At 43.7% G+C, this 72,089-nt stretch overlaps 2 protein-coding genes across 2 annotated transcripts; both read right to left on the bottom strand.

Moving 5' to 3' along the window:
• Positions 1 to 5,900: 5,900 nt before the first annotated feature.
• Positions 5,901 to 36,572, bottom strand: NLRP5 (NLR family pyrin domain containing 5). Its single transcript, XM_035724924.1, has 15 exons — positions 36,440 to 36,572; positions 36,067 to 36,352; positions 27,065 to 27,423; positions 25,493 to 25,570; positions 22,756 to 22,812; positions 22,246 to 22,254; positions 20,563 to 22,150; positions 18,830 to 19,000; positions 16,950 to 17,117; positions 15,355 to 15,525; positions 13,349 to 13,519; positions 11,216 to 11,386; positions 9,079 to 9,249; positions 7,630 to 7,800; positions 5,901 to 6,033 (listed from the first exon to the last, which is right to left on the bottom strand). The coding sequence occupies exons 1-15, from the start codon at positions 36,570 to 36,572 to the stop codon at positions 5,901 to 5,903; spliced, it is 3,837 nt and encodes a 1,278-aa protein (XP_035580817.1).
• A 4,597-nt stretch (positions 36,573 to 41,169) lies between these two features.
• On the bottom strand, positions 41,170 to 62,390 carry NLRP8 (NLR family pyrin domain containing 8). Its single transcript, XM_027620061.2, has 11 exons — positions 62,308 to 62,390; positions 61,949 to 62,274; positions 60,207 to 60,281; positions 57,090 to 58,689; positions 53,355 to 53,525; positions 51,446 to 51,613; positions 49,440 to 49,592; positions 47,770 to 47,940; positions 45,567 to 45,737; positions 42,572 to 42,742; positions 41,170 to 41,452 (listed from the first exon to the last, which is right to left on the bottom strand). The coding sequence occupies exons 1-11, from the start codon at positions 62,388 to 62,390 to the stop codon at positions 41,323 to 41,325; spliced, it is 3,219 nt and encodes a 1,072-aa protein (XP_027475862.2). The 3' UTR covers positions 41,170 to 41,322.
• Between the last annotated feature and the right edge of the window lie 9,699 nt (positions 62,391 to 72,089).

The raw sequence follows: 72,089 nt of genomic DNA, 5'->3' as shown, positions 1-72,089 counted from the left end.
AGCTCTGGCCTGGGTCGGGGGGCGGGGTGGGGTGGGGGAGGGGGGCCGATCCCACTATGAGATCATGACCTGAGCTGAGACCAAGAGTCAGAAGCTTAACCAGCTGAGCCACCCAGGCACCGCTATGTCCTATCATTTAAATGCATGGGTCTGAGTTACACTTTGTTTTGTTTGCTTGTTGAGGTAAAATGCACGTAATGCAAAACCAACCATTTTTCTAAAACTTGGTAAGATTAACCAAAAAATTAACAAAATAACAAAATACCCTAAGCCATGTTCATTTTACTTTATAAAAAGTATAAATGACCTCATCATAACCTCATATATCCTAATCACCTCCCACTGGCCCCACCTCCTAATACCATCAGATTGGGAGTTTCAACATGTGAATTTGGGGGGCGGGGGGGACACAGACATTCAGTCCATAACAGTTATAGAAGATTTTTTCTTTTTTTTTTTAAGATTTTTATCTATTTATTTGACAGAGAGAGACACAGCGAGAGAGGGAACACAAGCAGGGGGAGTGGCAGAGGGAGAAGCAGGCTTCCCGCTGAGCAGGGAGCCCGATGTGGGGCTCGATCCCAGGACCCTGGGACCATGACCCTAGCCGAAGGCAGATGCTAAACGACTGAGCCACCCAGGCACCCCGAGATTTTTTTTTCTTTTAATAAAAATAGCTTTCTGAATTTTTGTCTCTCTGCTCCCCCTTCAACTTTTAATCATGGTCCTTAATCATCTGTGGCAAAACAATGAAGAAACACCATTTCTGACACAGGTGCTCCCAGACCATGGAATGACTTGACTTGGTTTTCACCAAGCATTTAAGAACTCTGCAGCCAGACTCTTTCTTTTTAAAAGAATAGACTTAATTTTTTAAAAAAAGATTTTATCTATTTGGGGGGGGCACGAGCAGGGGGAGGGGCAGAGGGAGAAGCAGGCTCCCCGCCGAGCAGGGAGCCCAATGCGGGACTCGATCCCAGGACCCTGGGATCATGACCTGAGCCGAAGGCAGACGCTTAACTGACTGAGCCACCCAGGCGTCCCAAAGAATAGACTTAATTTTTCTCAGGCAATCCTGGGTTCACACAGTTCATAGAAGGTGCAGAGATTTCCCAGTAACAGCCTGACCCACCCACGCACAGCCTCCCCCACTATCAGCATCCCCAGCCAGAGTGGTGCATTTTTACCACAGATGAACCTACACACGTGCATCGTTATCATCCAAAGCCTGTAGGTTACATTATGGCTCATTCTTGGTGTTGTATATTTTACTGGTTTGGCCGCGTGTATAATGCATCTCTTGTTCTAGCATCACACAGAGTAGTTTCACTGCCCTAAGACCACCTGTTCCTCCCGTCCGCCTCCCCCACCCCCTGGGAACCACTCATCATTTCACTGTCTCCATAGTCTTGCCTTTTCCAGAATGCCATATGGTTGGAATCGGATGGTGTGCAGCCTTTTCAGACTGGGCTCCTTTCACTTGGTAGGGTACCCTCGAGTTCCCTCCATGTCTTGGCTTGATAGCTCATTTCTTGTTAGTGCTGAGAATATTTTGTTATCTGGACGGACCACATTTCATTCATGCATTTACCTGCCGAAAGGCACCTTGATTGCTTCCACAGTTTTGGCGACTGTGGATAATGCTGTTACCCTCTTGGGTGTCGGGTACACGGCGGTCCCTCTCCTATAGAAGAAGCCAGCCGTGGAGGCATCCGATATCCTCAGCACTGCATGCTGGCATGGGATTGCCAGCGGATCAGCCCGACCCACTGGGGTTCAGGGGAAGCCACTGAGGGTGCGACTGAGGGAGGTTTTCTGCTGAATGTAGAGTGATGGTCCTCAGGTGAGGGCGATTGTGCCCCTGGAGTGACATCTGGTGGTGTCTGGAGTCGTTTTTAGTTGTCACGACTGGGGGCAGGCCAATGCTCCTGGCGTCCTAATGGGTAGAACCCGGGGATGCTGCTCAATATCCTCGCACGCGCAGGGCAGCCCCTCCCCCACAACAATGCTAACAGGGCGGAGGATGCAAACGCCCGCGCAGGGAGGTGTGAGCGGATCCTTTCTGCCGGTCCAGCTGGCGAAAGATAAGGATGGTGTTCTACTGCCATCTAGTGAGGATGGGGGGAGACGCAGAAAGGCAGGCGGGGCATCCCGACCCCAAGCCATATCCGTTCTGATGCTTTTATTTTTTTAAATTTTATTTTATTGTTATGTTAATCACCACACATTTCATCATTAGTTTTTGATGTAGTGTTCCATGATTCATTGTTTGCGTATAACACCCAGTGCTCCACGCAGTACGTGCCCTCCTTAATACCCATCACCAGGCTAACCCATCCCCCCTCCCCTCTAGAACCTTCAGTTGGTTTCTTAGAGTCCATAGTCTCTCATGGTTCGTCTCCCCCTCCGATTTCCCCCCCTTCGTTTTTACCTTCCTTCTGATGCTTTAGGCTGCACTCAGTAATGGCTCCGTGGGTGGCTGATTCCAGGTTTAGTTAATTCAGCAGCAATGCCGGGAGGTTGTGGGGAATAAGCGTGGTGTACAAGTGGGCATGAGGGATTTTTTTTGGGGGGGGGGGAAGATGAACTGTTCTGTATATTTTGGTGATGGCTATCCAACTGCTTGTCAAAACTCAGAACTGTACACTAAACAGAGGGAAATTTCTACTGCAGGTAAATCATATCCCAAAACCAACTTAAAAAAATACAGACAATGCGGAAGAAAAGCAGCCTTCTCAGGCTCCAAAGTAAAAAACAGCTGGCATGCTCTTGCTAACATGACTCTTCTTAGGATGTACTGATTGAACATTTGCAGCTTGTACTTGTCGCCCCCCCCCCCCCCCAGTTGCTAGAATGTAATAAGCTCACAGAGAGCAGGGACCTTGTAGGTCTTGCGTGCTGCTGAATTGTCAGACCTGGTCCAGCAGCCAGCCCATAGGCACTGGGCATTTCTAAGAATAATCAGCACATCGTTGCCTCCTTTTGGAACTTGGAATCAAATGAGAGATCAGGAGTTTGATATAGATCAAGATGTCGCCTCTATTACTCAAAACTCCATTGGCCCAATGGCCTATATTTGCAGATTTTTTTTTAAAGATTTGAGAGAGAGAAAGAGAGCGCGCGCGCGTACAAGCAGGGTGAGGGGCAGAAGGAGAGGGAGAAGCAAACTCTCCGCTGAGCAGGGAGCCCCATGTGGGACTCGATCACAGGACCCTGAGATCAAGACCTGAGCCGAAGGCAGACGTTTCACCGACTGAGCCACCCAAGCACCCCTGTATTTGCAGATTCCTAACACTTTGCCTTAATCAGAGTCATAGGAAGCTGCACTGAGGGGGAAAGAGTGCACATGTCGTAAGGACAGGCTGCTTGGAAGGAGAGCCCAGAGGGGCTAAGCCTCATAGGCCTGGTGTTTTCCTTCTGTCCTTACCAACTAGGTAACTTCTCTACCCTTGGAGATGGCTGGAGCGGGGGGAGGTAGTGGTGGGGACAAGACATTAAGTGCCCTTTTCCAACACACAGAAGTGAGTTGAGAGTGGCTTCCCCCAGAGCACAGAGCAGAGCATCGGACAGACTATAAGGTGGCCCAATGATCTCTTCATCCCTTCATGCCCTTCTGGGGTCTCTTCCCCTTGAGTGTGAGCAGGACTTGTGACTTACAGCCAAACAGAATATGGCAAAGTAGGTGGGACCTCACTTGTGTGGTAACATGAAATTTTAAGTCTGTTTTGCAGGGAGACTCTCTTGCTAGCTTTGAAGAAGCAACCTGCCATGCAATGAGGCAGCACGGGAAGTAGCTGGGAATGCCCTCTGACAACTTGCAAGAAACCAACGCCCTCCGTCCAGCAGCCTGCAAAGAAATGAACGCCTCCAGGAACCACTTGAGTTTGGAAGAGGTTCCTCCCCCAGTTGAATCTCTGATGAGACCATGGCCCCATTGGACACATTCATTGTGGCTTTGTGAGACCCCGAGACAGAGGACCCAGCTAAGCCACACCCAGACTCCTGACCCACAGAAACCGTGAGGTAATGTGTTTCAAGCTGCTAAGTTTGTAACAATATTGTGAAGGGCAGTAGATATCACAAGTAGGTATTTAATAACATATTTGTGGGATGAATGTTCTAGCTTTGAGAGCTTTCCAGGAATTCATCTTCTCAAACTGCCCATAAGAAGTCGGTGCCATTTTCCTTATTTTACAGAGAAGGAAACAAAGGCTGATGGAGGTTGGCATTTGTCTTGCGTCATCAGAGTCATTTAGGAGAGCCAGGATGCCAACACAGGTCTGAATTAAAAATTCGTTGCCCTCTCTCTTTGATCTTCCTTTTCGGGCAGTTTTCCAAAGCGGGACATATGTACCGTCAGGGGGAGAGAGAGAGAGGGACAGGCAGTGCTCAAGAGACTCCATTAAACACAGACGGCAGGTGTTAGGTACTTTCAGCTCTATGTCAGGTGATATTCCTTTAAAAAGACAAAATAGTAATGCTTTATTAGCATTTAACACAAGCATTAGTGGTAGAGCCTCACAGGGTCTGTAGGTCAGATGGTCACGTGTCCCATGCAGGAGAGCCGGTATTCTGAAGACTAGGACATCTCTGATTTGGGAGGTGTAACTGTGACACCTCTCCCCCATTCACATCACACAAACCATGCCCCACTGGTCCAAGGCACAAGCATTATGTAATCTGAGACACTCCCAGAACATGCATTTAAAATGTATTCCTGCAGAAACACCACAGATTGAAGACAATGCTAGCAACATAAGCCCAAGGGAACTACAGGGCTGACATTTCTCCTATGCTCTGCATAAACTTGTCATCAGCCATATTACAGGGCTGAGAGGAGGCAGGCTGATCACCATCTAATCACCATCTGAGAGGGAACAAGCCTGAAACATTTCCAGGTTTGAAAAAATGAAGCTTGAATTTGAAGACCAAATGAGTTAATTTGTAGATTGTGTTTCAAGTAGAGCCTGTGTTAGCGACCATCATCATGGACCAGAGAAATAAACCGAAGGACCAATAAATAGGACATATTGGTGAGAACACAAGAATTTCCCACTTTCCTAGAAAGAGACTGATTGATCTGTAGCCATGGTAACGACCAACCGGTAGTTAAATGGATCCAAGATGACTTGCCCCAGGGAACATGCTTTGACAAGCCAAGGATGGACTCCCCTTAGCTTCTGAGATTCAGCCGATCAGGAAGGGATTCACTCTGATGAACACACTTGTGAATGCTAAGCAGTCTTACCTGAGAAACTACACGTCATAGCTCACTCCAGAGACTCACCAATCCCTGAACTCCACGCTTCCCCAAATCCCTACCTACATAAGATCAGCAGTCTGCTCTTCTCAGAGACAGTGGTAGACCAGTTCTTCACTACACTAAGTAATACATTTGGTTTGTTTATATTTAGATAGTGATAGTCACACCATCCTCCTGACTTTTAGATTGTGCTTTAATTCTTTTTGTAACACCAGCAGAGTTGTATCATCAACATCTGGGGGTCACTTTTAGGACCTAAGTCCTCCGACTCTTCTCTTGGATCATATCCCCACTGCTCAAGAAGGTCACAGGGTACTTACTCCCCAGATGCTCTCAGTGCTTATTTTATTTGATTTTCTCTATATGCTCCGAGGTAGGACAGACATTTCGTAGATACAGAGATCCTAGGATTGGAAGGTCACAGCCTGTGTCAGAGGCAAATGTAGTAACCAAGTTATATTGGACACATGAGAATCGCCACCAGTGAGGGCTTTGTGAGAACCAGAACTCACATTCCATCTCTGAGAGGGAACTCCTGGGTACAGCTTGCCCCAGAAGACGGCTTTTATGTTCCTCCATCAGAGTGCATGTGTGTGTGTATGGTCGGGGGCGGGGAGGGGGGGAGAGTTTCATGTTTTCAGTTTTTCCACCAATACCGGTCATCTTCATCAGAAGAATACCAACTGTCACCAATTATGATCTGTGGCTTGAGTTGTTGGACCTCCTCCAGAAGCTTCCGTATTTGAGTGGGATATTGCCATTTCCACAACCTGGAGAGGCAGAAGGGGGACACATTACTCTGGGAATTTGCTTCTGCTTCTTCTTTCCTTAAAATTCCTGGAAACTCCATCAAGGATCTGAGACCTCTTCTTGTACTCTTGAGGTGCTCCACAGAGGAGGAGTAAATCCCTACATGTGAAGGCACGCTTGCATGCATTAGGTGCTACACTGAGCTTTTATGGGCATCTGCCCCTCACCACGGTCTTTAGAGGCAGGCATGATTATTCATCCATCCATAAACTCCTTCCTGAGAACCTACTTTGTGCCAGGTCCTGTTATAGGGTTCGGAGGCCCAGTGACGAATAAGGCAAAGCCCCTACCCTCAGGAAGCTTATATCCCTAGGGCAGGAGAAACAGGTATTCAAATAGATACACAGCATCGTTTCCATTTTACAGATAGGGAAATAGGCTCCTGGAAGGTCCATTAGTAAAATCTAGGTCTGACTCTTCAACTGCCAAGTCCCATGATCACAGGCTGAGCTTGTCCAAAGCTACACTGCTTCATGAGTCATTGATGCAAATATGCTCTCTTTCAACCCAATGTTCTGCCTTTCCAGCTTATCTGCTGAAGAGACCACTGTGACAGTTCTCGCTGTCCACACTGAAGTCTCTGAATCCACAGAGCCATGCCTTCCATTCCATCCTTCCCCTCAGATCCCACACTACAACCACCCTGTTACATCCATACGTCAACACTTGACCCCTGCACAAACCCAACCACTGTAAGCTGGGCTACACAGAGGCAGTTTTTCAATCAGGGAGTTTGCTATTGAAATAAATACAGGACAACCAACCTCAACGGTCTGTCCCTCTTAACCGTTTTCCAGTGGGGAGTTTGGTGGTGTTAAGTACACTTGCACTGTTGTGCGGCCATCTTCGCCATCTATCCTCATAACTTTTCATCTTCCCCAACTAGAACTCTGTGCCTATTAAACACCGACTCCCCATCCCCCTCCCTCTCCCCCAGCACCACCATCTACCTTCAGTCTCTATGGATTTGACTGCTCTCAGGACCTCACTTAGGTAGAATCATGCAGTATTTGTCTTCTTGCACCTGACTTACTTTGTCCATGTTATAACAGGTGTTAGAACTTCCTTTTGTTTTAATGCTGAATGATATTCCACTGTGTGGATATATCACACTTAATTTACCCATTCCCCTGACCGCAGATGCCTGGGCTGCTTCCGCTTTTTGACTACTGTGAATAATGCTGTTGTAAACATGGATGTACAAGTAATTCTTCTAGATCCTGGTTTCAGTTCTTTTGGGTATGTACTCAGAATTGTTGGATCATATAGAAATTCCACTTTTAGCTTTTTAAGGATAAACATCTGATTTGTATGTTGTCTCTCCATTCTTCCTAAACCCATCCAGAAGTAAGCCCCATGATATCAGGCACCTTGCCTCTGTCTCTATCCCTATCCTCAGTACGGTGTCCAGAACACAGTGGGCACTTAGTGGTTGGATCAAGGATCTGGTTGGTAAGCCACATCTCAGCTTCTGGGATAAAGCATTTCTCCACCAACCAGGATGCTCTGTAGCAGAAGGAGCTTTGTATCTCGAAAGACAATCGCCAGGGACTCACCCGATTATTTGTAGGTTAGATGTGGGTTGTGCAAAGGCGGGACACAGCTTCATCATTCCTACGGGGCTGAAATTGTTCTGCATCAGATTCAGGCTGGTCAGGCGCTGGCTACAGAGGAGAGCCGAGGCGAGGGCCTCACAGCAGCCAGAAGTCAGTCCACACGCCTCCAACCTGCAGGGCCAACATGCCAAGAAATGCCTCCAAAGTTCAATGACCGACCCTTCCACCCACTGGACCTTCATGGCAATGTTTAAGATAGAGGGGTGGGCTCTACCACTGGCGTTTCTGGTTCCACAGTTCTGGGGAGGAACCTGGACATTTGCATTTCTAACGGATTCCCAGGCGATGATGCTGGTTCTCTTGTTAAGAGCCGCTGGGTGACTTAATTACAGTTGTGGAAAGAATGAAAGATAAAGAAAGGGTGAGAGCACTTGCAACCAGGGAACAAAGCAAGGCACGTTGAGAAAGGCTTGCTGAGAACCTGCATTTCACCTGGAACCCAAGAGGCAAGAAGGAAGCCAGGTGAACGGGGCAGGAAGTAGAGATATAGGCTTGGGAACTGCACGCACCTGACCCTCTCAGAAGGAAGGCTGGGACATGTCTGAGACTCGGACAGGGAACCAGACAGCCACAGGGGAGTCAGAGGCCATGGTGTGAGAGGAGGCTGGGCATTTTAGGTCCCATTAAGGATTTAGGATTTTATCCTAGGAGCAGCTAAGGGCCAAACAGCTTTGTTGGATGTAATAATTGGATGGTGGCCGTGTTCTCCCATGTTGGAGATGCGTGTTGAGGTATTCAGAGGCTGAACAACAAACTATAACTTGCTATGAAATGGTTCACCAGATAGAGCAAAATACTGATGATCATTTAAACTGGGTGGTGAGCATGCAGGTTTTTAATGTCCCAATCATTCTAGATTTTGTGTATTTGGGAACGTCTTGTGATAAAGTAAAAAGTCGTGGGATGTGCTCAAGTAGTTTTAAGTGCCTATAGTTAGATGGTGAGGTGGGGCTGAATAAAGCTTATTGTTATTATTGGTTTTGCTTCTGCAATAATATCTAAGCCTCTGTGAAAACAGGAAATCTCTACTAGGGAGGCTTTGGAAAGAGGTGAGGGAAGGTAATTCAGTGATAGCATAAGGCACTTGATAAGATTCCCGATATGAGTGAGGTTAAGCTGATAGCGGTAGAGATTTTTCCTCTATTGTTTCAGAAAGTAGGGAACGTGGGCAGATATTAAGTGGTTTCATGGTGGAACGTGCAGGGCCTTCCTATGAAATGGCTTCATGTTGATTCGAAGGGGGTGAGGTCATTTCTTGAGCACCAGGGAGAACAAGGTTCGTTCAAATGGAATTGTGAGAGTTGGAACACTGTCTTTGTTCAGCAACTTCATGCCCAGGTCCCCCTTCCTTTTCACCCAGCCCTCATACAGGGGACCCCAGGAACTCACCCGAGCCTCCTCAGAGAAGCCCTCCTGTGTTTCAGTCCCTCACACAGTGCTATGATGCCTTCATCACCCAGGGCATTCACCGCCAGATCCAGGCTCTTCAGGTGTTTGCTCCTTGTGATCACATGGGACAGTTTCTTGCAGCAGGCCGCGGTGAGATGACACTTAACCAATCTGCAAGAGGAGAGCCCATGTCATTTGAGGAGAGGGTCAGAGGGGGACGATGCCCAGAAACATCAGTGGGGTTTTCCTGGACTCCTTCCTCACTGGTAACCTTTCTGTCCATCCCTGGGAATGGCTTAGGTTGTGCAGCATCCAGTGGCTCAGGTGAGGAGGGATGATAGTGACAGGTGGGGAAAGCATGTGATGTGGCTGGAGGGATTTCTGGAAAAAGAAATGAGCACATCAGAGCTTGCTTCCCACCTGCAGATGGGATGAAGATTCCCCCAGGTGGATGGAGAAAAAGAGAGAAAAAAAAAAAAGAGAAGTCGGTAGAGTCCCTGAGAGGGTGAGAAAAGATGACAGATGACAGAAGGTACTGAAATGCTAGATGGGTTTGGGGTCCAAAAGGAGAGGCGTCTTGTGCTTCTGTTCCCGGGACGAATGGGGAGGGTGGGGGCAGAGAAGGCCCCTGAAATACTGACTGGATGATTCATCTGAGTAGAGATGAAGGGAACAGCTCCACTGTCTCCTGTCTTCAGCTGAGAATAGAATGATCCCACTGGGGATGAGAGAGTCCATCTTCCCGAGGCGTTCACACCAAGAATGAGCAAGAGCTCACACCTGCAGACCAGGTGGGAATGGCTAAGCCTAAGATGCCAGCAAGGATCAGTGATGATGATCCCCCAGCATTTAAATGTAACCCCAAAGAAGTGGCGCCTCCAAGTAATTAAGCTTTAGTTTCTACACCATGCAAAAGTAGAGCTCGAAACACTGATTTCATGAAAACAAACATAGGAATAATACTTGGGGGGGGCACTCAGCTCTGTGGGCTATGATCTCTATCCAATTTCTTTCTCTTGTTTATTATTGGAGAAGGAGAGATATTAAAATGGTCCTACTTTTTGGTTCACTGATTTTTTTTTAAAGATTTTATTTATTTATTTTACAGAGAGATAGCGAGAGAGGGAACAAAGCAGGGGGAGTGGGAGAGGGAGAAGCAGGCTTCCCGCGGAGCAGGGAGCCCAATGCGGCGCTCGATCCCAGGACCCTGGGATCATGACCTGAGCCAAAGGCAGACACTTAATGACTGAGCCACCCAAGTGACCCTCTACTTTTGTAATTGAGAAGAAGATACTACCAAGTACACAAAGATTCAGAAGGTACGCATGACTAAAACATTGGACATAAGCTTAGTGTCCAGCTTTAGGGGATTTTTAAAGTTATGATGCATCATTCAGTGGCATACCATTCCATACTTAGTTTATGATTATGATCTGCAGATCCTCAAGGGACAGAATGTGAGACCAAAAGGCAAGGTTTGGGCTCCTAAGGGAGTTCTGGTTTCCCCTGCAAATGATTGGTAGGAGAACTACATGAGCCTAGACATGTGAAATATTTAAAGCCTTATGCCTGCCATGTGGCAAGAAGCTTTTAGCGGTAACTGCTGGGATCCTTTCTTTGTAATACTTACACATCCAGGAGGAATTTGCCAAAGTGTTAACTGCTTTGTCAGATTGGAGATTCATTTCTGTTCATTGATATCTTTTAACTTTTCTATAGTCTGTTTAAGGATGGAATACTCTTATCAAAGAGAAACATTCCAATAAAAGGTAAAGAAATTTGAGCCCCAGAGGAAGATGTTGAGAGAGAGCCTCCATCTCCACCCTACATACAGAATGAACAGCTGAAGAGTAACTTAGGGCAAAAAGAGGTTTTCTGAGAAGCGAAAGGTTTTTAGAAATCGAGGGTGACCTAAGCTCCAAAAATCCTATCGTGGGTTCCTATCTGGACTCATTTCCGTGTCCTTCCCACACTCACTGTGGTAAACAGATGAAAGCCTGAGCATCAGTTGACCCAACTAGACCCAATTACCAGAACTAATTTTTGGTACCAGTCTTCCTGCTCACATCTCTGGACTTTCTAGGAACCCCAGGCCCCAATATAGTAGAACTGACCCCCGACAACCATTGAAACTTACTCCAGGTCCTGGAGGTGACAAGATGGTTCCATCAGGACCTCGCAGAGAAGGTTCATCCCACCATCTTCCACGGGGTTCATGCTAAGGCTCAGATGTGTCAGATGTTTATTGCCCATAAGTGCAAACGCAAGAAAGCCACAGCCGGCGACATCCAGGTTGCATTCATTTAGTCTGCAGGGCACACACAAGGGAAAGAGGAGGGAGGTTTCAGCTTGGGTAACAGGACGACCATGAAGTGCTTGGTATGATATCTAGCAGCACGCATGCACTGGATGCCGTTCAAGAAGCTCTTTTTAATTTTCCTTCATGCTCAATGTGTCACTTTCCTGTGGCTAACTGTAACAAATTACCACGAACTTGGTGGCCTAAAACACACATTTATTATCTTACAGTTCTGGAGTTCAGCAGATTTTGACTGAGGCAAAAATCAAGGTGTCAGCAAGGCTGTGTTCCTTCTGGAGGCTCCAGGGGAGAATTTGTTTTATTGCCTTTCCTAGCTTTTATAGGGCTGCTCATGGTCTTTGGCTTCTGGTCTTCAGTCAGCAATTATATCCTGTTACCATATCTCCTCTCCCACTTCTCCCCCTTTCCCTCATAAAAACACCTTTGGTTACATTAGGGCTACTCAGATAATCCAAGATAATTTCCCATCTCAAGATCCTTAACTTGCTCACACCTGCAAAGTCCCTTTTGCCATGTGAGTTTACATATTTACAGGAATTAGGACATGGGCATCTTGGGGAGCAGGTCACTCTTCTGTCTACCATACTCAGTATCTTCCCATCATTTATTCACTGAGGAACCTTGGAACCCACAAGGTAGACATGTACGTTAAAGTTATATTCTTTAACAGAATTTCTGGCTACAGGTATACCATTAACATATGTTGATTTCTTAAATTATAGAGTTATTGGTGAACTAATTGGTCAACGGGGTGAAATGGCAGAAAACAAAGTGACCCCAGCAAGGCAAGCTGACAGTGTGGAACAGGTGTAACACCCATCTTTTGTTCTCACCACCAGACCAAAGATGTAGGCTAGAAGAATAACCTGGCAATGGGGTAGCAGTTTTTAAGGCAGTTATGGAGACCCCTTGCTCTACGCTAGCTAGAGTACATGGCCTTCCCTAGCTGTGCATGTGGTACTGTCCGGAGTGGTGGGGACACTACCTCTGTGGCTGCCAACCCTGTGTCACCATTACCATCATCCAAAAAATCTCAATTATCCAGCTCTCCCTACCAGAACCTAAGCTCTGTGAACTTAGGGACCACATCGGTCATCTCTGCATCACTAGCAACCAAGAGTGTTCGCCAGTAGCACGTGCTTACTATAGCCAATCCTCATTATTCAGGGATTCTGTGTTTGCACATTTGTCTGCTTGCTAAAATTTATTCGCTACTCCCCCAAGTCCATACTCATGGTGCTCATGGGGCATTCACGGACACACGTGCTTGTGCAGAGCAGAGAAATATCCGAGCTGCCCAACGCACATGCTCCCCACTGAGGCTGAACTCGTTTCAAGTTCATTGTCAACAAGTATCCTTTTCATGATCTAGTTAGTGCCACGTTTTCCGCATTTTTGTGGTTTTTATGGGTCATTTTGTTGTTTAAGATGTGGTGCTGTCCAGTGTTCCCCTGCCCAAGAAGGCTGTGCTGTTTGGAGAAAATGCTTCAGAGATGAGCTTCGTTTGGCCACGAGTCATGGCGCTGTCGGCCCTGAGCGCAATGTGAGTGAATCAACAATATGTATTAAATAAGGGGTCTTTAAACAGAAACACACAAAGCAAGGTTAGGTACCGGTTGGTTGATGAAAATGTGACCAGAGGCTCGAAGGAACCTAACCTTGTGTTTCCCCTGGAAGAGGTGGTTCGGTGTTCGTGACGACTTTATAGAACATAACTGCAGGAAATAATGAGAATCGCCTGTATTTGGATAAATGACGACTTCCCACTCTAAGAAAACGGGCCGACATGGAATTTTCCAGGGAAGGAGGAAACTGGCAGGGCCAGGATGCAGCCCTCATCTGTTCCCTTCATCATGACAACCATCCTCCCACTGCTTTGAGCTTGGCGAGCGTTACATGCTGTTTGTAACAAAGCAATGCAGTCCTCCCAAGGAAGCAAGCTGGACTCACATCAGCCTCTGTAGCCCACAGTTGGGCAATTTTATGGCTTGACACAACATATTCACGCCTTCACTCCCCAGGCTGTTGCTCGACAGGCACAGGTGCGTCAAACTCTGGTTGCTGATGAGGGCTGAGGCCAGGTCCTGGCTGTCGGCAGCTGTGAGGCCGCAGTTCCCCAGTCTGCAAGGAGAGAGCCCGGGAAGGAAAGAATGAGGTCTATTCTGAAGGTTCCATCCCTCCCTCCTTCGCAATAAGGGAAAGAAATGCTACCCCATGGCTGACCATGCTCTTGCAGACGTATGGTGATGTCACACTGTGTCTTGCATTTAACTTGCAAACCCAACCCTGATATTTATTCTAAATGGCTTGGGTGACTAGATCTGCCATCACCCACAATGGGAGACACGTGGACAAGGTCAACCTGCTCCCCATCCAGGTGTTCTTGCTCCTCACATGCACTCTCTCATGGGATTGTGGCAGAGTTAAATGAATTAACACATCTAACATGCTTAGAGCAGTGCATATAGCAAACATTTACTCCCTATTACTGACACTGATTTATTTTGATGAAGAAATACTGGCTGGGTTGGATTAGAAGGGGGTCAGGATGTGTAAGCCTGAAATATGCCACTTGGGCATAAGGATGATCTTGAGCTGAAAGCAACTGAGAAAAAGCAGACACAGGAAGGGCTCTGTGCTCTCCCCCATCTGCCTAAAAACAGGGCATGAGTTTCCCTTGTGAGTGTGTCCCTCCTCTTTGGTACCAGCAAGAGAATGACCCTTGTTACCAGAGATGGACATGACATGGAGATGAGTCATATATAACATTTATCTACCATTAACTCCTCTCATATACTTCCTAGTCACCTATCCACAATTTCTCAGCCCCCTAGAAGCCCCAAACGCCTTTTGTCTAGTCACTTCTCTACAATTTAGCATAACTTTGTTAAAATGATATATAAGCTTGAGTCTAACCACTTCTTTGGGTTTCTCACATCTTTTCTGTGAAACCTCCATGCATATTAAAAAAAAGTAGTACAAATAAAATAGGTGTGTCCTGTCAATCATCAGTTTAATTTGCAGGCCTCAGATATTGAATCTAAGAAGATAGAGGGAAAGTTTTTTCCTTCCACTACAGACTGAGGGAGAGAAGATATGTTGGCTTCTAATGTGATTCCGCCCCCCCCTCAGGAATTGAAAGGTAATTTGTGCCATTTTGTTTTCAATTTCTGCTATGACTTTAGACTCAAACTCCCCAGGAAAGAGGGATGTTATTGACATGGCATGCTTTGGGAGTGATGGGGGGCGGGGAACAACTTTGCCCAGATTGTAGGTCATCAAGGGGGAGATTTCCAAGTCTTAGGTATCAAACCAGAGCTCATGTTTTAGTTTTGCCTTTTATTCCCTATGTGGCCCCAGTCAAGAGATTTTCCTTCTTCTGGATTCTGTTTTCCTTATCAGCAAATGGGGTGAAAATAATTCCTACCTGGCAGGTTGTGAAGGTGGCATTAATGGGATTAGAACACTCAGCACAGGGCCTGGTGTTCAAGGACGCCATAGATGGCAGCCCCAACCACAAGCTAAGACTCTCCAGGATTTGGGCATTGGTGCAACTTTCCACTACATAACGCGACAGTGCTAACTATAAGCAGAATGCCGTATATGAGATCCCCAGAACTCATTTGTCTTTTAATGGTACATCTGTACCCTTTAACCAACCTCTCCCCATTTCTCCCCCCAACCACCAGCCCCTGGCAGTCAACATTCTTCTCTCTGGTTCTACGCGTTTGGCTTCTCCCCTAGATTTTTATATCGTTCAGAGTTTGATAGCAAAGACACAGATGTTATTTACTGAGTCTTCTTTTATACGTCAATATTGGGGCACTCCCGTGGGGTCAGAACTCCCATTCTAACCCTTGGCTTAGGCATCCACGAATTCCCCTCCCCTCCTTCCCCACCATTTGGGCCGTGTCAGCTAAGAGAAAGGAACCCTGGTGGACAGAAGTGCAACTCACATCAGCTTCTGCAGGGTGCACTGGGAGGCTGTCAAGGCATTGCAGAGAGGCTTTATGCCCTGGTTTGCCACCTTATTTCCTACCAGGCTGAGAGATTTTAGGCTGATGGATGTAACAAGGATTTGGGAGATCACCAGGCAACAGGCGGGCGTTAGTCCACAGTGATCCAACCTGCAGAGATAAACAACGTGAAACACATTCTCACTTCTCCCCCCAAAGCAACCCATTTCCCTGAGCACCAGCTACTCTGGCCATGTTGCTGATTTCTGGACACTATTTGCTCTAGGCTCAGGGTCTGAGCATTTGCTATTCCTTGTGTTTGCACCATCCCTACTCATCCCCAACCCCACATCTTTATGTGGTTCAATTTTTCATTCAGGTCTCCTGAATGTCACCTCTACTGAGTTTGCCAGCCTCACAACCTTACCTAACTGTGCCTCCCCACCCCACTGCACCCGAAACCCCTCTATCCAGCGTTATTTTAGGCATAGCAATGATCACCAGCCAATGTTTCATATATTTGCACTTTAAAAAAATTGAAGTATATCTGACATGTAATATTGTGTAAGTTTAAGGTATAAGCATGTCCATTTGAAACATTTATATACTGCAATATGATTGCCATTGTAATATTAGTGAGGACCGCTGTCGGGTCACATAATTATTTCTTTTTTGTGGTGGGAATAATGATGATCTAGTCTCTTAGCAAGTTTTATGTTTATAATACAATGTTGTTGTCTATAATTATTATACTGTGTGCTAGGTCTCCAGGACCTATTTACCTACTAGTTGCAAGTTTTACCTTTCAACAACCTATTTCTACTTTCCCCCACCCCCGGTCCCTGATAAACACCATTTTACTGTGTTTTTATGAGTTCAGCTTTTTTAAGATCCCATATGTGAGATCGTATGGTATTTGTCTTTCTCGGACTTATCTCAGTTTGCATAATGTCCTCAAGGTCCATACAAATGGCAGGATTTCCTTCCTTCTCAGGACTACTTGCACTTGTTTATTGTTTGTCTTCCTCTCCAGCATGTCGTCTCGATGACCCTGGCTTGGGACGGCAGCTCGCAGGTTACAGAGCAAAAACGCATGTAGTGCAAAGCGAAATACTCTTCCGCAGTTGCTCTGTGTCAATTAAAGCTCAAAACAGAGCTTATGCTTCTCTGCCTCGGCATGGCATCCAGTAGCAGTGTCTTTAGACCAAGTTAATCTAATTGACAAAACACATGCCCAGGATCTACAAAACCATGGTAACAGCCCCAAACTGGAAATGACCAAATGTCCCTGGACAGGTGAATGGCTACACTAACTGCAGTGTATCCGTCCTACTAAATAGTACTCAGCCCTGAAAAGGAACATGCGATTGATACTCTGAACAGCATGGATGATGGATCGAGGGGCGCCTGGGTGGTTCAGTCAGTTAAGCATCCGACTCTTGATTTTGGCTCAGGTCCTGATCTCAGAGTCATGAGATCGAGTCCAGATTGCCCTCTTCCTTTCTGATAGGTTTGCAGCTTGCTGCGAATAATTATTTAACAAGGAAAGACAACAAGACAAAGCCAAAAAGGCAGAAGCCATACCCAGAATGTACCTCAAAGACTCCAGCAAGCAGTTTGGGTGTCTTAGTGCTTCGCACACCATCATCAGATCTGCATCCTTCAGGTGAGTGTTTCCCAAGTTCAGGTATTTAATATTACGGTTGGTAATGAGAGTCAACCAGAGATGACGAAGGCCCAGGGTAACCTGCACACCTTTAAATCTACCCAAAAGAAAGCAGAAAATACGAGACACAGGTGACAGCTGTACCCCAATTTTCCCCTTTCCCCTCCTCTCCCGTTCCAACTCTCCTATCTTTCCACTGTTGGCATTTATGTAAAGATTTTTAAAATTTTGTAAGTGATCTCTACACCCAATGTGTGGCTCGAACCCACAGCCCTGAGATCAAGAGTTGCACACTCCACCCACTGAGCCAGCCAGATGGCCCACATTTAATTTTAAAGCAACAAATACTTGAGCATCTATGATGCATCAGGCACTGGAAACAGGATTAAGTGATGCTGGTACTCCATGTTCCGATGGCGCTTGATCTCATGGGGAGACGCTCAACAAAGAGCTGAACCAGAGTCATGCTGAAGAATGAAATATGGTTGGTCCATTAAGAACAGAGCTAGAGGGCGCCTGGTTGGCTCAGTTGGTTAAGCGACTGCCTTCGGCTCAGGTCATGATCCCGGAGTCCCGGGATCGAGTCCCGCATCGGGCTTCCTGCTCAGTAAGGGAGCCTGCTTCTCCCTCTGACCCTCCCCCCTCTCATGTACTCTCTCTCTCTCTCAAATAAATAAATCTTTAAAAAAAAAAAAAAACAGAGCTAGAGGGGCACCTGGCTGACTCAGTCAGAAGAGCATGTGACTCTTTTGATCTTGGGGTCGTGCGTTTGAGCCCCATGCTGGGTGTAGAGATTGCTTAAAAATAAAATCTTTAAAAAAAAAAAAAGAAAGCAGAACTATAAACAGATATGGTCAAGTTCAAGTCAGGCTGAAGAAAAAGGTCAAATGTCAGAAGACTGTATATATCGTGACACCACTTGGGTTAAAAAAAAGTCATTTGCCAATATATACATATAATTGCATGGGAAGTTTATGAGTAATTAGGGAGATAGGAAGTTGAAGAAGCATCAGAGGTTTTACTGAAAACCCCTGTAATGCCTGAATCTCGTTACCATGATGGTGCATTACTGCTGTATTGCAAATACAGTGGTGACACAGAGTTAGGCTCATCACTGCGTGGCAAGAGCTAAGAGCAGGGATTCTCAGGGGAAACGCTAGGGTAAAGCCGGCAGAGGGTGTTAGTGCAGGACGGAGGTGAACAGGGCACTGTCAAGACTCCGGCACGGTCCAGCTTTCGGAAACTACTTAGGGAAGGGGTACAAGTGGCAAGAAGAAGAGGTTTGTATGGAGAAGTTACATGTGCTTCTCTTGGTCTTGGAGGGAAGAGTCCAGAACAGAGCCTTTGTCTGCAGAACTAGCACTTCGTCTCCTACTCCAGGTGCTTGGTGAGTACCCTGGGGTCCACCACAGACCCAGGACCTTATTGGGTGTTCAAATATTTATTACCTTATTAATGAACCTAAAAGCATTAAGAACTGACTTAAAACCTCCCATGAGTCAAGTACTTTGATCTCGCAATGGCCTCGTGCTCCACCCATTTGCCTGCAATGAGCTCCCTGCACCTTTGGCCCTAACGAACTCCTATTCTTCCTTCAATACCCAGAGTGAATGAACCTGCCTCAATAATCCCTTCACAGGGTCTTTAGTTTCTCCCTACTGTGTGCTTTTGGGAACTTGTCTCCTGTGTCTTCCACAGCAGTTATCCCCTCTCATTACATTCTTAGATGGGTCTTTTCTGGTAGGTGGGAGAAGAGAGTGGTGACATAGCCATGCCAAGAGGCATGTACCAGGGGCCGGGTAGCCTTACATTAGATTCTGTATTTTACAGGTTGGCTGCCTCAGTTTGATACAGAGGGTCTTCATGGCCCATTCATTCAGGATACTGCCACTCAGGTCCAGCTGTCGCAGGCTTGGGTGGGTGCTGAGCACGAAGCAGAGACTTTTCCAGCCCTCATCAGCAAGGGTCTTAATCGGCGTCCTACATTGGAGAAGGAAATCAACATTGGCTTCCACCGGATGGGGTTTAACATGAGCAACTGCCACAAGAGTGTCAGAGGAGAGAAACCAGTCTGTTATGGCAAGACGGGGATGGCTTCAGAGGTCCTGAGGTCGATTTAGTGATGTCACTTTGTGCTTCGAATGCATGCTCTCACACCCACCCTGCCTCCTGAACATTTTAATACCCCACGGGGTACATACTAAGGTGATGCGGAGCCACCAGCTCTTGAATTGGGTTTGCCCTTAGATTCTAGCTCCCCCTTGAATGTAAAATGGTGCAGCCACTGTGGAAAACAGTATGGAAGTTCCTCAAAAAAGTAAAAATAGAGCTACCATACGATCCAGTGATTGCATTTATAAAAATTGAATTTTGAAATTGAATTGAATTGAAGTCAGGATCCTGAAGAGATCTGTGCATTATCATTCCCAACAGCCAAGATATGGAAACAACCTAAATGTTCGCTGATGGCTGATGGACGAATAAAGAAAACGTGACGCATACACATATGTATACACACACCAGGGGATATTATTCAGCTTTAAAAAAAGAAGGAAATCCTGCCACTTGCAACAGCACGAATGAACCTAGAGGACATTATGGTAAGTGAAATAAGCCAGTAACAGAAAGATGCATACGATCTCACATATAGAATCTAAAATAGCCAAACTCATGGAAGCAGAGAGAGGATGGTGGTTGCCCGTGGCTGGGGGAGGGGGAATGGGGCAATGTTGGGGGAAGGGGACAGAGTTTCAGTGACACAAGACGGATATCTAACGTAGAGCAGTGTGACTGCCGATAACGATACTGTATCATATACTTGAAATTTGCTAGAAGGATAGGTCTTAAGTATTAGCAACACACACACACGGAATGGTAACTAAGTGAGGTGATGGACATACTAATTAGCTTAATCATGGTGATTATTCTACCAAGTTGTACATCTTAAATATGTATAATTTTTATTTGTCAATTATGCCTCCATATGGGGCGCCTGGGTGGCTCAGTTGGTTAAGCAACTGCCTTCGGCTCAGGTCATGATCCTGGAGTCCCGGGATCGAGTCCCGCATCGGGCTCCCTGCTCAGCGGGGAGTCTGCTTCTCCCTCTGACCCTCCCCCCCCCTCATGCTCTATCTCATTCTCTCTCTCAAGTAAATAAATAAAATCTTAAAAAAAAAAAGTTATGCCTCCATAAAGATGGGAAGGAAGGGGCACCTGGGTGGATCAGTTAAACATCTGCCTTCGGCTCAGGTCATGATCTCGCGGTCCTGGGATGAAGCCCCGCATTAGGCTCCCTGTTCAGCAGGGGGTCTGCTTCTCCCTCTCCCTTTGCCCCTTCCCTTGCTGTGCTAATAAATAAAATATTAAAAAAAAAAAGAGGGCACGTGTGGTGACGGACACTGGGGGTTATGTGCAACTAATGAATTGTTGAACACAGCATCCAAAACTAATGATGTACTATATGTTGGCTAATTGAACATAATAAAAAATAAAATATAGGAAGATGGCAAAATAAAAAAAAAAGAATAAAATGAAGGACTCACCCTTGGGGAATGAGGGGCTGTGCCTCGGTGAACTCATCCTCTGAGAAGCTCTCGTGGACATCGATCCGAATTTTCTGCAGACACTGGCAATGCTGCAGACAGAAAGAGGACACCATCAAGTCCATCCGGCGGTTTATCGGAAGCCACACTGCCTGGAAGCTGTTCAATGCCAAGCGAACAAACTCTTCATCTTGAGTCTCGAAAAGACAGTGGAAGGCGTCCAGCAAGTCTGGTGGGGCGGGGGTGCTGGCCTGTTGCCCCAGCAGAGAGATCCAGCTCAGAAGCCCCTGCTTCATGGCCAGGGGAACGCGACATCCCAGCAGGACTTCCAGAGCCCCTGTCACTTCTTTGCTCATGAGGCCAAACAAGAAGCGCTTCATCTGGAACAGGTGGGCATTGGAGCTGATCTGTTGGAGCTCCACCAAACTCATGTTCTCCATGAACATAGGGTAGGGAGCCCTCTCCGTTTCCAGTCCTTCCAGAACATAGTACAGGGCAGCAAAGAACTCCTGGAGGCTGACGTGAGGGAACATGTAGCACCTGTCGCAGCCACGGTCTCGGAGGAGGATGTTCGTGTGAAACAGAGCGGAGAGCTCAGACTCCCTGAGTCTGTGAACACCGAGGTCATCTCCATAAAACAGAAACTTCCTGTTCCACACTCCCTGCACAGCCATGAGGCACAGGCTCTTCAAAATGGCTCTCTCTTCCTGGTTGAGACAGTGCCGGGAGGCGTCTCGCGGAGTGAGCTGATGGAACACAAAAGTGGCATATAAACCTGTGAGAGTTTGGCAGGTTGGGGGAAGGCTCTTTCCCGATGCCTCCCGTAGATTCAGAGCCTCACAGATGAGCGACCCCAAGACGGGGACTTGGCACTCGTCCAACAACAGGTGGTTGTCCACCACCGAATGCAAGACTTGTGTCTTCTGATGCTCATCCTTCATGTGCCCAAGGAGCAACTGGATCCTTTTCTCCACCGAGATGCCCCCAACAAAGAGGTAACGGGGCAATGTGAGCATGGATTTGAGCTTCTCTATGCCCGTGTCTCTGACGGTGATCATCAGGGAGGACTCGGGAAGAAGGACTTTCCTCAGCAGACTAAGCATCAGAACAGACATGGGTTGTTTGGCCGCCCAGTCTTTACAGAGATTTGTGTCATCGTCTTGGGAGGCGAAGTCCAGGTCATCGAAACCATCAACAACAAACAAGAGCCTTTCTGGCTGGGACATGATTTCCATCATTGGAACCTGGGAGTCTGGCCACTTTCTGGAAATTAACTCTGCAAAGCTGCCCTCGCTCATGCATTGCATGTCGCTGGCATGGAGGAAGAAGACATAGGAGAACATGCCCTTGAAGAGTTCACCCTGTGCCCAGCACAGCAGGACACTTCTGGCCAAAGTGGATTTCCCAATTCCCGATTTTCCGTGCAAAACCACAGTGCGAGGCCGGAAGCCCCTCTGGTCTGGACTAAAAGCACCAAGCAATGTTTGCATTTCTGGACAGTCAGAGGCAAGGTTTTCAAAACCACGGTATTCATCCAACTCTGTAGCAAATTTTGTCATCACGTAGCCCTTGTAGTCCCTTGTGTTATCTCCACAGCCCAAGTTGGACAGGGGAAGGCAGAAGAAAAACAGGAAACATTTCAAGAAAGTCCGGAATTTAGGGAAAAGCAAAAACAAAACAAACCCCCAAACCCTGGACCTGGAATCAGTGGATCCTAAGTCAGACAGTCTACATACATGGCTCTTTTGTTCCTTCCTAGCGGTGTACTGATAACAAGCTCCATCCCTCAAAGATCACTTCCTCAAAGCTTAAGAACATCCTACAAAATAGCTCTATTTGTCCCTTTAGCCTCATCTTTCTTTTCAGCACTTAATACCTGCCACATGACATTTTTGTTGGCTTACTGTCCTTCTCCCCTCAGTAGACTCTACTTGATGCCCAAGTTCACCAGAATCATAGGTTTTTGGAATTTATCTTCATACCCAGTCCCTGTAGATGATCACAGTGAACATACGTGACTCTCTCCTTGGTGATGATTCTAGGAGCTCTTGGGGAAGAGACTGATGCACCAGAGACAAATGTGGATGAGCAAAGGGACAGTGGACTCCTCTGCCACCCAAACTCCATAGACTGGTTTTCACCCAGCTCCATCCCAGGACAGAAAAAAAAAAAAAGTGAATCAGTTTTCTTTACCTTCTTCTTTTGTCTCTGCTGCTATGGCACCATCTTGTTCTATAGCTTGTGAAATTTCTGCAAAAAAGAGAGTAAGGATGAATTCCCCCACTCTTATGTGAGTATCCAAATCAGAGAGGGCACAGACCCACATCTCAGGACCAGTTTGAAACATGGCAGCTGCTGGCTTAGCTAGAGAGACTAACTGTATATAAAATGAGCACTTGATTAAAAATCAGAAGATATGAGGTTCTGGTCTCATTTCTGCTTTTAATTCGTTGGGGACCTTTAGGCAAGTCATTAAAATGAGGGCTAAAACCTGGTGGATAAGAACCAAGGGAGTCTGGAGTGTGGCATAGGATTTAAATGGGAATTCTAGGGCACCTGGGTGGCTCAGTTGGTTAAGCGACTGCCTTCGGCTCAGGTCATGATCCTGGAGTCCCAGGATCGAGTCCCGCATCGGGCTCCTTGCTTGGCAGGGAGTCTGCTTCTCCCTCTGACCCTCTTCCCTCTCATGCTCTCTCTCTCTTGTTCTCTCTCTCTCAAATAAATAAATAAAATCTTTAAAAAAAATAAATGGGAATTCTGTCACTTCCTGCTTTTGAGGTCTTAGTCAACTTGCTGGGCTTACAGGCTTCTGTATATTCATCTATAAAGCTAGGATAGGGGCGCCTGGGTGGCTCAGTCGTTGGGCATCTGCTTTCAGCTCAGGTGATGATCCCAGGGTCCTGGGATCGAGCCCCACATCGGGCTCCCTGCTCGGCAGGAAGCCTGCTTCTCCCTCTCCCACTCCCCCTGCTTATGTTCCCTCTCTCGCTGTGTCTCTGTCAAATAAACAAATAAAATCTTAAAAAAAAAATAAAGCTAGGATAATAGTTTCTATGTTGTGGAGTTGCTCTGAAGATTAAATCAGGTGTTTTGTTGGAGGAATAGCACAGCCTCTGGTATGTAATAGCTACCACTTATGGACAATAATCATTATGTCTACTTATTAAAAAATAGTTTCCTAATGTGGCTAAGTACATATTTGACTTAGGTGATGTGGGAATGGCCTTACGGTATTTAAGGAATAGCCCTGATGGTGGTGTTAGTCTTGTAAATTATAAAAAAAAAATGATACAATAAATTATGATAAATATAATGGAAAACCATTTGAGCATTTTAAAGCAGAGGAGTCAAGTTGTTAGATGTAAATTTCTAAAAGATCACCTTGGTTGTTATTGTGTGGAAAATGGATTGCATATAACCGTCTGTGGAAACAGGTAAGAGATTCAAAGGAAATGATTCTCATACACAGGATATGGATAGAAAAACATGGAAATGGGTTATACTTCAGATGTAGATCTCATAGGATTTTGATTCATTGGATGGAAGGTAGAGAAAGAAAAGAAAAGTGAGTAGGCTTTTGGAATGAATAACCAGGTGGTTAGCAGTGCCATTTACTGAAATCGAAAACAGTGGAGACAAATATAGAAAACCAATAACACCAATAACGGCAGAATACATGGTTTTCTGAAGAGCACATGTAACTTTCTCCAAGATGGGCCACAAGACACAATGTGAGAATGGAACAATGTTCCAAAATTTATGGCATTACAGATAAAGCAGTGCTTATTGGCCCTCACATGTAGAGTTTGGGCATGCCATTTTGCCTCTGGATCTGTTTTGTTACTGGACAATTGGAATTTCAGTTACTACCACACAGGATCCTGTTGAGACTTATGAGATTAAAGCATGTGGCACCATGCTTGACTCACAAGGTCTCAACAAGTGATAGTTCTGACGTACAATGGTAATTTAGAGGGGTTTCCCAATGTGGCTGGTAAGACCCCAGCTTTTGTCAATTTTGTTCCTACTGCCAAGATTAGTCAGGCAGTGTCTTTATTTCACATCATTGCTAAATCACTAAGTAATCTTTAAATGCATAAGATACAATTTTATCCATGGAAAGATGATAATATATAGGACTCACCCTGTTAAGCTGACATTTACATTAAAATTGGAACAATTTACAACCTCTGGGATTCTGAGACTCTTGACTCATCAATTGCTCAGACTTTTGTTTTGAAGGGGGTTTTCCTATCCCCAGCCTGGACAAACCTGCATCAACACAAAGTTGGTCCTGATTCTTTCAAGGTGTTAGACTTCGTGGTCAATGCTGACTGCTGGAAGATTTGCAATCTACAAGTGGTAGTGTGGGTAACAGTGGGAAATTCATGTTGTCTATGCAAGCCTACATCTTTCCCTCTAGGTTTTGGCTTCACTGCTCTGATCCCTTTCATTGGTCTCCCTTTTCCTCCACTGAAGTATGAGCTTCATGAACGCAGGGGATTTGCACATACTTTGTCCACGGATGTAACATAAGTACAGAGGGCAGTGCCTGGCTTGTCACCGGTTCCCAAATATTCGGGGAATTGTATTGAATATGGTTTCATGCTATCTGGATCTCTCCACCAAAGCCTCCAAAACAGATCCTTAGGTGGAGCTTGTCCTGGCAAGGTCATGAAGTTCCCCAAACTGAAGATGGGAACCCAGAGAGTTGTAAGAAAGCTTTAAGATCACAGACTTCTCTTGGACTTAGAATAAGAAAGACCATGATTACTAGATGCTCAGAACCCATACAATCAGCCAACAACAGGATGCCAGACTAGAAAGAACACTGGACTATCAGAAGTCATGGTTCAAGTCCTGGATGGGCCACTAACTAATCACCACATGGCTTTAGACACATCCATTGTCCCACCACATCCACACTGACCTGGCACTTCTTTCATGCTTGGTTCTTGGTCATTCTTCCTTTGTGTAGAGTTTTCTGGTATTTCAGTCAGTGAATATTCTGCAACAGAGAGGAGATGACACAATAGTCTCAGTAAAGTCATAGCAATTACCCAGACTAGGGATGAGAGCATCCCCTGCCCAAATTACTGAGGGGAACCAAGACAAACATCAGGATCTCACAGTTTGTTCCAGGACTAGCTGGTAATGGAGACAATGGAGTCAGATCCTCCAGTGCCACCAGCACAGTGAAGCAGCAGAGGCTGGTCATAAAGAGTGCTCCAAGTTTGAACTTGTAAATTCCAGTCCCATTTTGCTGTATGGCCTTGGGTAATTCACATGATGAGGTTATGTTATGGTTATATTATGGTTATCAAGAGTTTATCTTCAAGAGTCATCCTCAGCACCTGTCTTAAACTTCAACTAGTTAGTTAACTACTCACTAGAGGCCTGTGAATTATCCAAATAGAGGTGTCCAACTCATGAGTTCTAACACTGACCACTCTTTCTCCAGTCAACATATTTTCCACACAGGGCTTTTTTGAAGCTCAGAAGGAATAGCTTCTCTTAAAGTCCTTTGCAGCTGTAGATGTCAAGTTACATCTAGGGATGGCTGTAGTCTTTAGAGCCAATCTGACTGCTTGCCCTTGGCACTCTAAGTTTTCTTTCTTTCTTTGTTTTTTTTTAAAGATTTTATTTATTTGAGAGCGAGCGTGCACACATGAGCAGGGGGAAGGGTAGAGGAAGAAGCAGAATCCCCGCCAAGCAGGGGGCCTGATGTGGGACTCGATCCCAGGACCCTGGGATCATGACCCACGCTGAAGGCAGATGCTTAACCGACTGAGCCACCCAGGCACCCTGGACTCTAGGTTTTCTGTCCACAGTTGAAGAGAAGAATTCCTCCTGATAAAGGAGGGCTATTTTTTCTACTACCTTTCTCCTAAATACCCTAAGCTGATCACACAATTTGATCCATATACGTTGCTATAATATGGACACCAACAGTCTGACAAGATCAGTCCTTAGAAGAGTTCCTTGAGCTTTAAGTCCTTTAGCTTGGGGCAAGAAAGACGGGAGACATCCACTGTACAACCACCATAGTGTTCTCAATAAATGAATGAAGATTTGTTAACAACTTTGTATACGTTATGTTATTGAGTCTTTGCAAGAGCACAGGTAAGCGTCAAAGTTACTGTTCCAAGATGTAGAATCCAAGCGTCAGAGTAAAAGGGGATTTGCCCAAAGTCACACATAGAACAAGTGGAAGGTCCAGAGCTCAAGTTTAGCACTTAAGACTCCAAGTCCTGTCTATAAACTTCAGCCAAATTCTGTCTGGGTAGAGTGTCTGTCTACTCATTTATTTTCTTTTTATACAGGCTGGACACTACTCTAATTTCCAGCCAGACAGGATGACTAATGAGTGACTTCTCACAGTTCAGACTCACGCCATGGAGGTGGACCCAGTTAGTGACCAAGTATCCCTCTCCATTCCCATGGAAGCTTGAGGTAATCTCCTTTCTCTTCCACCCCCAGATTTGCCCCAAGTCTTACTCACTTTTCATCTCTTTCCTTGCCTTCTCAGAGAGTGTGGACAGGTTCATCTTTTCAAAGATGTGAATGGATATTTTCCAGGCAAGAGATTCTTTATAATGCTCATGGAAGAGGGAGGCTAGATGTTCCACATTGGCATTGTTCACTTCAACCCATGGAAAAGAGCACATTGCCAACTCTGAAGCTTTTTCCATGAGCAATTCCTTAAATGTCTGAAACTCTTCCTTGCTTAGCTGCTTGAAACACCATTGCAGTCCATAGTTGGAAAAGGAGGGTAATTTGGCTTCTCTCATCTTAGTGCAAGGCTGAGAGCTCAGGTTTTGATGGAAAAGTGGATTCTTTAATAATATGGAGAAATGGTACCTGTGAAAGAGTAATAAGATTCACAAAAGAATCTTGCATCAAATTCTCTAATTCATACAACCAACCTCGTCAACTCACTAGAAACATTTTCTGTTCCTTTTGTGAAATACACAGAGAAGCCCAATTCATGGGTAACAATTCTTCATAGACTTAAAATTACTAGCCATTATATCTATTTATCTTGTTATGAGAATATAAACTCTGGGATGTTTTGCTGCCCTTATCCCTAGTTCCTGAAACAGCACCTGGCATAGAGTCAGAATAAAAACACTTAAAGAATACAAAAACACTAATTAGAAGGTAGATGTGCACTGCTACATTTATTGCGGCATTATTTACAATAGCTAAATTATGGAAACAACCCAACTGTCCATCGATAGAGAATGGTTAAAAAAGATGTGGTATATACACAATGGAATATTATTCAGCCATAAAAAAAGAATAAAATCTTGCAATTTACAATAACATGGATAGGCCTGAAGGGTATTATGCTAAGTGAAATAAGTCAGACTGAGAAAAACAAGTACCATATGATTTCAGTTATATGTGGAATTTAACAAACAAAACAAATGGGCCAACGAAAAGAAAAGAGAGAGAGAGAGACAAACCATGCAACAGACTCTCAACTGTAGGGAACTGATGGTCAGTAGAGGGGAGGTGGTTGGGGACATGGGGAAAACAGGTGATGGGGATGAAGGAGTGCACTTGTCCTGATGAGCACTGGGTGATGTATGGAAGTACTGAATCACTATATTGTCCACCTGAAACTAATCTAACGACAACAAAACCCCAAAACACTTGTCAGTGATACTCTTGGCTAATATGTTATACTCATGGAAATTGGCAAATAAATTACCACCATTTACAGAAAATTAGTCACTCTATTTATTTAAAGTAGCTTCTACACCCAACATGGGGCTTCAACTCACGACGCTGAGATCAAGAGTTGCATGACAGTCAGGTGCCTGAGTCACACAGTTTTTAGATCAGTTGATTCCTTTTGTGTCTGTTAACATGAAGTTACATAAACATAGTAGAGTTTTGGTGTAAAAATATTTGAAAGTCTTATCTGTTAAGGGTCTTGTATCTAAAAAATAGAAAACCTTTTATAATAAAAAAATCTAATTAAAAATGGGCAAATGATCTGAAGACATTTCTCCAAAGAAGATACAGAAATGGCAGATGAGCACATGATAAGATGCCCAACATCATTAGCCATCAGAACTGATTCCATACCCCCGACCCCCTAAATCAGCCTGTTCTATAGGTGCACATCCATGACCTGTGCCATGCATTTCTTCTCCAAGTTCTCTGGAAGGCTTGTCTGTGATGACAAACATTTTGTACTTGTTAAGAATGCTCCAGGAAGAATTCTTAAACCTGGCAAATCTCCTCTTCCACCATCATGTGGCCTCTATAAACAGTGACAACCAAAATTGGTTGGGCATTTTTGGGCTGCTCTGGTCTTCCCCAACCATTACTTTGTGGTGGAAAAGAAAGCAATCAAAGGGATATCCTATAATATCCTATAATATATAATAAAACACTTCAAGGGGTCAAGTAGATGGCAACTTGCTTCCCCCCCCCAGGAGCCCTATTAGGGTGGAAGTTAGCTGTGTTCGATGTTCCTACACTTGCTGCACTTCTGAGTCTGATTTGTAGATACCCACTGAGGTCCTATCTAGCTCCTTCCTGGTACTGGAACCTTCCCACCAAAGTACAACCAGACTGCAGGGGACAGGTCTGGTCAAACTCGGGGTTTTGATGCTGCTGCTGAGGCAGAGGGGGGGACATCTGCTCTCTGCTCCCTTGACCCACACACTTGTTTCTGGTAGGTCCTTTCTGCCCCTCTGCCTGCCGTGCTAAGATTATCTCAGTTTCCTATGAGACAGTCAGGATAAAGAAACGGAAGATTATAACATACATGGAAGGAAACACAGAAGGAAGGCCTCTGTGCTGGTCAAAGAAGGAGACATAAAGATGCCATTGTGACAAAACGCTACATTTCCCAAGTTTGAGTATTTCAAACACTGCTTTCAGAGATGAAGTGGTCTACATGGGCACAAGTTTTCCCCCAGGATACAGGAAATAGGTTATCACAAATGCCTGAGGTGGCACCCCTCAGACCATTATCATGGATTGACCAGCTGCCTGGAGAAGCAAACACAGTTTTTTGTTTTTTGTTTTCTTTTCTTTGCATTCTTCCATTTTCCCTTTCGATCCCAGAGAGAGTTCTGCTACAACAAATTGCTAATAATGATATTGTAGCAGAGGGCAGCTAATGCAGTTGACCAGACCTGTGTATTCATGTGCCAGGTCTGAAGGGTCAGGTAGCACAGAGGAGGCATCTAAGAAAGTAGAACTCAGAGCCAGAGGAGAGAGGTGGTTGCCAGCAGCTGGGTGTGGGGGAAAGTCGAGCTGGTGGTCAGAGTGCAGACCTGCCATTACAGGATGATTAAGCCCTGGGATCTAATGCACTGCATGACAATGATAGGTACCAATGCTGTTTGTATAATTGAAATTGGCTGAGATTAGATCTTAAATGTTCTCACCACACACAGGTGATGGGTAGGTTAACTAGCTTGATTGTGGTGATTATTGTAGAATGTATACTATATCAAAACAGTACATTGTACTCCTTAAATATATTTTTATTTGTTCATCATACCTCAATAAAGTTGGGAAATAAAAAGAGCCCGTGTTGGTAATTTGATGTTAAGAGGGTGTATACTTCTGTGATTACAAGCACAGGCTCCCAGATGGAGACAGCCTCAGCTCCAATTTCTGCTTCCATGACATTCATGGTATGTCCCTGGGGGCAAGTAACAGCCTCTGAGAGTGGTCGCTGTCTCCTCCTGGAAGATGAGAATCGGTACCCACGTTTCTGGGGGTTTCCAAGAAGTAACACAAGTGGGCAGTCACTCTAAGGATGGGCCCAGAGCATGCACTCAAATCCTGAATACCATCTGCTCTAATCATCACATGCTGGGACCATCAGCAAAATAGTACATGTTAACGACTCTCAGGGTCACATTTAGATTTAGAATTCAATTGTTGATTTGTGTGTGGGGGTGAGGCTAAGCTATTCTTATGTTTTGGTGACTTTGGAATGTCTGGAGATTAGGACATAGGACATTTAGTGTTTGGAATTCCTAATTCATTTTGTCAAAAGAGGCAAGATTTCTAGGGAAAAAATTTCTTTTTATGCTACATTTGCTACTCACATGATTAAAACATTTATAAGAGTGGTTGATAATCACTCCCTTTCGCAGTCTGGACCAGACTGTTCCACAAACAGAATAAATGCCTACAGTTTTGCCTGTTTTTTAAAATTTTAATTTCAGTGTAGCTAAAAATAAAAAGCTTCTGCACAGCAAAGGAAACAAATCAACAAAACTAAAAGACAACCTATGGAATGGGAGAAGATACTTGCAAATGACATATCTGATGAAGGGTTAGTATCCAAAATATATAAAGAACAGACAAAACTCAACACACAAAAAAATCCCAAATAATCCAATTAAAAAATGGGCAGAAGACATGAACAGACATTTCTCCAAAAGAGACGCACAGATGACCGACAGACACATGAAAAGATGCTCCACATCCTACAGTTTTTACTAAAACTGTAGTTTCATTTGTGTTTGCACCACTCTTCACATACATGAATGACCTCAGGTTTGAAGTATTTGTAGCCTCTCTTTGCACTGTAATTAATTTTTACCGATATTTTGTGGCATGAGAAAAGCACTCTTTTGTTTCAGGCAATAGACTATCATTCATTCTCTAGTAGAAAGGCTGTAGTCCATAAATGGGTGGGCGTGAGCAGTGAGAATTAGCATTTGGAAAAAGGCTTAAAAAACAACACACATGCACGCACTCACTGGAAGACAGATTCTATTTAAGGAAGAGTAGAGGCAAAGAGCCACACATAGTCAGGTAAACGAAGCACAATCCTGACGAAACTGAGGGTCGTTGCTGTAACAACAAAGTTGGAGTTTCATGTTCCCAGAAAAATAAAGCAGCCAAATCACATGGTCTTGATGGAGACTTATATAGTATGGAGACATGCTTTGCAAACTAGAACTAGACATCCTTCAACAAACTGAATTTTCTGCTAGTAAAAGCTCCAGCAAATATACTTAGTGGTGAAACTTTGTTTAAAAAAAAAAAAAAGAGCAGAAGTCAGACTTTCTGCAAAGGGCTGGCTCTTTTGGCTCTCTGTCCCAACCACTCAGTGTGGCTGCCATTGACAACAGATAAACAGGAAAGCTGTTTCCAATAAAACAGGCGATGGGCTGGATTTGGCCCTCAGGCTACAGTTCACTGACCCCAGGGAGGGAGACTGAGCGTCTCTCCTCGGTTTTGTACTCTCTCCACTACTATTTAATGTATTCTGTAGCAGAGCAGTTGATAAAGAAATGAGGAATAAAGAATTGGCAAAGAAAGGTAAAATAGTAACCTTTGAAGGTGGGTTGAAAAACAATCATAAATTGTTAAGTCATCATTGAATTGAGTTGGTAACCAATCTGAGATATAAGACCCCATCCTAACCCTAATAACCAGTCAGGACACACGATGAGTGATCAGATTAACTACAGAGATAAAAATGAGCATTATTTAGGAAAGTGAAGTGTCTGTTTTGAAAGCTTTAATATGCTCCTGATAAAAACCTTGATTGATGGGGAAAGACAGACTGTATATTTTAAAAATATCACTTCCCCTGAAAGTCATCAATACGATATCACCCAGGAAGTCCTACTGATATGTTTATTGGGACTAGACACTCATCAAAATTCTTATAAGAAGCCAAAAATAGATAAGAACATTTGGGGGAAAAAATGATTTCATTGATGTCTCAGCTAGGTGGTGACCTCCATGAGAGGTCACGGTTTCCTAGATTCTAAGATAGCGGAAGTCATGTTACATCTTAAAATATGTATGTTTGTGAATTCCTATCTCACAAAATAATTTGCAGATGGAACAGAATGTCTTAATAGTAGAAATAAGACAAGATGACAAAAATTCATTCAACTCAGTCCCCTTCCTACCCCCCCAAAAAGCCACTTTAAAGCTCCCCCTGAGAAATGAAATGGTACAAATAAATTTGAAATGCATGACAAAGAATCCATTATATAAGGCACTCTCCCAGTCAATGGAAATAACCAATAGTTCAATTTATTAAAACGAGCAAAGGATATGAACTAAAAAAAACAAAACAAAACAAAACAACTGGATATTGTTTTTAAATGTACTTGAAATCAATGGTATAATATGATAAAAAAAATTCCAATGTCCCATGTTTGACATTAAGCTAGCAGCGTCCATAATGTTTGATCATGCACTGCTTCATTACGGTGTAGGAAAAAGGTGCTCCTACATTTTTGGTGGAAGTATAAACTCATGCCATCTCTTTGGGGGACAATTTGGCAAGATCTGTGCATTTTAAAATGCAAATATTATTAGACACAGGCTTGTGTGTAGCATCAAGACTGAAGGCCATTGATCCATAACAGGTGGGTTAATTTAAGCAATTAAGCACTCTGCAACCTTAAAAATGCTCAATCAGCACAAAATGGTGCCCCAGTCTGTAGGACATTAACATAATCCTCCCCCCTCCGCCTGCCACAGGATCTTTGGGGGATGGGCAGAAAGTGGGTTGAGTGGGGGAAGATGAACTAACTGGGCCAAGGCAAGTGTTAGGAGTTAGTTGGACAGATAGGCAGTCAGGGCCAGGGTCCCCAAAAAGAAAATATGGAGTCAGGACGGCTAAAATAAAACAGCACTGACATCCTGTTTTGCAGCTTAGACAGGACCACACTGACATTCTGCTTCGCAGCCTTTGCAGAAATGATTCTGCAAAACATCCTAAAATAAGACAGTTAACCATAAAGCATTTGTCACTATCATGTGCAAGGGGCAGTTAAGACATAAGCCCCTCACGGGCGCCTGGGTGGCTCAGTTGGTTAAGACATAAGCCCCTCAGATGTCAGCCACAAAAGTCCATCAGCATGTAGACATTAACCTAATAGGTAGACAGATACGTGACCAGAGCCCTGATTGGCACGACTCAGTACACTCTGATTGCTTAAGACAATTCTGCAAAAGAGCTCATAAAAAGTCCTAAACTTAGAAACTCCAAGGGCAACCATCTTAGGCTCCTTCCCTCTCCGGGAGCTTTATGATATTACTCAATAAACTTTGCTTTGCTGCCCACCACTCTTCCTCTGGTCTACCTCTTCATTCTTCAAAGTGGTGTGACCAAGAAGTTTGCACACTAAAGGCAGAGAATTTCTGCAAACAGAAGAACACTTTTCACTTTATGCCTTCTCATATGGTTTGCCTTTTCAAAATAATACTACCATTAAAAGTCATTTTAGAAGCTACTAGAAATGTATTCTACTAACAATTCTTACCATTACTCATCTACGAAAGACCAAAAAAGAAAAAAAAAAAAAGAGCTAGGGAAAGGGAGCCAGGTAAACATTACTAACGATGGGGAGAAGTTTATGTGCTAATTACTCAGAGCCCTTTCAAGAACATCAACTTTTCTGCACATTCCTATATATTTATGAAGAATACTGACCATATTGGTGGAAAAAGGGAAAATACTTATTTCTAACAAGTTAAAAAGTTTACATCCTAACCACACAGCAATTAAAATTTTAAACTAAAATTTCCTAATTTTTTCCCCCTCCAACATAAAACAACCTGGACACATGGAGATTGAAAACAAAATACCCCCTACCCCCAATCTCCCAACTATTTGGTTAAGTGACTAAATGAATATGGGAAGCTCATTTAAAAGAGAATGAGTTTCAGCTTGCCACACCTGAACATTGATATAGACATGATTTGATTTAAATGTTTGCTTGACCACGCAAAGCACTCACTGAAGGGATCAGGAGCGAGAAGAGAACCGTGGCTGTAAGAAGCCACAAAAATCTCAGTGATCTTGGGAAGGTTATCTTTTTGGATGAGATGAGTGACAAAGGTTATATGCTCAGAGTGAAGAGTAAGTCAAGGTACAAGCAGCGAACAAAAAATCTAAATGAGTACTTTACTCTTTTTGAAACCCCTTCTTAGACAACTTATAGCTACTCCTTTGAACTTCCCGTAAGTAATGTCAATATACAAAGAGCATTACTGTCTTCAATTTCCAGAGTTGAAAGCTGAGGTTCTGTGAAGTTGAACAGCTTGCTCTGCTTTAGGAGAAAGCATTTAACGCATACCTAATTAGAAGGCTCCACCTCTTCCAAAGCATCCCAGAGAGGGAGCTGATAATAAAACCCAACAGAGCAGAGAGGAGGAGAGCCCAGGTGGAAGGACTAGCCTGGACTGGAATAGGCAGGTGGATGCCTTCCCCTGTAAAACTGAAGAGGGACTGGGGACAAGGTAAGGACATTATTCCCGTAGAGGCAGGATTGTAGGTTGGAAGAATGTAAACTAAGAGTGGTGGTTAATGTTATTTTCTGGAAATAAAAGACTAACCAAAGCTCTCCCTTTGTCTCTGTCCTTTATAACCTCTACCTGCAACAGCCCTCAGCACGGGGACCTTGAATGATCCCATAGAAGCAGTCAAGACTACAGGGCTGGGGATCAGTCACACGCCATTCTGAACACGGATTCACCCCTTGCTGCCCCACGCGAAGCCATTTAATTCATCTGTGGCTCAGTTTCCTCACTCGACAAAGAACACCCTCAGGACCGTATAGCACTTCAATAACCGTGAGCTTCAATAACTAACATATAATTAGCACACTTAACACAGTGACACCCCCGATGTCCCACAAGTCCAGACGTCAGCTCATCTTGAACTCTGAGCCACAGCATCCACGACTCTGTCCTTTATTTTTTGTTTTCTTCTGTGTTCAGTTGTCACGGCCCGCGTACAAGGTCGAACAGGGATGAGGGCAAGAGAATGAAACATAAAAGTATGGGAACAGGAGGGTTGCCCACAGGGGTGCCGTGAGCAACAACTTTATTCTTACTTACACACTTTATATAAGTTCAGGTTATATAACAATAGGACATAAACAAGTTCCACAGGTTCCTCCCTGCCCTCTCCTGGCTCCGTCCCGAGTTTTTGGTTCAAGGCCAGGTTCCTCAAGCGCATAGTTTCTTCCCATGCCTTCAAAGGGCCCGGTGCGCTATTTTTCAGGGCTTATCAATAACACTGTGGTTTTCTTAGCCTAAATACAACTCGGGCTAGCCAGTACCACATGTTTTTGTATGGGGGCAGTCAGGTGGCCATGGTTCAAAGGGATCAGGGAGCCTTTGCTCTACCTGATTAACCCCTTTGTTGCTCATGGCTCCCGACATTCAGTGATTCATTAGTTGTGTATAACACCCAGTGCTCATCACATCACGTGCCCTCCTTAATGCCCATCACCTGGCTACCCCACCCCCCACCCCCCACCCCCCTCCCTTTCCGCAACCCTCAGTTTGTTTCCTGGAGTCAAGAGTCTTTATTTTAGACCCAGAGGCTGGGAAGGATTGAGGACCATACCCCAAGCGAATGTGAAAAACACGTGGGGCATGTGGGGGCACAGGGCAGAGCTCAAGGAATAGGTCCCAATCAGTAAACGGGAAAGAAAGGAGAGGGGGGAAGGCACTAAGAACAAGACGGGATAAAATACTCACTGACTCGCCTCCTCGCCTACCAAGCCAGAGCCTGCTCCCCAGCCCATGGGCAACCGCACGGTGATGGGCTTTGGGGAATCCTGGGCCAGTGACGTTGTTGCTCCCCATTGGCTGCCCTGGGTTCGGAATGGCCGGGCCCAGGACAGGTGTGGAGGAGCTGCTTTCTGCTGTATGCACCGCCCCTCCCACCTGTCCCAACGCTTGTGGTGAAGACGCTGCCTCCACCTCAGCACACCTGGGCCCAGCCTCCGCTGGGCTGTCCCACAGCGATAATTGTGCGTGGGTCCTTATTTTACACAACGTGTGTTTATTGACCACTGTCTAATGCCGCTGCTGTTGTAGGTTCAATCCGCTTTATCCATAAAACTCTTACCTGGATTCCCTGTGAACTCATAGTAAGCATTCCTGTTTGTTGTCAGAAGAACGGTCTCCAAAATTCTCCCCTTCTCAAGTGTCCATCCTGGGTAATAGAAATACCAGCCACTTGGTGCCGTGAGTCTCCACATTAATGGTGGTCTCCTAGAGTTTTTCTATCCTGCCCCTCGCAGCTTTATTGGGATATAATTGACGACACTGTGTAAGTTTAAGCTATGCACAGTATTGATTTGATATGCTGATTCACTGCAAAATGATTACCAGCCGTGGTAACAGATCGCTCCTACTTCGGTAGTTCCCAAACTTTACCCCAGATTAGAATCACCTGGGGGGACTTTTAAAACCCCTGATGCCTGAGCCACACCCTATTCCAACTGAGTCTGGAGGTCTGAAGCCCACCCCCCACCCCTCCAGGTAAGACACTGTGCCACGAAGCCTGGGGACACAGTCATACTTCCAAGCCTGGCTCTTCCCCTATTGCTTTAGCAAAGCTGTGTCTCCTGGACCTTATGGGGAACATGTCAGTGGGTGCATTCTCTGGCTTTCTGTTGCCTAGCTCCGAGCCTGGTGGCCCCAGGCAAGGCGGGTCAGCCTCACCTCATTCACTGTGGTGGTGCCTCACCATTGGCTCCAGCTGTTAAATTCTGGGCTCTGGAGAACAAATTAAAGCCAACTCTAAATGCAGAGTTTGACTTTGACGGACCTTTATTTTTCTCTACCCCTTAAGGATGGTGTGAGGGTGGGAGTGGGGTTGAGGATCCCAACTGCTCTGGCTTTTGTAGATCACTGCTTTGTAATATAGCTTGAAATCGGGCAATGTGATGCCCCCAGCTTTGTTTTTCTTTTTCAACATTTCCTTGGCAATTCGGGGTCTTTTCTGGTTCCAGACAAATTTTAGGATTGTTTGTTCCAGCACTTTGAAAAATGTCATTGGAATTTTGATCAGGATGGCGTTGAAGGTATAGACTGCTCTGGGTAGCATAGACATTTTAACAATGTTTATTCTTCCGATCCATGAGCATGGAAAGTGTTTCCATCTTTTTGTGTCTTCTTCAATTTCTTTCATGAGTGTTCTGTAGTTCCTAGAGTAGAGATCCTTTACCTCTTTGGTTAGGTTCATTCCGAGGTATCTGATGGTTTTTGGTGCTATTGTAAATGGAATCATTTCTCTCTCTACCAGTTGCATTGTTAGTGTATAAGAAAGCAACTGATTTCTGTGCATTTTGTATCCTGCCACATTACTGAGTTGCTGTATGAGTTCTAGTAATTTGGGGGTGGAGTCTTTTGGGTTTTCCACATAAATTATCATGTCATCTGTGAAAAGAGAGTTTGACCTCTTCTTTGCCAGTTTGAATACCTTTTATTTCTTTTTGTTGTCTGATTGCTGTTGCTAGGACTTCTAGTACTATGTTGAACAATAGTGGCGAGAGTGGGCATCCTTGACGTATTCCTGATCTTTTTTTTTTAAAGATTTTATTTATTTGTCAGAGAGAGCACAAGCAGGGGTGCTGCAGGCAGAAGGAGAGGGAGAAGCAGGCTCCCAGCTGAGCAAGGAGCCCCATGTGGGACTCAGTCCCAGGACCCTGTGATCATGACCTGAGCTGAAGGCAGCGGCTTAACCGACTGAGCCACTCAGGTGTCCCGATGTATTCCTGATCTTTTTTTTTTTTAAAGATTTATTTATTTATTTGAGAGATCAAGAATGAGAAAGAGAGAGTACATGAGAGGGGGGAGGGTTAGAGGGAGAAGTAGGCTCCTCACTGAGCAGGGAGCCGGATGCGGGACTCGATCCAGGGACTCCAGGATCATGACCTGAGCCGAAGGCAGTTGCTTAACCAACTGAGCCACCCAGGCGCCCCCGATGTATTCCTGATCTTAAGGGAAAGGCTCTCAGCTTTTCCCCATTGGGGATGATATTCGCTGTGGGTTTTTCATAGATGGATTTTATGAACTTGAGGAATGTTCCCTCTATCCCTATACTCTGAAGAGTTTTAATCAGGAAAGGATGCTGTATTTTGTCAAATGCTTTTTCTGCATCAATTGAGAGGACCATGCGGCTCTTTTCTCTCCTCTTATTAATGTGTTCTATCACGTTGATTTGAGAATGTTGAACCACCCTTGCATCCCGGGGATAAATCCCACTTGGTCGTGGTGGATGATCCTTTTAATGTATTGTTGGATCTTATTATCTAGGATTTTGTTGAGGATTTTGGAATCCATATTCATCAGGGATATCGGTACTGGCACAAAAACAGACATATAAGACCAATGGAACAGAATAGAGAGCCCAGATATGGACCCTCAACTCTATGGTCAAATAATCTTTGACAAAGCAGGAAAAAATATGCAATGGAAAAAAGACAGTTTCTTCAATAAATAAAAAAAGACAGTTTCTTCAATAAAAGAAAATTGGACAGCTATATACAGAAAAATGAAACTCGACCATTCTCTAACACCATACACAAAGATAAACTCAAAATGGATGAAAGACCTCAATGTGAGACAGGAATCCATCAAAATCCTAAAGGAGAACATAGGCAATAACCTCTTTGACATCGGCCACAGCAACTTCTTTCAAGATACATCTCCAAAAGCTAGTGAAACAAAAATGAAAATGAACTTTTGGGACTTCGTCAAGATAAAATCTTCTGCACAGCAAGGAAACAGTCAACGAAACAAAGAGGCAACCCACAGAATGGGAGAAGATATTTACAAATGACACTACAGATAAAGGGCTAATATCCAAGATCTATAAAGAACTTCTCAAACTCAACACCCAAAAAACAAATAATCCAGTCAAACAATGGGCAGGAGACATAAACAGACACTTCTCTGAAGAAGACATACAAATGGCTAACAGACACATGAAAAAATGTTCATCATTAGCCATCAGGGAAATTCAAATCAAAACCACATTGAGATACTACCTTACACCAGTTAGAATGGCAAAAATTGACAGGGCAAGAAACAACAAATGTTGGAGAGGTTGTGGAGAAAGGGGAACCCTCTTACACTGTTGGTGGGAATGCAAGTTGGTACAGCCACTTTGGAAAACAGTGTGGAGGTGCCTCAAAAAGTTAAAAATAGAGCTACCCTGCGACCCAGCAATTGCACTCCTGGGTATTTACCCCAAAGACACAGATGTAGTGAAAAGAAGGGCCATATGCTCCCCAATGTTCATAGCAGCAATGTCCACAATAGCCAAACTGTGGAAGGAGCCGAGATGCCCTTCAACAGACGAATGGAAAAAGAAGATGTGGTCCATATATACAATGGAATATTACTCAGCCATCAGGAAGGTGAATACCCAACTTTTACATCAACATGGATGGGACTGGAGGAGATGATGCTAAGGGAAATAAGTCAAGCAGGGAAAGTCAATTATCACATGGTTTCACTTATTTGCGGAACAAAAGGAATAGCAAGGAGGACATTAGGAGAAGGAAGGGAAAAACGAAGGGGGGCGGGAATCGGAGGGAGAGATGAACCATGAGAGACTATGGACTCTGAGAAGCAAACAGGGTTTTAGAGGGGAGCGGGAGGGGGGATGGGTTAGCCCGGTGATGGGTATTAAGGAGGGCACATACTGCATGGAGCACTGGGTGTTCTACGAAAACAATGAATCGTGGATCACCACATCAAAAACTAATGATGTATGGTGATTAACATAATAAAATAGAATAAAATAAAAAACCCTTTTGGAGAGCAGAGAAACCCATGCAGGTAATATGCTCATTACTTCCTGTAGAAAAAGATGATTTTTCAAAAGAAAAAAAATGTATTGCTGCTTCCAGATCCTTGAGTTCCAAATGCTGTCCTAATACTTCAATCATGAACAGCACAGTTTAGACCCGAAAGAGTTCAGTCTGCCCTGTGACGTACCGTCCCTTCCCATGAGGTTGGAGGGGAGGTCCCCTGCATGTTCCTACACTTCTTGACGTCCTGCGGACCACTCTCTAGAGCAAGGCTCTAGTTCAGCCTGCTGCGTGTCCAAGAAACTTCTTCTTTAACTTGTTCTATCGTATTAATGGACTAAGCCCATTAAAAAAATTTAGGAGTCACACTTCATTTTTTAAGAGAGTTCCTTAAACGCAAGGTGAGGGACACCTGGGTGCTCAGTTGGTTGAGTGACCAACTCTTGGTTTCGGCTCAGGTCGTGATCCAGGAGTGGTGAGATTGAGCCCCACGCCAGGCTCTGTGCTCAGTGTGGAGTCTGCTTCAGATTCTTTCCCTCCTGCTCCCACACTCTCTCTCTCTCTCTCTCAAATAAACAAATAAAATTGTTAAAAAAAAATGAGGTGATTTCCCTTTTCCATCCCCCACTGTATTATCTTCTTTTGGAAATGTCCCCCGGACACTTTTTCAGACAAGGAACAAATTTCTTCCTTTTTTTTAAAGATTTTATTTTTAGTAATCCTTACACCCAACATGGGGCTTGAACCCACAACCCCAAGATCAAGAGTCTCATGTTCCACTAAGAGAGCCAGCCCAACACCCCCGAAATTTCTTCCTTCTGAACAGTTTGATATACTAGTCTACTGGTAAATAAATAACACTTGAAAAGTTTTCAAAGTGCATTCATGTATACATTTTTAATTAAATTCTTCCAAAATCCTCAAAGGCCAGTCAGATATTTTCCAGAGACAATGTTAGCATGACAGATTCAGAGACATCTGGAAGCCAGGGGTGGAGGTGGGCTGGTGCCCCCAACTCAGTGACTAATCCGTGTCTAACACATGGCCCTCAGCATCTCCGAGGGAGGTGCTTAGAGGTCATGCCCCACACCATTTTCTGGAATCAACTGGGCCATTCCAGACTCAGAATGGCCCACAGAACAGGCCAACAATTCCCAAGGAAGAAAGTATCCAGGGGGCCACCGGATCACTCTATCCATCTTGCCTCATCCCAGCAATCAGCGCTCCAGTCCTGTACAATCCTCAGGATTTTGTTCTTCACAACTGGGCCCTCCAGCCTCGTCATCATACTTGGGGCATAATTCTGTTTCGTCTCCCTGTGAAAGGTAAGATTCAGGCTTTGTTCCCTCACATTTGGTTTTCTGCGGTCCTAGAGAGGTACGAACAACCTCGAGGACAGAAATTCACCACGCCGGAGACCACTCTGGTCCCACACAGCAGACCGAGAACAACGGTGCTGCGCTTGGGAGTCAGGGATGGAGTCCAAAGGCCTCGGTTCAACCACTTACTGAGTGCGGTCAGCAGTCTCCGCCAGTTCAGTGATCCTGCCCCCTGTGACTCACACTCTGGTGGAGTCTCCTCCCTCACTGGGCTATGGTTGGTCTGTGTGACCAAAAGAGTAAGGCAGAAGTGGTGGACGCCACTTTCAACAGGAAGCAATCAAAGACCGTGGTCTTTTTTTGGGTGCTCTCTCTCTCACTTGTTATGGAGGAAGCCAGCTGCACTGTCATGAACAGCCCTACAGGGAGCATCAAGGACTCTGGCCAAGAGCCACATGGGTCAGTGTGGAAACATCTAGTCTCCATCCAACTCCAGTCAGGGGCTTACCTGAGGCCTCGGGGAAGACCATGAGTTAGAACCACCCAGTCAAACTGCTTCCGTATTTCTGACCCTTAGAAATTTTACAAGGAAATTCATGTGTGTTGCCTTAAGTGAATAAACTTTGAGGTAAATTTGTTACAGGGCAACAGACAAGGAATACTCCAGGTGTTGTTACAACCTCCCCCCAGAATCCACCGCTCACTGAGAACGTCATGGTCTCGGGCACTATGCTTCCTAGACACACTTCCTTTCCATCCTCACAACACCTCCATGGAGAAGCGGCCATCCCACTTCACAGACGGGGAAACAGAAAGGTAAAGGAACTTGTTCACAGTCATATGGCTGTTAAGTGCTGATCGATCAGTTAAGACCAGGGTGGAAGGTTAAGGATAGGAAGAATTTAAAATCAGACGGGAAAATCCTGGTCAGTTTTCCCATCAGGCACAAGCAGGAGCTGGGGTCTGATCAGCCACATAAAGGTGAGTATAAATCCCCAGGAAACGAGGGAGGGACATTAGCAACATCTGCACTAGATTTTGGGTCCAGAGTCTCCCTCTTTACGAGGAGCTTTGCTTGGGTGCTGTTTCTGCACAGGGAACCCAGCAGAGACTTACAGAACAACCTTCTCTTTCCACTTGCGCTGCTGGAAGGCCTCCCGCAGGAGCACTATACCCCTGTGCCCAATGTCGTTCTTGCTCACGTCCAGGTATCTCAGGCTCTGGTTGTGGAGGAGCATGGAAGCCATAGTCTGGCAGCAGACAGAGGTGAATAGGCACTTATCCAGCCTGTGGGATGGAAGTAGACAGTAGACAACTTGCCACGCCCCACATCTGAGAGCTCAGCCCATACTAACCCTGTGAGTCCTAACTCCAAGACGTTATGAGCCACATAACCTCTTTCCGAAATTGCCACCATGCGTCAGCTTTGCTCATCCAAAAAAATATTTATTTAGCATCTCCTGTGTACCAGGCACTGCCCTGGGCACTGTTGATATAACAGTGAGGAAAACAGCATCCCTGGCTTCCTGGAGCTCATAACTGAGTGGGGGTGGGGGAGGACGCATGTCACCAAACATATTCGAAGAGCACCGTTGGTTTCGCTATTCTAGTATGCAAGGGGTTCTGGTTCCTCTATGAATAGGTCCCTCTGCTTTCCCAGGCTGTGTGAAAAAAGCAGGAGAGATGGTCCCGAAAGGAGCTGCGTCACATAAGTACCGCATATCATAAATTCAGAGCAGGCAAAGAAGAGGAAGTGGTGTGTAGGTGAGCGAAAGGTACAGAAAGGGGGTGGTTAGGGGTCCCATTTTTGAACAGAGTACAATCTCCCTGGGAGCAAGGCTATTATAAGCAATGCAGAACAGACAGGACAGAGGGGCCCCGGGGGTCCCTGTGTCTCCTACATGTGCATCCTTTGCTTTCTTTCCGGTGGCTTGCCTCCCCCGCCCTGTGAACCTCCGCTAGCTGATAAATGACAAGCTGGAAACTGCTGCCCAAGCCAAAACTACAAGGGCATGCATTCAGCTTTGCGTTAGTTTATAAAGGTCTCGACCCAGTTTCCGTCAGGGAGGCACTTGCTAAACGGTGCGCCAGCTAAAACATCCCTTAACCTTGATCAGAGTCAAGTAAATCATTTCCTTTCAACAGTAGAAGGAGGAGGGGCGCCTGGGGGCTCAGTTGGTTCAGTTTTTGCCTTCGGCTCAGGTCATGATCCCAGGGTCCTGGAATCGAGTCCCGCATCGGGCTCCCTGCTCAGCAGGGAGCCTGCTTCTCCCTCTGCCTCTGCCTCTCTGTCTCTCATGAATAAGTCAGTAAAACCTTAAAAAAAAAAAAAAAGTAGAAGGAGGAGAGTCATTCTAAAATAATTCTAACTACAAATAAGACCCACAGGTATGTGAGGATTTTTTTTTTTAAATGAAGAGAATAAGCAATAGAAACCTGGGTTCTTCTTGGGAAAAATAAAGATATAGATGGCTTTTCTACAAGACTAGAATTCCACAGAATGAAATCTAGGGGAATTTTAGATCAAAAAGTTTGGAATGGGGGCAGTCCATGAATTTTATACTCAGCCAAGTTACTGCTCATCCGTGGAAGTAGATTATAAAAAGTAGTCTCACACAAGCAAAGGCCTAGAGAACACTACATAAATGCTCACCTGGAAATTTATTTCATTCTTGAAAATACATTTCACTCAGTCTAAGAAATAATTCAATGCTTAAAACCTAAGATTAAATTTCTGGAGAAAAAGAATTGTGAGCTGGGACGCCTGGCTGGCTTAGCTAGTAGAGCATGTGAGTCTTGATCTCAGGGTTGTGAGTTTGAGCCTCACGTCGAGTGTACAGATTACTTAAAATAAAAATTCTTTTTTTTAAATATATTTTTTTAGAGCGAGATAGAGAGCGCACACATGAGGAGGGGCAGAAGGAGAGGGAGCGAGAACCTCAAGCAGGCACCACACCGAATGCAGAGCCTAACATGAGGCTCTGTCTCACGACCCTGAGATTATGACGTAAGCCAAAATCAAGAGTCAGGTGCTTAACTGACTGAGCCACCCAGGTGCCCCAAAATAAAAATTAAAAAAAAAAAATGAGTTATAGTGAACACTGAATTTCCTTAGACTAGCTAATTATCAACAAAAACGAAATCCATTATCAGTACTAATCCTAAGAAATTAGAGATGTAACATAAAACAACGATTTTAATAATCTAGTCTTCAAATCCAGATTATACTAATAGAGAACAGAAAATGTGGGCAGAAAAGAGGCAAAACAGTTTCATCCATGGATCACCAGAGAAGAGATGTTTCCAAATATTTCCCAAACACTTAACGTAACCATGATACGAATTAAAAATAGGATGGCTCTTGTCAAATCGCTGGCTAGTATGAATGTTAGCATAGAGACCATTTAGGAGAAGAAGACAAGAAATTATATGTAAAAAAGAATCCCTAAGTACAAACGTCGATTTCAGAAGACCAGCTATGTCAGGCATTGGTCCACAGACAACAAAGAAACTTTTACTGGATGGAAGACTATTTCCTAGAACCATGGTCCTGCAAGTGCACCATGCATGGGAGCCACCTGGGCGTGAAGGTTGAGGGGTCTGCGGGCTCACCCCCAGAGTACCACATGACCCAGCAGCCCCACCTCTGTGTCCGCATCCAAGGAAGTGGAACCAGGATATCCAAGAGACACCGGCACCCTCATTCCCTGCAGCATTACCCACAGTAGCTACCACACAGAAACTGCCTCCATCCCCACCAACAGATGAATGGATACAGAAAATGTGGTATATCTACACACGATGGAATATTATCCAGCCATAAGAAAGAAGGAAATCCTGCCATTTGTGACATCATGGATGCACCTGGAGGGCTTTATGCTGAATGAAATAAGCCAGAGAAAGGGAAACCCTGCGATGATTTGCATTCCTAACAACTCCCCAGAGGAAGAAGTTCCCAGTCTGAGGATCCCCTTTCCGAACCCTACACTGAGGCTGCCCAGTCCTCCAACTAAATGGAGGAAAAACCCCGGAAATGCAAAAACCCTTTCCTGTGTTCTGCTCAGAGAATTTTACAGACCATTGTTGCAAAAGAGGAGATGGGGTGACTTACTCCAGAATCTGGAGGCCAGACTTGGGTTTCGTGAGGGCCTCAAAGAGCAGGTTAACTCCATCGTCCTTCAGGCTGTTAAAACCAAGGTCCAGGCTTCTCAAATTTTTGTTTTTATCCAGAGCAGAGGCCAAGTCTTGACAGCAGTCAGAGGTCAGGGCACAGTTTCTCAGCCTGCGAAGAAACATGTGTCAAGAAAACCAACCAAAACACCTTTAGATTTTACTCCTTTCCTGCCTTTTTTTTTTTTTTTTTTTTGCATAACAACATTATCAAGATATTCCTAACATAACCAATATCATTTACCCACTTAGAGTGTACAAGTCAACATCTTTTAGTATATTTACAGAGGTGCGCATTTGCCACAATTTTAGGACATTTTCATCACCCCAAAAAGGAAAACCCTGTACCCTTTTAATTCCCAATTTCTTCCCCCAGCCCACCCCCAACTCGAGCAACCTCTATCTGGTTCTGGATATTAATCCAAAGGAATTGGAATCAGGATCTCGAAAAGATCTTGAAAAAATATGTCTTTCATGTACCATAATATTTTCAAGATTCATCCATATTGTAGTATGTATCAACACATTGTTCCTTTCTATAGTTGAATAATATTCCATCATATGGATACACCACACATTCTTCATTCATGCATCAGCTTATCAACCCTTGGGTTGTTTCCACTTTTTGGCTATTATAAATAATGCCGCTATGAACATCTGTGACATTTCGGTGTGAATGTATGTTTTTATTTCTGTTGCGTATGTACCTAGCAGTGGAATTGCTGACTCCTATGTTAGGTCTACATATAACCTTTTGAGGAGCAGCTAGACCGTTTTCCAAAGCACCTGCACCGCTTCCTGCTTGACTTTGGGAAGCTAAAAGTTAGTGGGTTCAGGGGATATTTTGTGCCCCTTTTTTTCATTTCTGGTTTTATAAGCCCTAGCAAATTTCTTTATGGTGTAAGACCGTCTAAGTTTATTTTCTGTTAATAATAGACAAAAGCACCCTACATTGGTGTTCTGAGTCCCATTTCAGCATGTATGGGGAGGTCCCCCACACTAAGAAACAGGAAAGCCCAGATGGTAATAGTGTCTGAGAAATCCACCGAATTCTGACACTATGTACAGATCATCAGATTGTGCAGGCTAAGGGCTCAGTCCTACAAGACTGCTTCCCTCACCTCACTCCCCTCATACACCAGCCCCAAGGCCAGGCTGGGCTTCTATAAACTGGAGGTTCCAACTCCAACCCAGGATGCCAGTCACCAGTCAGGTTCCCATGACCCCCTCCTTAGATTTGGTTCATTTGCTGAAGCAGCTCACAGAACTCAGGAAACCCATTTACTCATTTGATTACCATTTTACTATAAAAGGATAGAACTCAGGAACAGCAGATGGGAGAGATGCATAGGGGGAGGCATGGGGAAAGGACTCACAGAGCTTCCATGTCCTCTCCAGGTGAGCTGCTTTCCCTGCATCTCCATGTGTTCGCCCACCTGGAAGCTCTCAAATCCCATTCTTTGGGGCTTATATGGTAGCTTCGTTACACAGGCATGATTAATTAAATTGTTGGCTATGGGTGGCTGGTTCCACCTCCAGCCCCTCTTCCCTCCCCAGAGGTCAGGGGGAAGGACTTAAAGTTCTTTTTTTAAAGATTTCATTTATTTATTTGACACAGAGAGACACAGCAGGAGAGGGAACACAAGCAGGGGAAGTGGGAGAGGGAGAAGCAAAGAAGCCGGCTTCCCACGGAGCAGGGAACCTGACGCGGGGCTCGATCCCAGGACCCTGGGATCATGACCTGAGCTGAAGGCAGACGCTTAATGACTGAGCCACCCAGGCGGCCCAGGACTTAAAGTTCTAACCCCCTAATCACAAGGCTGGTTCTTGGGGCAACAAACCCCCATCCTTGGGTGAGTTCCGAAAGTCACTCATTAACATAATAATAGACACCTTTATAGTTCTCACCACTTAGGTATTTCCAAGGGTTTGGGGAACTCTGTAACAGAAACAGGGACAAAGACCAAATACACATTTCTTAGGTTATAAATCACAATATCACACATTCCGACGCCCAAGGGAAATCATTTAAAGAATTTATGACTGAGATCATGTGCACACACACACACACACACAGAGTAGGTTTTTTCAATCACTCTATTCTACTCCAGGGAGGCTCAAGAAGAGGGTATTTTGGGACTCACACCAGCCTCTGTAGAGGACACGCAGGGTGCTGTAGGGCACTGCAAAGCTGTTTGGCTCCTTCATCCTTCAAGGCATTTTCTGCCAAGCTCAGATGGGTCAGCATCTCATTACTCTTGAGAGAAGACGTAAGACTTTTACAGGTAAGCAGGGTGAGGTCACAGTTCTCCAATCTGAGGGACAAAAACACACAGATGGGATGCACTTTAATCCATGTGCATGACCAGATTTTCCTAGCCCCTACTGAGAGATGAACATTGCCATCTGGGCTTTCCTTTTCAGTGTGAAAGCCTCATCACACCTCTGTTACCACCTCTTAGGCCTTCCAAGTCCTAAAGAAGAGGGTACCAGCCTTCCTGTGAGGTTAGGGGTGTGGAGGAGATGTGGGTCAGGAAAATAGTTATAGGGATTAGAAGGGCGGGAACGAGACCACCAACGGCTAAAGAATATGTAACGGATACTGGGGTGGCCCAGAAGAGACAGCCTTTCACAAGCTTAAAAAAAATGAATGCTTACTCAAAAAAAAATATATATATATATATTTAAACATAAAAAGATTCATTAAAGACAGGAGCAGGCATTCGTGGTAGAGAAACCAAGATGAATAGTAAGGTCATGAAAACATTGTCATAGTAATGAAGGAAATAGAGGTTAAAACAATGAGATACGATCTCCTGCTTGTCAGACTGGCAAGATCAGGAGGGAGAATACAGAATATAACAATGGCCAGACAGGGACTCGGAGTTACGGGAAGCGGCACCCACCTGCTGGCAGGACTGAAAACTGGGGCAGACTCTGGACACAAGCTGCTGAAACGGAAGATGGGTGCTCTCCATGACCCAGAGATCCCACTGCTGGAGTGTTTTTCGCAGCGTGTGCGTGCGTGTACCATGTGCGTGTGTGCGCGCATGTACACGGCCAAACCTCGGCGGCGGGTAGGACAGATACCTACATTATTGCATATTCACATAATTGTTATCATTCAGCAGTGACGAGGAATGGGCTTCTGAAGCAGCTAAGCACAAAAATGTCGGTTGATCAGAAAAAGAACATACAGTAGCTGAGGCCACTTATGTGAAATTCAAAGCAATGCGAAACTGCGTGGTGCTCTGTTCAAGAATACACATGTGAGGGGCACCTGGGTGACTCAATCGGTGGGACATCTGCCTTTGGCTCAGGTCATGATCCCAGGATCCTGGGATCGAGTCCTGCCTTGGGCTCCCTACTCAGAGGGGAGCCCGTTTCTCCTTCTCCCTCTGTGTTCTCCCTCTCTCTTTCTCACAGATAAATAAAATCTTAAAAAAAAAAAAAAAGAATACACGCGTGAGGGGCCTGATCAGCCCAATTCAAGGCAGCTATCATGAGGGGTAGGGCAGGGATCAGTGTAACCCGTGAGGAAGGAAAACAGTCCTGGTGAGGTTCTAGGTCATAAGCTGGATGACAGATACAGCAGGCTCATTGTAACTATATTTTCCAAGGTATTAGGTATAAATGTGTACTTTTACATAGACTTTCTCTCTCTCCCACCTGGATTCTTCACGGACCCATCGATACAATTAACACCAGCCACGAGACAAGTTGGCACACATTCCTCCATTACTGCTCTTCTCCCAGAATCACACAATTCACCAAACAAATGAGCAACAGTCATGACAACAACAACAAGACTTACACCAGCTTCTCCAGTTGGGCCACTGACAGGCAATATGCCCCAAATGTCTCCAGGCAGCTACTTCTTAGCATTAGTGTCTTCAAGTGTTTGTTACTTCCAAGATCCCTGGCAAGATCAACCCAACACTTAGGGGTAACCGAGCAGTCTTCCAACCTATGGAGGCCACACAAAAATGCCAAGCCTGAGCTCCTGGGGAAAATGGTACCCATGTAGCCATGTAGATCCTGTCTACTGTCCCACATTCTTGTTCTTCACACAACAGTGACTCCAGGGGCGATTTTCATCTTCTCCAGCTGGTAAGCTTGCACCAAATTCAGCATCTTAGTCACAAAATATCAAATAATAGACACTTGGGGCCATAACCAGCTAGCACTGGCTTGGAGCTGGGCTCTATCCATGAACCAGCCCTTGAAATAAATGCAACTTCTTTTTACATTTATCTGCCAAACAATCTTCAAGACAAAGAACTGCGGTTTCAGTCACATGGGATCACAGCTGCTGTCTTGTCAAGCTGGGTTTCCATCGGAAGTTGACTGTTGCCCAACTACCATGCTGAACCACCTCCAGGTCTGGCCACCTGAGCCTCGGAGGCTCCACTCAGCTCTGGCCGGTGTGAAGGACCAGAGCTGCCGGGTGGAAACAAGAGGTTGCCCAAGCTTCGTTGGCACAACGTAACACACGGAAAGACTGGTGGGGATGCTAAGCACTTGGGTGCTGGGATGTGTTTAACTACTGATTTTGGTGAAAAAAGCCCTGATGTGCAGTGTTGGCCAATATCTAGTGTGAATGCTCCCAAGGTGGCTGATTTACCCATGTGGAGTTGTTAAATGCACAGCAGGAGCACCCCACTGCACAAACGCAACAACCTCAGGAACACACACTGGGAGTTGGCAAACTATGGCCGTGGGCCAAGTCTCCCGGCCACCTGGTTTTGTACAGCCTGTGAACTAAGAACTTAAAAAAATTTTTAAATGGTTAAAAAAAAAAAATCAAAAGAATATTTTGTGACACGTGAAAATTAAATGCAATTCAAATCCCTGTACCCATAATAAATATCAGCAAATTATATAGTGGATAGAGTTATTAACAAATTGTATAATTCTTAACAAATGATTAATAATTGGTATTAATAAATGGTATTATTAGCACTCAATAACTTAATAATAATACAGTTTTATTGGAAGACAGCCACACCTGTTCATTTACATATTGGCCACGCAAACTTTAGCCCTATAAAGGCCGAGTTAAAAAGTCAAGACAAAGACCATATGGCCCACAGAGCTGAAAATACTTATCTGGCCCTTCATAGAAAAAGTTTGCTGCACCCTGGCATTGATAATAGTATAGTAAAGAAATTAGGAGGTGTTGGGTTTTGATAATCTATGAAATTTTGTTTTCTCATATGGTTTATTTAATTGTAAGTCTGTATGATTTAACTTTTCAATAATGCTGTTTGACAATCAGCTCACAAAACTGCCTTCTTAGCAATCTCCTCTTGTGAGCCAGTATGAGGTAGGTGAAGCTCACCAATGGGGCTCTAGTCTCCCTATCTCAGACACATCTAGGACATGGTCTAATTGTAGAGCCTGAAAAGGTGAGTGAATGGTGGTTGCCAAGGCAGGGGTGTGGAAGAAATGGAAGAGAATGTTCTTCTGGTTGTAAGATGCATGAGTTCTGGAGATCTAATGTACAGCTTGGTAGCTGTGGTTGACAATACCGTCATATGTACCTGAAATTTGCCAAGAGAGTGGATCTTAAATGCTCCTCCCCACAAATGGTAACTGTGTGAGGTGGTAGGTATGTTAATTAGCTTGATGGTGTTGATTATTTCTCAGTGTGTATGTATATCAAATTATCACATTGCCCACCTTAAAAAAAAAAAAAGCCGAATAAAACCAACAACGATGAGATCAAAAGAAAGATGACAGGAAGACCGCGCATGTAATCCCACCTCTGAAAGAACAGTCTGGGCGCCAGGGTCTCTCTAGATCCCAGGCTCATCTTACCTCAGACACTGCAGATAGCACTGTGGGCTTTTCAAGGCTGTGCACAGAAACTCCATGGCCTCACATCTCACTTCTGTGACTTGTATTTCCAAGTATCTCAGATACCGGTTTTCAATCAAAACTTGGATTAAGTCTTCGTTCAACATGGAGGGATGTAGACATCTAAGGCTGGAGAGGTAAGCAGTGCCTAGTTATAATAAGATCTCATCAGCTCATTAGTTCTTTTCTCAAAAACAGCTTTACTGAGGTATAAACAATATCAGTAAATGCATCTATCATATTTTAATGGTTACAACTTGATGAGTTTGGACATATGCATATACCCATGAAACCATTACCACAATCAAGGTGGCTAATTAGTCCTCCAGCTTTATTGAGATGCGATCGACACATAACAATAAGTTTAAGGTGTAGGACATGTTGATTTGTTACATTAATATATTGCAAGATGATTACTGCCTTGGCATTGGGTAACACCTTCATCCCATCACAAAATTATCATTTCTTTTTCTTTTTTGTGATGAGAACACTGAAGATGGACTCCCAGCAACTTTGGAGTATACCATACAGTATTGTTGACTACTGTCACAATGCTGAGCATCAGATCCCCAGAACTTATGACCAACATCTGCCCATTTGCTAATCACTTCTAGATTTAATTCGTCGATAAATATGTGAGGGCCTTTCTGTGAGGTCTGAACTGAGTTCTCAGCTCAGCGTGGCCTCCCTGGTTGGGTGACCTTATGTAGATCACTTACCTTCCAAACTTCAGTTTCGGGTCCACAAGAGAGAGTGCATGATGCCTTCTCCTTAAGATGGGTGTGGGAATTAATATACACGACACCTGTAATTGGCTCTGCATAGTGCTTGATGTATAATAGTCACTCAATACATGGGAGCTAATAATAGTCATCATAATAATAGGAGAGAAAATTGGTCAGACACTGGCTAGGGGCCACATGCTATCTGGTGGGCTATTTCAAGGCATTTTGATGAGTTACTGGGTTTCTGGATCTTAAAAACCAGAGAACGAGAGCATGGTATAGTGGCTAGGAGAACAGACTCTGTAGCCAAGATGTGCATGAGAGACTCTTGACTCCAGGAAACAAACTGAGGTTGCTGGAGGGGAGGTGGGTGGGGGAAGGTGGTAACTGGGTGATGGGCATTAAGGAGGGCGCATGATGTGATGAGCACTGGGTGTTATACACAACTAATGAGTCATTGAACATTACATTAAAAGCTAATGATGTATCATATATTGGTTAATTGAATTTAAATAAAATTTAAAATCTGTATTTTAAGTACATATTAACTGTATCACCTTGTGCCCCAGTTTGTTTATCTGTGAAATGGGGAAACCTACTCCATTTGTATATCCTTTTTGGAAAAATGATCTCACTCATATGTGGAATCTAAAAAAGCAAACAAACCCAAAACTCAGAAAAAGAGATCAGTTTTTTGTTGATGTCAGAGGCAGGAGGTGGAGGAATTGGGTGAGAGTGGTCAAAAGGGACAAGCTTCCATGTAAAAGATGCAAAAGTACTGGAAATGTGATGTACAGCCCAAGGACTGCAGTTAACATGGCTGGGTGGTATATTTGAAAGTTGCCAAGAGAGTAGATCCTTCTCATCACAAGGAATAAAAACAATTGGTCGCTCTAGGAGGTGATGAATATTAACTTGCTGAAGTGATCGTTCTGCAATATATGCATGTCAAGTCATTATGCGGCACACCCAACACCTACACAGGGCTGTTTGTCCATTCTATCTCAATAAGACTAGAAGGGGAAAAACGATACACATGGATGCTTTCTGCAAGTCTATGTGAGTAGAGAGGGGGTAGAAAAATGGGATGGGAAACAGACTCTTTCCAAGGAATTCCTTCTAACCAGGGTGTGTTTTATACGCACATTAGTTTTTGCAGTTTACACCCAGGATGTCTCAGAGCCGTAGAAAGAACCTTCACTGACTCAGTCTCCATAGAAGTGTTTGTCACAGTCAGGACTTCCAAATTCTCATGTGTCCTAAACACGGAGCAGAAGTCTTGCCACCAGAGAAAACACTGGTCACTGCTTTCTGGTCTATGTGCAAGAGAGAAAAGAGAACATGACTCGTCATCAGAGATTAAACTTGAGAAAACCTACTTGTAAACCCAGGGCTGATGTTTCCGACCCTGGTTGTGATCACAGAACCTTTATGACTCCGGTAAGACTCTCTAATTAAAAAAAAAAAAAAAATGCCCAGGAATACCATTGTAAGACTTCTCACTTTATTCCAGGAAAACTTGTGGCCTTAAATAAGGATACCTAGATTTTCCTATGACGTAGGAAGAGAGTTGTTGTTTTAATCACTTAGGATTTATATGGGGGCAGGTGTCGTGTATATTAATTCCCACACCCATCTTAAGGAGAAGGCATCATGCACTCTCGCTTGTGGACCCGAAACTGAAGTTTGGAAGGTAAGTGATCTACAGAAGGTCACCCAACCAGAGAGGCCACGCTGAGCTGAGAACTCAGTTCAGACCTCACAGAAAGGCCCTCGCATATTTATCGACGAATTAAATCTAGAAGTGATTAGCAAATGGGCAGATGTTGGTCATAAGTTCTGGGGATCTGATGCTCAGCATTGTGACAGTAGTCAACAATACTGTATGGTATACTCCAAAGTTGCTGGGAGATTGAATTATATCTGTATCCTATATTCTTATTCTTTGCTTAGAAAATTATTAAAAAGAAAAACAACTCTATGTAGGAACAGAATAAGGGAAAAATTAATTTCTTTTGGCATGGTGAGTACAGGAAAGGAAAATCCACAGCTAGACCAATATGGGATATAGTTGGACTCTGGAAGGACCTGCTACATATTCCCCTTCATTTTTCCCTGTGCAGTCTTTTCAGAGAGGCTGGCCAAGAGATACTGTGAGGATTTTTGTTTCATGCTGTTCGTATTAGATAGTTGTAAATAACTGAAAAGCAAATGAAGGGGGCACTGGTTTAATCATCTCCGATACACCTAGAAGACTTGAGTACACCTCATTGGAGAAGGTGTACACAGACATTAAAATATTTCTAAGACACATTAGATGAAAAAAGAAAATTTCAGAATACTTCTTACACCAGCATGCCATTTTTGTTTAAGATGAAATCCCATAAAATAAAACCATGTGCTTTTCACACCCATTTTAAATGCAAACACATAAAAATAATACTAACTCCATGTATGGGAGTGGGAGAAGTGGATACAGGTGGTCAAAGGGTACAAAGCTCCAGTTATAAGATGAATAGATTCTGGGGACGTACTGTTCAGCTGGATGACTATCAATGACAATACCATATTGGATATTTGAAAGTCATTTGAGAGTAAAAGTTCTCATCTCTCACACACACACACACACACACACACACACACACGTGTACATATATAAAATCTCTACCTTGTATACCTTAAACACACACAAGGCTATATGTCAATTATAGCTCCAAAAAGCAGGAATAAATAGACCAACTCCCTTCAAGAACTGTCCCAAAAGTTATCAACAGACTGACCAACACGAAGGAAATTTCTCACCTTTTAAAAGTTCTTCTAATGTTAGGTTTTAAGATTATTCAGACTTATATCAAGACATTACGGTTAGACTTTTGAGGTCTTTGTTGGGAAGACCAATATGCAAAACTGAGCTGTTTGGAGTTGCTCACATCAGTTGGAAGTAGACATAAAGTAGTCTTTCCTGTGGAATCATTAAATTTGGAGCTATCTGTGATATAAAGTTAAAGATGTGATGTGTGCACCCTGTGATTGGGCAATTCCTTTTCTAACAATATACCCTAGCACAGGGGTTGGCAAATTTCTTCTGTAAGTGGTCAGCTAGCAAATATATTCAGCTTTCATAAACCAAAAAATTTGTGGAAACCTCCCAACTCTGCCGTAGCAGTGTGGTGGCAGTTGGAACATATGTCATAGGCAAGCATGGCTGAAATCTGACTAAAGTTTATTTACAAAAACCAATAGTAAACTGGGTTTGGCTCCCAGGCCGTAATTTGCTTACCTCTGCCCTGGAGAAACTCACTTGTGCCAGAGGAAGATAGGGCATTGTTCGACGTGATGACACACAGAGCAGAACCTAGATGTCCCCTAACTTCAGAAGAGGTCCATTTTATTTATCTAGCCATATATTAGACTAATATAGGATATTTAAAATGAACCTGACAACAACCCAGCAACACGTTTAAGATTTATGCTGGCTTTCATGGAAGAAAAATGTGTCTGGAAGAGATTGTGGCTCCTTTACACAGAGCAGCTAAGGAATGAGGGAAGCACTCTAATTTTGCATCAAGAAGGGTTGGGGTCCCTCCCGTGACTCCAATACCAGGGGTCAGTCTAGTTTTCTGGCTCTTCATCATAGCTACCAGAGGTCTGATTTCAGTTTAAGTCTTAGCTTCAACAAGCTGTGTGACCTTGGACAAGTTATGACTCTATCTGACCCCCATTGCTTCATGGTGTCCAATGGTGACATTAAAAGGAATAATTCACATAAAGTAAAAATACCTGGCACCATGTCTGGTACAGGGCAGAGTATGAAAACTGTATGAGAAAATGAGTAGTCAGTACTGTCACTTCTTAAGAAAAATAAATCCACTATATTTAAGTATAGATCTTCTGAGAGAGTATTTCAGTTGAGTGGTGGGAATAAGAATCACATTAGTAATTATAGCTTGTATTTATTGGTAGGAACTAAAGGCTGAGACAGGTTTGGTGTATCATGCCTATTATCTCATTTAATCTTCATAAAAACCTTGTGGGGTGTGTACTATTTTTTTTAATCATTTTTTTAAATCATTTTTTTAAAATCATTTACTCATGAAGAAACAGACCCAGAAAAGTTAGGTAAACTTGTCCAAAGACACACAGTTCGTTGGTCTCTGGAGGAGATGGAGAACTCAAACTCTTGCCCAGGAAGCCAGAACACCCACTTCAGATCACAGTGGGGAGTAGGGAAGAAACAGTGAATAGAAGTGGTGTTTTCAAGGTGTTTGGTAGGAAAACAAGGAGGGAGATGTGATAGTCCCCTGATGAGGACATGTAGTTTTCAGTTCTTTTTTCCCTAATGAAAGATGGAAGTGATGTTTTTACACTGAAAGGAAATCTCCCTTGGAGCTGCACTGTCCAATATGGTGGCCACTAGCTACATGTGACTATTCAAATTTAAATTAATTAAAGTTAAATGAAATTTAAAATGCAGTGCCTCTGTCACACTAGCCATATTCCAAGTGCTCAGTAGTCACACATAGATAGTGGATTTCCACCACCACAGAAAGACCCATTGAACAGCACTTCCCTAGAGACTAACAAGCTGGTGGTACACAGAAGTGGGGGTGACAGGTGAAGCAAGGTCCCACATATAAGGGAGGGGAGGGCATGCAGACTAGAGATAGGGAAGGTAAACAAATCATCTTGCTTTTCCAGGATTCTCCTAGTTTTAGCATGGAAATCTGCATCCTAGACGCACCTCCTGCCCTGGTTTTAGAACTGGAAGTCCCGTGTGTGAGGGACGGCCTCAGGACAGCCGGTCACCCTGGATGCCTGGGGGATGGTAAGCAAGGTCCCTGGGAAGCACAGGTTGCCAAAGGAAAGATAAGAGCACTCACTCAGTGGAATGGAGGGGATCCGGGTGGAGTGAGCACACTTGGGTGATGGTCAGAGTAATAGTCAGTTCTAGATCCCGCAAACGTTGACAGTGCTTAAGACAAAAAGCAGACACTTGCATGTCTTTCTTCTTGTTGATGATCAAAGCAGCTTTCTGACAATCACTTAGGATCTGACTCACAAATGCCTCCTCCTGGATTTCATGCAGACAGTAGAATAGCTGTGGGACGCCATGGTGCACGGTTGGTGGGTTACATTCATATGACAGGGCTGCCACTTTCAGCAATTTCTTCTTATTACCCAGGGACAGCTTGCATCCAAATGACTTCCCTGCAGCTGAAGCACATGTTTCATTTAAAAGACCAAATAAGAAAAGCCCCATCTGAGCAAGATAGTTTTTTTTTCTTCCGGGATATGTTATCAGGCGTATGATCTGAACACGGTCCAACACCCAGAAACTTCTGAGTCTTTGTGGGAAGCACAGAACGTACAACAAGGCAGCAAAAAACTCCTGGAAGCTTATGACGGCAAAAGCATAACGGTCTCTGTCACCTGCCACCCTTTGAAAAATATTCACACGGAGAAAAGTAGCAACAGCGGTCTTATCCAGCTTGGCTTGCTCAAGGTCTTTCGTGTCAAATACCCATCGCATGTTCCACATACCTTCTGCAGCCAAGTAACACAGACCTGCCAGTTGCTTCTGATGAGTGTTACTGGGAAGTCTTCCAGGTTTGGTTGGAAATAAGCTAGACAGATATTGGACGAATACAGCTGTGGCATTTGGATATGACTGTGCAAGATCTGCTCCTCTCTCCATCTGCTGTCTCAGACAAGAACACACCATCCAGCAAACCACAGGGACCTGACACATGGAGAAGAGAATTGTGTTTCCCATGACAAAACTCAAGGCTTCATCAGCATCCCTCTTGTTTCTGAAATATGTTCTGAAATACTTGGCTCTTTCCATCATACTAAACCCTGTAAGTGTTATAAAAGAGGGATGTTTTAGGAAGGGCTTAAGTTTCCTCCAAGATGTGAACCTCAGGGTGATCAGTAAGGTGGCTTCAGGAAGCATTTTTTTGCTCAACAAACTGGTCAGAAGGACAGACCCAGGCAATTTCTGGCTCCAGTCATCACTCAGGTCAGCTGGTCTATCCGTGAGTGTCAGTGTTACTTCCTCAAAGCCATCAAAGAGGAGCAGAAGTTGGTCTGGTTTGGACATAATCTTGGACATGAGAGACCGTGCCCCAGGCCACTTATGGGCAATCAGCTCGGAGAAGCTCTGCTCATCCACCTGGGCCATATCCGTGCAATGGAAGTAGAAAGCACACCAGAACTTGTGGGGGTAGAACTTGTTTTCTGCCCACTCCAACATCACCTTTTTGGCCAAGCTTGTTTTTCCAACCCCAGCGACTCCCTGTAGGACCACAGTCTTGGGCTGTCTACCTTGAGGTCTTTTGGGAAGAAAAAGACATGGTAAGAACCTCTCGTGTCTCTCTATGTCTTGGTAGAAGAAGTCTACGTGGGTCCCAAACCAAGTGGTCACGATACGTATCATGGAATACTCATCCATAATGTGCAGCTTGTATTCTTGTATTTTATCTAGATTAGCAAGGTGGGAGAAATACAGGATACAGTGTCAGAGTTATTTAAGAACCGATTGAACGAAAAGAAAACTAGCCTTGACGTCTACATCAAGTCCCATGACACACCTGCACACATCATGCTCTTTTCCTGACAACACTGCACCAATGAAGAAGCTGTGAGTAATCAGAAAAGTCAACTTGAAGTGGCTTAAGCAGAGAAGGACTGCTTTTTACTTAATAAATTTGGGGAGGGGTGTGTAAAGCTGTTGAAATTGACTCAGTGGTTCTGCAGCATCAGGGCCAAGTAACACTGCATTTCTGTAAGTACATTCTTTATACCTCTTGCCTCATGATTAGGAGATTACTGCTGTAGTTATGTTATCGTTATGTCCTAAGTTATATTTGTATTCAAAGCAGAAATAGTGGGGAGGAGGGACATGTTCACAGCTCATGTATACATCTATTGGTACAAACTGAAGCACTCAGGAGACTTCTACTTATATCTCGTGGCCTTAGCGCCATCAGATGGTTAACCCCAACTTTAAGGAAACCCGGAAAAAAAGTATTTCCCTTAGGGCTGGGTCCACTTTATCCCTAAATAAATTATATTCTGTCAACACATGAGATATGGGGTAGGGAGTTAACAGGATCTGTCACAGCCTTTATCTCAACCTGTGATTCTCTCTCCCCTCCCCTCAACAGGAAACTTTACAAATTAGACAAGATGTCTGACTCCAACTTCATTCCCTCCACCTCCAGGTGATAGAGAGGAGGAAGCTTACTACAAGTTCAAGATCTATTTACTTATTAGCTTTATGAGGATAAGCAAGTCACAGAATCTCTAAGCCTCCAGCCTGCCATCTCCAAAATAAAGTAGAATTTACAACTCTGGCTCCGACTGTGGTGTCAGAACATCAGCCCTCCAGTGTTTGTTGAATGGGTGAAATCTAACTGTGCTAAGGCTGGAACTGGGGATCCCACACCTCACTTACTGTGTACTTTCATAATAGATTAGAGTGTTGCCCTTGGGCCCTCAGCTCCTTTTGACTTCATCTCCTCACACAAGTACGTGGGCCAGTCTTAGCCAACCAGAGCACTTCATCATTTCATTCATTGCTGAGCTCGTGACCTCAGTTCATTCAGCTCAGTTAGTTCTAGGATGAGTGCTGAAGCAATGAGAAAATACTCCTCGTTCTGCTGATGGTGCTAAACAGATACAATGTAAGGTAGCTGGTGGCCCAACATGGCCACTGCGGTAGGAGAAACCACCCAAGGCTGAGTCCCACAGAGAAGAGGCAACTAGGAGAAGGGCAGAAGAGATGCCTCGCCGACATCACTCAATGCCTCCAGCTGGGCTGGTGGCTGGACTTCTGAGTTAGGTATGTCTACAACTACTCTTTTTTCTTAAAATTCTGATTCATAGAAGAGATGCTGACGTACTAATTTACAATCTGCCTTGCCTCAGGAACCAAGCTTCTTACCCCAACCCACAGTTCATTTTCCTCCAGGCTTTGTCACAATGCCAGGACATACCAGATTCTCCTTCCTCCAAATTCACTGGCATTTCTCTTGGGTTCAGGTCCTCTGGCTCCAGGTTGGGTAGAATGTCTGGAACAGACAGGAAAGGAGACCGTTGCACTGGAATGATTGACAGGACAGGGAAAGCCACATGGAAGGAATGGGCCCCTTCAGGATAGGAGCAACCACACCATCCGAGAGTCCCATTCTCTCACCACCTTAGTCCAGGGAGAAGAAAATTGCCTAGACTCCATCATGATGTTAGGAAGTGAGAAAATGGTGTTGTTTTAGGATGTACTGATGAAGTATTCAGTAACATAAATTGATAGCTCAGTCAAACACAGAGGGAGCAATATACACAAACACACATGCATATGTATATGTAAAATATATGCAGACTTTAAAATCTATGCATGTGCACATATATATGTATGTGTATATATCTACCTATGTACATATTTATATGTACGTATATGAAAATAATCATGTGTATATACACACAAACACATACATATAGAGTCATTGATTCTTCTTATTCGTGCTATTTATGTTCTATAAAATTACTGTGAATATTCAGTTAGCCCCATGAATATAGGGTTAGGTTCCTGTAGCCTCTGCTTACAACATTTTTGACTCTTCAGTACATAACCATGGTCTATGTGGTTTTTTGTTTGTTTGTTTGTTTAAAGAAATCTTATTCAGTATATATTATTGATACATGAACACTGAACTCACAGTCAGCAGCACTATAACTCATGCCTGAATGAAGCTTTTGCAACACATATATTTCCTCTGCGCTTATGATGCTAAACATGCTAAACAGCCCTTCACCACTATGCTGGAGGGGGGGGCAGGTTAAACAGCAACATCACCAACAAGATACACAAAAACATAGCACCACCAAATAGATTGTGGAAAGGACACTTGTTTACAGGATGGGTGCACAGGTAGGAAGGCAGAGCGCTGCTTTATTCAACTGCAGCTGGGAACATCTGTGTCCAAGTTTTCTCCACCCTACATGTCTGTAAATGACTATGAAAGTGTCACAATTACTGATTCTGGAGTTACAAATAAATTTTAGTGAATACACAGCTTCACAAAAATGGAATCCATAAATAATGAAGATAGACTATATATAGATACCAAATAAGCAATATCTGGTTAAATTTTTAAAAACTATGCTAATATAGGGGCGCCTGGGTGGCTCAGTCGTTAAGCGTCTGCCTTCGGCTCAGGTCATGATCCCAGGGTCCTGGGATCGAGTCCCACATCGGGCTTCCTGCTCAGCGGGAAGCCTGCTTCTCCCTCTCCTGCTCCCCCTGCTTGTGTTCCTGCTCTCGCTGTTTCTCTCTCTCTGTCAAATAAATAAATAAAATCTAAAAAAAACCCAAAAACAAAAAACTATGCTAATATAATGGTCTTTGACTTTTGGGGTCAGAGTCATCGGCATACTCCACTATTTGCCTTCTTGTTCAGGTGGCCAATATGGGTAGCCAGTAAAGTATTTAGTTCTTTAACACTCAAATCCATTCCCATTTTTAAAAAAGATTTTATTTATTTATTTGCTAGAGAGAGAGAGTACAAGCAGGAGGAGTGGCAGGCAGAGGGAGAAACAGGTTCCTTGCTGAGCAAGGAGCCTGTGGTGGGACTTGATCCCAGGACCCTGGGATCATGACCCGAGCTGAAGGCAGCTGTTTAACAACTGAGCCACCCAGGTGTCCCCCCATCCCCATTTTGTATGCCAGATTATTACTCACCATTTAGCTCCATCTGTACCCGAAGACACAGTTCTGTCTGGTTCATTTTGGCAAAGATGTCATGAGTCACATCCCAAGCTAGTCGTCCAGGGAAGAACTCCACCAAGAGATGAACCACCTCTCCCCATCTGGCTGTCTTCACCTGGTCCCAGGTGATCTGGACAGAGCCAGGCCTGGGGTTCTCATCCACTAAAAGCTGCTTGAATGTTTGGAGCTCCTCCTTGCTTAAATAGACCATGTACAGCATGACCCCATTTTCAAAAGGGGAGTTGGAGGAGGCAGAGGACATCAAGGATGAGATTAAATAACAAGGAGAAGATGAAGAGCTAGAAGAGCAAGAGGAAGAACAGGAGGAAGACCAAGAGGAAGAGCTGGAGGAAGAACAAGAAGAGCGGGAGGAAGAGTAGGCAAAAGGGCCAGACTTCAGATTCACATCACTCATCTTCACTCAAGACCTAGAACCTTAGTGCCAGTGATAAAGACAACCACTTGGAAGAGAGAACAGACCAGACCTGTGGAGACATGAAAATATAAGAAAATGAAAACCCACCCAAGAGGACAGCTTTATCTAATCCATATTTGGTAGAGCATACCATGTACCAGATACTCTCTTTAGCTCCGTCCCCACAAGGTTCTTTCTCTTGTGGAAAAACCTGGGGGCTTGTCCAGTATTCGGGCTTAGTGTTTAGACTCAAATCCACTTTGTAGTTTTTATTCTCTTTATTTTATTTTATTATTTTATTCTTGATGCCATGTATTAGCAAGGTAACTGGCCAAATCACAGCACCTCTCTGTGCCCCTTTTCTGATCTTTGATCTTGGGACCAGAGCATACCTATCAATGGGGATGTGAGGATTCTCAAAGAGACAAATCTACAGGTACATTCGGAGCTGTGCCTGGCACATCATAGCTTACAATTATTTGGGGCTTACGTCTATGCCAGGGTTATTTTAAAGACTCAATGGGAGGGTGGAGCAAGATGGCGGAGGAGTAGGAGACCTAAATTTCATCTGGTCCCAGGAATTCAGCTGGATAGGGATCAAACCATTCTGAACATCTACGAACTCAACAGGAGATTGAAGAAAAAAATAGCAACAACTCTCTGAACAGAAAAGTGACCACTTTCTGGAAGGTAGGACATGCGGAGAAGTGAATCCGAGGCGATATTCAGGAGGATAGGTGGTGGGGGAGGGGGAGAGCCGCGGAGCACAAAACCGGGACTTGTAGAATTCTGCTCCGCTGAGGGACGTCGCTCCAGTGGCTAAGCGGGGGTGGGACCCTCGTGGGACAGTGTGGTCTCAGGACCCTCGGGGTCACAGAAAAACCGGGGGTGCCTGAGTGCGGCAGAGCTCCCAGGGATCGGAGCGGGGAAGCCGGCTGCAGAGACGGAGCCGAGGCACGGGCTCTCAGCTCGGGGTGGCCATAAACTGTGATCCGCGGCAGTCGGGCCACTGCTCCTCCAGCAGGGACCCAGCAAGCGGCAGAGCCGGGGAGACTCCCCTCCCTCCCCCGGGAGGAGCGGTGCGGGAGCGCACCGCAGGGATCTGCTGGGTTTGGAGACTCCACACGGGGTCGGGTGCCAGAGATAGAAACGCTCGGTCACAGGCCGGGTGAGCACGGAGTGCAGCCGGAGACCGGGGAGACGGGAGTGACTGCTTTTCTCTGGGGGCGCACTGAGGAGCGGGGCCCCGAGTTCTCAGCTCCTCCGGGTGGAGATTGGGAGGCCACCATTTTCACTCTCGTCCTCCAAAGCTGTACGGAAAGTTTGCAGGGAACAAAAGCTCCCGAGGGCAAACCTGAGCAGATTACTTAGCCCTAACGGGCAAGGGTGGGGCAAGCCCGCCTCCGGCAAAGACATTTGGGAACCACGGCAACAGGCCCCTCCCCCAGAAGATCAGCACGAACAGCCAGTAAGCCAAGACCAAGTTTACCGATCAAGGAGAACGGGAGAACTCCAGCGCTAGGGGAATACTGCACATAGAATTCATGGCTTTTTTACCATGATTCATTAGTCTTTCAAAGTTAATTTTTTTAACTGTCTTTTCTTTTTTCTTTGAATTTTTCTTTCCCCCCTTTTCAGCCAACATCTTATCAATCCCTTTTTTAAAAAATATTTTTTATTTTTCATTTTTAGAGTCCTATTCTATCCCTTCATAGTAGTTACTCTTATTTTTGGTATATATATATATACACACATAACTTATATATATATATATATAAGTTGTTCTCTCTTTAAAATTTTGAGATACAGTTTCTTCTAACAGATCAAAAAATACCCTAAATCTCTAGTGTATGGCTTTGTTCTAGTCTCCTGCCTGATCACATTCTTTTTTTTAATCCTCTTCTTTCTTTTTACAACCAACTTCTTATCTTATCAATTCCTTTTATAAAATCTTTTATACTTTTCATCTTTACAGTCATATTCCATCCCTTCATCGTATTAACCCTTATTTTTGTACATATATAAGTTTTTCTTTCTTTAAAATTTTGGGAGGCACTTTCTTCTAACAGACCAAAATACGCCCCAAATCTAGTGTGTGGCACTGATCTCTGCACCAGCCTGATCATATTTGATCATATTCTGTTTTGTTTTGTTTTTGTTTGTTTTTATCTTTTTCTTTTTCTTTTTTTTTTCTTTTCTTTTTTCTTTCTTTCCCTTTGTTTTCCCCCGGTTTCAGGTCTTTTCTGATTTGTTTAGTGTATATTTTCTGGAGACATTGTTACACTGTTAGCATTTTGTTCTCTCATTCATCTGTTCTCCTCTGGACAAAATGACAAGACAGAAAAAAACACTTCAACTAAAAGAACAAGAGGCAGTAATGACTGCCAGGGACCTAATCAATACAGACATTAGTGCGATGTCAGAACTAGAGTTCAGAATGATGGTTTTAAAGATACTAGCTGGGCTTGAAAAAAGCATGGAAGTTATTAGAGAAACCCTTTCTGGAGAAATAAAAGAACTAAAATCTAACCAAGTCGAAATCAAAAAGGCTATTGATGAGGTGCAATAAAAAATGGAGGCTCTAACTACTAGGTTAAATGAGGCAGAAGAGAATTAGTGATATAGAAGACCAAATGATGCAAAATAAAGAAGCTGAGAAAAAGAGAGATAAACAACTACTGGATCACGAGGGCAAAATTCGAGAGATAAGCGATACCATAAGATGAAACAACATTAGAGTAATTGGGACCCCAGAAGAAGAAGAAAGAGAAAGAGGGGGGCAGAAGGTATATTGGAGCAAATTATAGCAGAGAACTTCCCTAATGTGGGGAAGGAAACAGGCACCAAAATCCAAGAGGCACAGAGAACCCCTCTCAAAATCAATAAAAATAGGTCAACACCCCAACATCTAATAGTAAGACTTACGAGTCTCAGAGACAAAGAGAAAATCCTGAAAGCAGCTTGGGAGAAGAGATATGTAACCTACAATGGTAGAAACATTAGATTGGCAACAGATCTATCCACAGAGACCTGGCAGGCCAGAAAGGACTGGCATGATATATTCAGACCAGTAAATGAGAAAAATATGCAGCCAAGAATACTATATCCAGCTAGGCTGTCATTGAAAATAGGAGAGATAAAAATCTTCCAGGACAAACAAAAACTAAAGGAATTTGCAAACACAAAACCAGCCCTACAGGAAATCTTGAAAGGGGTCCTCTAAGCAAAGAGAGAGCCTAAAAGCAACATAGACCAGAAAGGAACACAGACAATATACAGTAACAGTCACCTTACAGGGAATACAATGGCACTAAATTCATATCTTTCAATAGTTACCCTGAATGTCGAAGGGGTAAATGCCCCAATCAAAAGACACAGGCTATCAGATTGGATTAAAAAAAAGACCCATCTATATGCTGTCTGCAAGAGACTCATTTTAGATCCAAGGATACCCCAGATTGAAAGTGAGGGGGTGGAAAACCATTTACCATGCTAATGGACACCAAAGGAAAGCTGGGCTGGCAATCCTTATATCAGACAAATTAGATTTTAAACCAAAGGCTGTAATAAGAGATGAGGAAGGGGCGCCTGGGTGGCTCAGTTGGTTGAGCGACTGCCTTCGGCTCAGGTCATGATCCTGGAGTCCCGGGATCGAGTCCCACATCGGGCTCCCTGCTCAGCGGGGAGTCTGCTTCTCCCTCTGACCCTCTTCCCTCTCGAGCTCTCTATCTCTCATTCTCTCTCTCTCAAATAAATAAATAAAAAATCTTAAAAAAAAAGATTTAAAAAGAGACGAGGAAGGACACTATATCATACTTAAAGGGTCTATCCAACAAGACGATCTAACAATTGTAAATATCTATGCCCCTAACGTGGGAGCAGCCAATTATATAAGCCAATTAATAACAAGAGCAAAGAAACACATCAACAAAAATATAACAGTAGTGGGGGACTTTAACACCCCCCTCACTGAAATGGACAGATCATCTAAGCAAAAGATCAACAAGGAAATAAAGACTTTAAATGACACACTGGACCAAATGGACTTCACAGACATATTCAGAACATTCCATCCCAAAGCAACGGAATACACATTCTTCTCTAGTGCCCATGGAACATTCTCCAGAATTGATCACATCCTAGGTCACAAATCAGGTCTCAACTGGTACCAAAAGATTGGGATCATTCCCTGCATATTTTCAGACCACAATGCTTTGAAACTAGAACTCAATCACAAGAGGAAAGTCGGAAAGAACTCAAATACATGGAGGCTAAAGAACATCCTACTAAAGAATGAATGGGTCAACCAGGAAATTAAAGAAGAATTAAAAAAATTCATGGAAACCAATGAAAATGAAAACACAACTGTTCAAAATCTTTGGGATACAGCAAAGGCAGTCCTGAGAGGAAAGTCTATAGCAATACAAGCCTTTCTCAGGAAACAAGACAGGTCTCAAATACACAACCTAACCCTACACCTAAAGGAGCTGTAGAAAGAACAGCAAATAAAGCCTAAACCCAGCAGGAGAAGAGAAATAATAAAGATCAGAGCAGAAATCAATGAACTAGAAACCAAAAGAACAGTAGAACAGATCAACGAAACTAGGAGCTTGTTCTTTGAAAGAATTAACAAGATTGATAAACCCCTGGCCAGACTGATCAAAAAGAAAAGAGAAATGACCCAAATCAACAAAATCATGAATGAAAGAGGAGAGATCACAACCAACACCAAAGAAATACAAACAATTATTAGAACATATTATGGGCAACTCTATGCCAGCAAATTAGATAATCTGGAAGAAATGGATGCATTCCTAGAGATGTATCAACTACCAAAACTGAACCAGGAAGAAATAGAAAACCTGAACAGACCTATAACCACTAAGGAAATTGAAGCAGTCATTAAAAATCTCCCAACAAACAAAGGCCCAGGGCCAGATGGCTTCCCAGGGGAATTCTACCAAACATTTAAAGAAGAATTAATACCTATCCTTCTGAAAATGTTCCAAAAAATAGAAATGGAAGGAGAACTTCCAAACTCGTTTTATGAGGCGACCATTACCTTGATCCCCAAACCAAAGACCCCATCAAAAAGGAGAATTACAGACCAATATCCTTGAACAGGGATGCAAAAATTCTCACCAAAATACTAGCCAACAGGATCCAACAGAACATTAAAAGGATTATTCACCACGACCAAGTGGGATTTATCCCTGGCTGCAAGGTTGGTTCAACATCTGCAAATCAATGTGATACAATACATTAATAAAAGAACAAGAATCATATGATCCTCTCAGTAGATGCAGAAAAAGCATTTGACAAAGTACAGCATCCTTTCTTGATCAAAACTCTTCAGAGTATAGGGATAGAGGGTACCTACCTCAATATCATAAAAGCCATCTATGAAAAACCCACAGTGAATATCATTCTCAATGGGAAAAAACTGAGAGCTTTCCCCCTAAGGTCAGGAACGTGGCAGGGATGTATATATATATATATATATATATATATATATATATATATATATATATACAATGGAATATTATGCAGCCATCGAAAGGAATGAAATCTTGCCATTTGCAATGACATTGATAGAACTGGAGGCTGTTATGCTGAGTGAAATAAGTCAATCAGAGAAAGACGTGTATCATATGACCTCACTGATATGAGGGATTCTTAATCTCAGGAAACAAACGGAGGGTTTCTGAAGTGGTGGGGGGGGTGGGAGGGATGGGGCGGCTGGGTGATAGACATTGGGGAGGGTATGTGCTATGGTGAGTTCTGTGAATTGTGCAAGATTGTTGAATCACAGATCTGTACCTCTGAAACAAATAATACATTATATGTTTAAAAAAGAAGAAGAAGAAGATAACAGGAGGGGAAGAATGAAGGGGGTGGAACTGGAGGAGGAGATGAACCATGAGAGACAATGGACTCTGAAAAACAAACTGAGGGTTCTAGATGGGAGGGGGTGGGAGGATGGGTTAGCCTGGTGATGGGTATTAAAGAGGGCACGTTCTGCATGGAGCACTGGGTGTTATGCACAAACAATGAATCATGGAACACTACATCAAAAACTAATGATGTATGGTGATTAACATAACATAAAAAAAAAAGACTCTGGGAATTTGTAAACATGCCTGGAATCAAAGGCATGTTATTCCTCTCCATCCACTGTCTCAACCTTCTTTTGTCTTCCTTTGTGATTATCATGGGCAAGAAGTGTAATGTGGAGAAGAAGAAAAGAAACAATGACATTACCAGCAAGAGAGGGGCTCACTTCTTGGTCAATCTGCTGCTCACATACAATTGCTTCTCTGAGTTTTCATTGTTACCATCTTTTAATTCTCATCCCCATCATCTGAGAACTTCCTGTATACTTCCCTTAAGTCATCGTGTATTGGGCACAAACTCAATGTTTTATCTCCTTTGACTCACTGCAATGGTTTTGGACGTTTGAAGGTCCCTGTGGATGACAACCACCGCTTAAGTAAGCACTCAACTTTTTTTTTTTAAAGATTTTATTTATTTATTTGACAGAGAGAGAGAGTACAAGCAGGGGGAGCAGGCAGAGGGAGAGTGAGAAGCGGGCTTCCACTGAGCAAGGAGCCCAGTGTGGCACTCGATCCCAGGACCCTGGGATCATGACCTGAGCTGAAGGCAGATGCTTAACCGACTGAGCCACCCAGGCACCCCAGCACTCAACTTTCACCTCCACTCTTGGATTCTGTCATTCCTGATAGGTGAGCAAAAAAGCCTACATTAAGAAAAAAGAAAGATCTCAAACAACCCAACTTTACACCTCAAGGAACTAGGAAGAGAAGAACAAACTGAGCCCCCAGTTAGCATAAGGAAGGAAATAGTAAAAATCAGAGCAGAAATAAATGAAATAAATACCAGAAAGACATTAGAAAAGATCAATGATACTAAGAGTTATTTTTTTAAAGATAAACAAAATTGACAAAACTTTAGCTAGACTAACCATGAAAAAACAGAGAGAAGGGATACAAAATCAGAAATAAAAGATATTACAACTTGTACCACAGAAATACAAAGGATCATGAGAGACCACTATCAAAAACTACACATCAGTGAATTGGATAAAGAAAAAGAAATGGATCAATTTCTAGAAGCATACAAACTACCAAGATTGAATCATGAAGAAATGGAAAGCATGAACAAATCATTAACAAGAAAAGAGATGGAATCAGCAACCAAAAATCTCCCCCAAAAGAAAAGCCCAGGGCCAGACGATTTCCCTGGTGAATTCCAGCAAATACTGAAAGAAGAATAATACTAATCTCAAATTCTTCCAAAAATTGAAGAGGAAGGAACACTTGTACACTCATTTTATGAGACTAGCATCACTCTCATACCAAAACAAGAGAAGAATACTAAAAGAGAAAATTACAGACCAATATCTGATGAACATAGATGCAAAAATCCTCAATTAAATTATAGCAAATTGAATTTAACAATACATTAAAATGATCATACACCATGACCAAATGGGATTTATCTCTGGGAGTGCAAAGATGGTTCAACAGAAATCAATAAATGCAATACAACACATCAATAGAATGAAGCGTAAAACCTATATGATTATTCCAATAGAGGCAGAAAAAGCATTTGACAAGACTCAACATAATTTCACAATAAAAACTCAACAAATTAGTTGTGAATGGAAAGTACCTAAACATAATGAAGACCATACATGACAAGCCCACAGCTAACATCACACTTGATCATGAAAAGCTAAAAGCTTTTCTTCTAAGATCAGGAACAAGACAAGGATGCCCACACACCCACTTCTATTTAATATAGTTCTGCAAGTCTGAGCCGGAGGCAAGAAAAAGAAAACAAAAGGCATCCAAGTCAGGAAGAAGTCAAATTTTCTCTGTTTGCAGATGACATGATATCACAAATAGAAAACTCTATAAAGACTCCACCAAAAATGTTAGAACAGACAAATTCACTTAAGGTGCAGAATATAAGATACACAAAAATCAGCTGTGTTTCCATACATTAACAATGAAATATCTGGGAAAGGAATGAACAATATAATTGCATCAGAAAGAATAAAATATGTGGGTATAAATTTCATCAAGGAGGTAAAAGATCTGTATGCTGAAAACTATATGACATTGATAAAAAAAAAATTGAAGACACAAATATATGAAAAGATCCCATGCTCTTGGATTGGAATACTCAATATTGTTAAAATGTCCAAACTACCCAAAGCAATCTATGGATTGTGCAATATGATAGTGCAATCCCTATCACAATTCCAATGGCATTTTTCACAGAAATAGAAATAATAATCCTAAAATTTGTATGAAACCACAAAACACCCTGAATAGCTAACATAATCTTTTTTTTTTCTTAAAGATTTTATTTATTTAGTTGACAGGGAGAGACACAGCGAGAGAGGGAACACAGGCAGGGGGAGTGGGAGAGGGAGAAGCAGGCTCCCCGCCGAGTAGGGAGCCCGATGCGGGGCTCGATCCCAGGACCCTGGGATCATGACCTGAGACAAAGGCAGACGCCTAACGACTGAGCCACCCAGGAGCCCCAGCTAACATAATCTTGAGAAAGAACAACAAAGTTGGAGGCATCATACTTCTCAATTTCAAGCTATATTATAAAGCTATGGTAATCAAAACAGTATGGTACTGGTGTAAAAACAGACACAGACCAATGGAACAGAATCAAGAGCCCAGAAATAAATCTATGCATATATGGTCAATAATTGAAAATGGAGTCAAGAACATACAATGGGAAAAGGATAATCTCTTCAATAAATGTTGGGAAAATTGGATACCCACATGCTAAGGAACGAAATTGGACTCTTATCTTACACCATATGCCAACATTAACTCCAAAGGGATCAAAGACTTAAATGTATTGCCTGAAACTGTAAAGCTCTGAGAAGAAAACATATGGGAAAGTCTCCTTAACATTAATCTTGGCAATGATTTTGGGGGTATAACAGCAAAAGCTCAGGCAACAAAGCAAAAACAAACAAATGGGACTATATTAAACTAAAAGACTTCTGCGTAGCCAAGGAAACAATCAACAAAACGAAAAGGCAACCTACAGAATGGATGAAAGTATTTGAAGATCATAGATGTGATAAGGATTAACATTCAAAATATATAAAGGACTCCTACAACTCATAATGAGAAAACAAAAAACAACAAACAGCAACAACATGAAACTGAACCAAAAACCCCATTAAAATGGGCAAAGGCCCTAAGTAGACATTTTTCCAAAGAAGATGTACAAATGGCCAAAAGATATGTGAAAAGATGCTCAACATCACTAATTATTAGGGAAATGCTAACAAAACCACGATATGTATCACACCTGTTAAGATGACTATTATCAAAAAGACAAAAGACAACACTAGAGGATGTGGAGAAAAGGGAACCCTGGTGCACTGTTGGTGGTAATGAAAGTTGGTATAGCCAGTATGGAAAACGGTATGGAGGCTCCTCAAAGAATTAAAAATAAAACTACTTTATGATCTAGTAACCCTACTTCTGGGTATATATCTAAAGGAAATGAAATCAGTATCTTGAAGATATATCTGCACCCCCATGTTCATTGCAGCATTATTCACAATTGCCAAGATATGGAAACAATCTAAGTGCCCATCAATTGATGAATGAAGAAAATGTGGTTTATATACAATGGATT

The sequence above is a fragment of the Zalophus californianus genome, chromosome 17, assembly GCF_009762305.2.
Source record: "Zalophus californianus isolate mZalCal1 chromosome 17, mZalCal1.pri.v2, whole genome shotgun sequence".
In the NCBI taxonomy this organism is placed as follows: Eukaryota; Metazoa; Chordata; class Mammalia; order Carnivora; family Otariidae; genus Zalophus; species Zalophus californianus.
The sequence above is the reverse complement of the archived record's forward strand: the minus strand, read 5'-3'. Positions and strand labels throughout refer to the sequence as shown.

What these genes read in the sequence shown, in the direction of transcription:
- NLRP5 (XM_035724924.1), bottom strand. Translation starts at nt 36,572, where the DNA reads ATGTGGAGACTCACGGCACCAAGTGGCTGGTATTTCTATTACCCAGGA. An exon ending in TGTAAAATACAGAATCTAAT is followed by an intron (nt 17,118 to 18,829) that starts GTAAGGCTACCC and finishes TCTTTTGGGTAG; the next exon opens with ATTTAAAGGTGTGCAGGTTA. An exon ending in TGCTTGCTGGAGTCTTTGAG is followed by an intron (nt 15,526 to 16,949) that starts GTACATTCTGGG and finishes TTATCTCTGCAG; the next exon opens with GTTGGATCACTGTGGACTAA.
- NLRP8 (XM_027620061.2), bottom strand. Translation starts at nt 62,390, where the DNA reads ATGAGTGATGTGAATCTGAAGTCTGGCCCTTTTGCCTACTCTTCCTCC. An exon ending in GATCCCCTCCATTCCACTGA is followed by an intron (nt 53,526 to 57,089) that starts GTGAGTGCTCTT and finishes TCTTGCACATAG; the next exon opens with ACCAGAAAGCAGTGACCAGT. An exon ending in TGCTATCTGCAGTGTCTGAG is followed by an intron (nt 49,593 to 51,445) that starts GTAAGATGAGCC and finishes TGGCCTCCATAG; the next exon opens with GTTGGAAGACTGCTCGGTTA.